General features: G+C 41.8%; 1 protein-coding gene across 6 annotated transcripts; it reads left to right on the forward strand.

The window, feature by feature from the left end:
* The first annotated feature begins 1,611 nt into the window (after nucleotides 1-1,611).
* qkia (QKI, KH domain containing, RNA binding a) lies at nucleotides 1,612-60,561 on the forward strand. Of its 6 annotated transcripts, none has more exons than XM_028394677.1 (8): nucleotides 1,612-2,036; nucleotides 22,624-22,766; nucleotides 31,213-31,329; nucleotides 37,465-37,608; nucleotides 53,185-53,272; nucleotides 54,463-54,903; nucleotides 56,874-56,948; nucleotides 58,216-60,561. In XM_028394677.1, the coding sequence occupies exons 1-8, from the start codon at nucleotides 1,892-1,894 to the stop codon at nucleotides 58,230-58,232; spliced, it is 1,170 nt and encodes a 389-aa protein (XP_028250478.1). In that variant the 5' UTR covers nucleotides 1,612-1,891; the 3' UTR covers nucleotides 58,233-60,561. The 6 variants fall into 6 exon arrangements, with proteins under 6 accessions (XP_028250478.1, XP_028250481.1, XP_028250477.1 ...); XM_028394680.1 differs by having other exon boundaries at nucleotides 54,463-54,762; XM_028394676.1 differs by lacking the exon at nucleotides 58,216-60,561 and having other exon boundaries at nucleotides 54,487-54,903; nucleotides 56,874-58,184.
* Nucleotides 60,562-72,089: the final 11,528 nt, after the last annotated feature.

Consider the following 72,089-nt stretch of genomic DNA (forward strand, 5'->3'; position numbering starts at 1 on the left):
ATACCCACACACACACAGTGGTGACAAACTGAAGCCAGGAGGTTATAGTGCAGCTGTTGAAACCTCCATACTCCTGTTGTGGGGACTACTTTTAACAAAGAGAAGTGACTGGACGAACTGAATGAAGGCCAAGGTCAGGGCTCAGATTTAGCTGGGTGCCTCTCGACCAACAGCTGTAAAAATCAGAGCTGACCGATTGTGTTTTTTTTTAACTGGTGGTAGCTGGTTCGTGTGCATTCCATTGATCAAAGATGTTAATCTTCAGAGGATATGTAGAAAGGTCCTCCCAAGGACAGGACAATGAAAAGGCCGTATTGATTACCAGGGCATTGATCAATCGGTCCCAAGACAGATAACAAGATGTACAAGTCTTGAGTAACAATAGATGTCTTGTAGGATATATGGACTACAACGGTTGATCTTTTTTTTCATATTTCAGGCCCATTGAAATGAAGCCCACACGTGAAATCCACAGTCTGTCTGACTCGTGGGCTGGTCTTGGCAACTGTAAAACCTCTGTGACATACAAGCCCCATGCATGAAGCTGGGGACTGAACACAACCCACATATGACTATTTAAACCAGCTCAATGATCCAGATTAGGACACATCACTCCGAGGAACATAGAATTACTCTAGACCTTGCAAAATCTAATAGACAAATGGAGCTTATGTGTTTTTCATGTGTTTACAGGAATGTTGTTTCCACACTGGATTGGCATTCAGCATTCAGTTTAGATACATTAGCTCACAAGTTCACATCATAACACATATACATACATGTCAGGGCAATGGCATTTACACATGGACATATCCCTGTTAGGGTTTCTGACTGACTGCTTGTGTCACTCAGCAGAAAGTTGATAAACCAGATTGAGGCATTTGGTTTCAATTCAGGTTCCTTAAAATCAAGGTTCACAGCACATAACCAAGCAAGACACTGGACATCATTAGTGTGAATAAATAAAGAAATAAAGTCTGAAGAATTAAAGTTATATATATATATATATATATATATATATATACACACACACACACACACACATATATATATATACACACACACACATTTAAATTTATAAACATATACATTTTATTATATATATAAATTTTAAGGAATCCACAGAATCATAAAGATTTATGAGTGTGGCAGTTCTCAATTTCTGTTATTTTAAGTGTTTATTCCTTCACATTAAAAAACCAGCACTCTAATCTAGATTTAATCCCATACATATGCCCTTATGCCCTGGCAACTGGCTGTTTAATCAAAGTTATGCTACAGTAAAAACTATATAAAAAAAAAAAAAAGCTGAATCTGGAAAAATTAGAAGAGATAGCCTGTAACATTGCTGTTAGAAAAGGAAGGGGGAAAGTATTCTGTGTTGACAACACTTCAGGGGCATTATGTGCATTCCTGCGCACTGCGTCCCATTGGTTTGCATTTTTGTCCGTCATTCCACAAACAGTATCACCCCGCCCCCTTTCGAGTCGAAGCGTAGCGTTCATTGGCTGTCCTATTAGTTCCCAGAAATCCACACTGGCCAATAAGCGCCGAGGAGGACGGACCTTTTTCCGGTGGAACTGTGTCTCGCGCCTACAGTGGTGGAATCGAACGTCCCCGAGCGCACACGGCGTAGAGAGGAGAGTACGGCGCACGAGTCTCTGGAAGGGAGATAACGGTTTCCTTTTTGCCCCCCTCTCCACTCTAACAACAAGAACGAACCAAACCTGCATTTTAGGGGGGTTTTTACAAAGTCTTCTGCTTACAAGGAGGAGGGAAGCGAGGGATTGGAGCTGCAAGTTTTTTTTTTCTTTTTCGTTTTTTTTTTCTCTTTTTCTTAAAAGAGGATTCTGTGTTTCGCGGTGGTTTGTTTCCCGTTCTCGCCGCAAAGATGATGGTCGGAGAGGCCGAAGTGAAGGAGCGACCGAGGCCGAGTCCCGACTATTTAATGCAATTATTAAACGAGAAGAAGCTTATGACCAGTTTGCCAAATCTCTGCGGGATCTTCACACATCTAGAGAGGCTTCTAGATGAAGGTGAGTGGCAGTCTGGTGGAGATTTTGGAGAGGGTGGGTGGGGAGAGACCGAGACCCCGGGGATGTAGAGAGAGAGAGAGAGAGGGGGGAGAATAGAAGCGTGACCACGGTGCTTCGTCGGGTATCCCCCTGCTGCAGACCCGTCAGCGAGCCCCCAAAAAAAGCATCGGCTACCCCACCATTTTTGTTTTTTATCCCCCCCCCCAGCAGTGGCAGCCACTGAAACACTCACCCAAAAAAACTCCCCCCCACTTCCAGAACAAGAAATCCCGTGGTATCCTGTGTGAGTTACTTCCAACTTAGACCACAGCCAGATTTGTTTAAAGAGTTGAAGCTCCGGCGTCCACGTAGTGTGACGAAGTGCAAACTTTCTTTAACTCACTTGGAAAAAAAAAACATACAACTGTGTCAGTAGACAACTTTTGAAAAGACAGTTCAATGTGTTCAATTAAACCAGGGCCTGATTCCACATGTTCCTCGGCAGTTTAGCTCGGGTTAGCCACATTTGCAGCTAGCGAGCCTGCCTGGGTGTCTGCTTGTCTGCTCAACTCTTCAGGAACCAAAACCACGGCGTCAACTTAGCGACGTCTGCTGTAAATAGTCAATAAAAAGCGACTTGTCATTACACAGTGTGGCTTCTTTATTTTTATTTATTTTTTTACCCTTCTAAGGGGATCGGGTTAGTGTTTGCCCAGCGGCCGAGTCAAACAGCACGGAGGAATGTGTCTGCTTGTTGCCCAAACAATGGCCAGTGAGTTACAGCTGGGAGGAGGAGGAGAGTGCACGAAGATTATTTCAACTTTTTTCTCCACCGAACGCGACACCGCTTCGTGTTTGTTGCTCTTCGTTCGTTTGTCTTTGAGGGGAGGATCTGTTTCTGTGTTATATTTCCTTCCCTTGCTTCTGCTGCTGCTGCAGTCGTCGTGTTCTTTTTTTTTTTTTTTTTTTTTTTGGTCAGTTCTACCAAAAACTGCGTCGCTTTTTTTTGTCAGCGGCGCCGTCCAGACGCAATTTCCTCATCTTGTTACAGATTTTTGGCAAAGAAAAAAAAACGGCCCTCATACGCCTGTTTATGTTGATACTATCAATAACCTAAGCTAGACTAAGCGGAAGGTCGGACCTATGGTTTATGTAACTGAGCTGGGGACACTAGAGAGCGCCACAGCCCCCCTGGCAGATTGTCCCCGAGATGTGCGGATGTTGGACCATGATGAATAAGAAATAATAATAATACGCACAAACTGTTGGATACACTTTCCTTTACTTCAGGCAATAGGGAAGTTAAAGGGCAACGCGTACTTCGTGGTTTCGGTTGTCTGTCTGCATGAGTGACATCTGAAGTATGTAGTTGCTGAACCGGTCTGCAAAGATTTTCTGGCTTCCTTGATAGACGATAAAGAGAGAGCCATTGCTTCCCTTATTTCCACTGTAAACGCACATCAGTCAAACCATAACATGTAAAGCAAACTGTTAAAAATCATAATACATTTACTATTTTGCTGAAATAGATTAGAATTGTACACTTTATTTTTGAGGCTGGCTAAAATCGGACAAGTTAAATTGCACAATCTGCTTTGTGGATGACAATTTCCACAGTTTTGCACTTAAAACTTAAACTTAAATCTCTCAGCTCTGGGGGGGGGGCTTTGATTTAATTTAAAGAATAGTCAAGAAGCAGCTTTTTGTCTTCTCTAAAGGCAGAAACTATTTTTTTAAGCTTCCTTGTTAAAATTGCCCTTTATTTTTGTCTTCACTTGCAAACTTTCTTAAAAAAATATTGGTTTACATCCCAGAATAGCTAAAAAATTGTTTTGATTAGCCAATAAAATCCCAAAAATGAGGAGTAAGTGTGTGTGTATTGGTTTTCTGAGGCTGTAAAAGCGTCAGGAATCAGTGTCGTTATGTTGGATAGGTCACCGCAGTGCAGCTCTTGCCACACAGAAAAACGGACAAACTCCCCTGGTGTTTAGAGAGAAATCATAGCAGGAGCTCTAGCAACTTCCCAGCCCCACCTCCCGTCATCTTGCTGCTGTAAAGTCACACAAGTCTGAGGTTTACAAGGGTTTCCACAGCACCAGCCCAAACTTTACCCAGCCGCCAGAAATCGCGTGTGTGTGAGAGATGAAAGCCAGCCCTGTGAGGAGGAGGAGGAGGGCTGTCTGGCTGCCGGGTTTCTGTTAGAGGTTGCTTGGCTCTGCACTCCCTTTGGATAGGGTCGGAGTTTATGATATTTGGGGCCAATCTTCTCTCGCTTACTCTCCATCAGCCTACAAACCTACCACGTCAATTTCATTTTAGTACAAGCAACCTGTAATGATCTTGACAAAACGAAAGAAAAGACTAGATGTGTTTCAAATTTGTACTTTTAAAGTGTGGAATTTAACTCATTACAGAAGAACAACTTTTTATTGTAGATTGTTATTTGTGTGGTTCAGTGTTGTTGTGTTCTGTAGCTAGTGTCAGCAGTTAATATAGCCCTCACCCTTCACTGTGAGTGTGTCATTTCCAACATTAAAGATCCTACAAGGAAATCTTTTGATGTTGTGGTGTTAATGAAGCTCGACCTAACAAGTTATTCGTTTCTTATTGAAAGTAGGTGTCTCGTCAAGGCAACAAATGGAAACCAGACGCTACTATGTAGACTTATCCCTAAATGCAAAGAAAGTACAGATAAGACAGGACAATAAGAACAGTCCTAACCTGTCAACAGAGGTTTACCTGAGGCTTTAAGGTTTCTGTGTATTGTCAACATAATTACCACAACAACCTCTGCTTTTTGTGACAGTATGTTTTGTAGTGTGACGGAGCAGCTTAAACGCCTTCGTTTTTCAGACGTCTGTGCACCTAATAAGAGCATAAAATGTAAGCAGTTGCACTTGAACGCTTGAAACTCTTTCCCAATTTGTCCATCTCTCTGGAGTATACCCCTCCGACAGCTGCACATCTCCGTCACCCACCCAACGCCGTGTGCATGTCTACACAGCTGTTTCCATGGCGGAAGAAAGCCGACACCACCCTTGTGTGTGTGTGTGTTTGAGATGACTGCTCCCACACCGCTTTCATGGCATTCGTGCATGGAAGTCCCTGTTACTTTCCCAGTATGCATGTGTGTTCTCCCACAAGGTCACTCTGGCCGATTGACAGGCCCTCCTTTTGAAATCCCCTTGCATTGCAGTTGTTCATCTCCCTGAGGTGACACCTGCTATGGAGTTTTTTTATTTCTCTTTACGATCTGCCTGCCAACAAGCTGCTTCAAATTGCTATATTTTCTCTTAGCAGAGGGAGACAGACCATATAACATCTAGAGATGTAGCCTTGTAGTGATGTGCAGGCAGTGTTTAAGGTAGGAGAGAGTAGGAAAAAGGGAGGGGTTTTATATTTTGTTGTTGTAAAGGAACTTTACGGAAGCCAAAACCAAAAGCGCTTTCTGATTAGATACACGATATGTGCAAAGTTGTTATACTGTGACTAAAAGTGCCAGTACAACTTAACACCTGAGAGCTGTGATATTCAGACCCTGTGTTGGTTCTTAAACCACAGCTATCATAACAACCATGATCATAGTTTTGTCAGAGAAACCAGCCTTTTGACCTTTTTTTTTTTTAAATGATAGTTTACATCACTTTCTTTGTCGTGTAGCAAAGTAGTGCAGTAAAATGTACCACTTGTTCTTGGCTGCAGCATCCCCCTTTTGCATATACGGTTTTGTGTCTTCTTGTTTGTCGCTGTGTGCCATGATTTCACAGGACATTCCTGGGAGAGCTGTCAGTGTTTGGAGGACAAACTGTCTGCTGTCTGCTGCAGTGCCTTTGTAGGGAACGGGTCCTTTGGGAAAAGCTGTTTAAAGAACAGATTGTGATAAATTGGGGAATGCTAGAAGTCTACATTTTGCCATCCCATGTTTCTGTTAATCATATATGTCATTCTGTCCCTTTTTTTTGTCTGATGTTGCAACACGATACTTCTCTCACTGTAGGTTGACCCTTGTCGCTACTCGGTACAGGGATAGACCTGCAGTAACCTCTGACATCCAATCAATTTAGCAGCTAACAAGATTGAGCACCACTCGCAAAGTGAGATACTGCTTAGAGCTGTGAGAGAACACAGATAGAGACTGACAGGAAGGGAGAATTGAGGGTGTTAGGCCAAGACTGTTGTTGCAAGCAGAAACCTGTTATATCCCCCTATCCCAACTCTTTCTTCTCTCCCCACATGCTCTCCCAAAGCACCACTTATAAGCTGGAATTTAATTAACCAAGAGCCATTCTGTGAGCTGGTTTACTGAGCCGTCGCCACCAGTGAGAAAGCAGAATTGGAGGCTTTGTGCTGTCTTTCTTTGTCTGCCTCTCTCTTGCCCTCATGTGGTCTCTCTTTCTCAGCTGTTTCTGGCTGGTAATAAATTAGGTTGTGGCATAAGTCTGACAGGGTGAGGTGCAAAGTTTGTAGCAGGAGCAAGTGTTGCTCTGCCTGTCTTTCCTCTGACATGCCTCTGCCTAGCTGCCTTTCTATCCAGTAGCCCCACCGCAGTGTCTCGAGTAAGCTTCAGTCCCTGGTCTGACTCCAGCCTCGGACCCAGTCTGCTCCCCTGCTCTGCTCTAGCCCCAGAATGCCACTCCCCCTGCAGATGCTGCAAGATAAAGTCATCCAGCGACAGCTCCAGACGCTTTATCTTAGGCCCCAATCCCGTGAGTGCTGGGGCCTCCTTATCGCCGCTGTCTCTGCTTGGCCTCCTGTCTTTATGCCCTACCCCAACTGCCTGGCTGACTATCTAACTTGCTGTCGCCAAGACTAAGTGTCTTCCCTTATATTACTGCTGGCTGTTAGACAACACATTGCTAGAGGCATTTTATCTCTCTTTTCCCCCAAGCTTTAACAGCAGAGCAACTGCATCAAAATGAGAGTGAGGTAACCAGATGCACCGAATTTCCCTGAAGAATGTTCTCTGTGTGCATTGTATTAATGCTACAGTAATGGCTCTGTGTGTTTGCTATATGATGAGAAGCAGGGTTAAGTGGAAACTGGAACAAATATATTACCACAGCTCATTGACACATACCTGATTGTCATTTTTCCCCCCTCTTACCAAGCCATGGCAGCTTTCAGTTTGTTTTCGTTTCTGTGTGATGCAAAAAAAGGAGTTTAAAGAAGAATGTATGTCCATTTCAGATAGGAATGTATTGTAAAGAAGGCAAGTCAGTGGTTTGAATTTCAGTCAGACTCAAGGGGTGGGGGGTACTGTTTTTTTCTGGTGATAAGTGAGGCCTACTCTTACCCTCTTGCACAGAGGTTTGTCTCTCTTAGCTTTCTTTTGAGTAATTTAGCTTACATCATGTATCATCTCTCATCATGTTCCTCCTTTACACATTTGGTTGGATAAGCAGCACACAATATTTCTCAGTTAGGAAAAGGGTGGGCCCCAACCTGCCACATTCTTTGAGCGCTTCAAATAGCTCTCCCACTCGCCTCTCTCAGAGCAGTCCCCTTTATTGCCTCACTCGTTCTTTTTCTGTCTTTGTTTTTAAGTCTCTAAACTGAAAAACAGATATGTGGCTAACAGCAAAGTTTCTCAGGAATCATACCAACATTTGTCACTATTTCCTGTCTTCTTCCCGATTTTAATCATAGAAGAACGGAGATGAAAAAAATGAGCTGAATGCTCACTTTGTTCCTCTCTAACTCGCCCACCCATCTGCATTCATTTTCGCTCTCCTTTCATAGGAGGAATGGCAATCGAGCATTGGCAGCCAGCACAGGAATTTTACCAGGAGCACAGTCAGAGCACTTAACCTCCAGCCTGGTTTCTGTTTTCCCCACGCACCCTCTTGGTATACTTTAGCTCAGTTCCACACAAGTGCCACAGTGACACATAGGAACTTTTTGCTTTAAGTATGTTGAAATTTTTAAGAGGTTTTAGATTTAAAGCTGTAGAATAGAAGCTCAAACCCATGTGTGTCTTTCTGAAATCTTGTAATTTAATGACACGCTCACCTCTAAATCTGTAATGTTAGTATTTGCAGCATTTCCCAACCAATATCTTCATCCAAACCCTGTAGTCAGAGGGGTTTGCTCACCCCACCCTCTTCCAAACACCACAGCAGCTCAGCTTGCCTCTGGTTTTCAGCCCTTGCCTTGGTTTCTAGTCGCAGGCTAGCCGATAAATCAAAGATGAATAATTTAACTGTCCCTCAGCAGCCCGTGTTGTTTCTGTGAGGCTTGGCAGGAGCAGGCGGTGCTGCCATAACCTTCCCTAAGGGCCACAGAAAGTGAGGTGGCAAGATGTAGTGAGATTCCTCTGTAGCCGTCAAATAAGAAGTGTTGGGAACTCCTATACCATAAGCAGTCACAGCTGCCTCTCTGAATTTCCACAGCCTCAGCACCTTTTTTCAGCCCTTACATGTCAGAATCTATGTTGCACCATTCACAGTACTCCCTGGTGCTTGTTTGTACTCCCTTGATATAGTGCAGAATCAAAAACAAAACAAAAAGTTTTGAAAAAAAAATGCAAGATACAGACTGAGTTTCTAAGCTTCAATTTGAACTTTTTTTTTTGCCAGTTTTAATACTTTTTTACTCTTAAACACATGGCTGTCCTTTTCGTCTTCGAAACATTTGTAAACAAGCTCTTTAGTGTTCAGTTTTAGGTCTGTCCTCAACATTTTTACGTTTAGGAAGTGGTTCTGAAGCCACTTGCTCAGTAATGCTGTAGATGCAGATAATTATTTACCGTATATTTTTTTTGCCCGCTGGGTTTACTTTTTGAATGCTCATGATGTCTTTATTTATTTTTTTTTTTTCAATTTCTCAGGTGTTGCTTTGAAAAAGTGAGCAAATCTTTTTAGCATGTGTTTTGGGAGTGCCCCTTGGAATAGTTCTTTAGTGCTGGTGCCAAAAGTATTGTTTAAAAGAATTGTAAATATTTTCCAAGTGCTGTTTGAGGTTTAGGTATTAACAATAGACAGAATACACTTTTTCAAAAATAGCACACAATTTCAATTTTTAGCACTTGTGCAAGACCATGTTACTCTGTCACACTTGAATGAGGTTGTGGCCATTATTTTAGTGACGGATTACAAGGTCACTCCCTGCTTGTAGTGTAGCACAGTTTGTGTTGATGCACAGTTTGTGTTGATGCACAGATTACTGTTTATTTCACTGTCTGTTCAACCTTCTGTTTCCAGCAATGTTTCAGTTGCTTAAGCAGGTTCTTCCCTGTCTCCCTGACACAGTCACACATAGCAACTGTCTAGCATAACTCCAATTACATGTGCCGCACAGTTGTGTTTTACGGTGGCTGTCTGCCATGCAGTCTTGTGCGGTAATGTAAAACATTGCTTAGCATGATTTATACCCATGTGCAACGCACCCAACCCCCAGTGATGGTAGCAACACATGAATGAAATCAGGGTTGTGCAATTACAAGTGAACCAGTTTTGAGTCTACTCTGTTTGTTTAGGGGTTGTGTCTGCTTGTCTGTTTGTGGTGAGGCTTAAGTCTGTCCAAACTTATCAGTGCAGGGGTTGGGAGAAGATTACAGAGCAGAAACAATGGGTGGTTTTGTATGATTAGGCTTTAATTGGAGAAACAAAGAGCCTCTGTAGCACTGTGTGTGTGACATCGGAAAGACTGGCATAAAAACCCACAGATAACTGGTAGGAAAGAATGCGTTGTCTATATGAAAGGGTTAGTGAGCATGAACCCTGTCCCTGCTTGGTTGATTGATTGTGCTGGCTGAAAGCAGAAAAGGCAAGGCTGCTTAGAGCGATGGGAGGATGGTGAGGGTGATGAAGAACAGTGGGGGGAGACAGAGGATTCCTATGTGCTGTGAATGAGGTCATCTGGTTGGTTATGAGGAAGGTCACCAACCCCTCCCTCTGCTCCACACGCCTCCCCTCAGTCTCTCACTTTCTCCCCTCAGCAAATGACACACAATGGCTTTTTGTGCTTTAATGGGCCAGACGCACACTGGGTCGTTTCTACCAGCATACACAGGAGTACTCTCACAACAAGCACTGTATGTCAAACAAGACCGCTACATTGCAATGGATTTACATGTTGCATTTGTCATTTGATTAATTATAGCTGAAGATATAGTGCAAAACCATCGCTGAGTGATGAGGTTTATGCAACAAAAGACACTGTTGACACAGTTAAATGATGAGTGGAAACAACTTGCAGCGTGTCAATAAAAATCAGAGCTTTGTATGAAAAGGGTATATCTGTACAACATAAAAATACATTTAAATCACAATTTAGCAAGCAAAGCTAATGTCATTTTATTTCATTGGTCTTCCATGCCATGCTCTTAATTACTTGGGCATTAATCCCAGATGAGTTTGGGTCAGGTCACTGACTAATGTATCGTATCTTGCTTGCATGTAGTTGTATGGTTTACAAGTGCTAAACAGACAACAAAATGTTAATTATGTGTGCAGAGACATTCCTGCTGTCTCCTATTTGAGGCCAAAAAATGACTACAGAGCAACCACCTGGCACAGTTAAGCTGTTGTGTCTCAGAAGTAGCTCCTCAGCTAAACTTTAGCTCTCCGCCATCTTAAATCACTGTCATTACATAGGCATGTTGACTATAAAGGACTTAAAAGGTGATGTTTTATTGTCATCTTGTGTAAGACCACAGCTGCTCCTGTCTGTCTGGTGTATATGATTTCACAGGACATGCCAGGACACGCTTACAGACATGAAGCACTGAGACTAAGTCTTAACATATGAATTGCATATACAACTTATTCTGTTCTTGATACATTAATTATATTTTTTTGTAAACATTAGTGGCCCTTAGGGGGAGGGAAGATAAATTGCAGTTTGGAGTAGACGGTGTGTCGACACAACAGGGGAGACAGGTGCGGGCATGAGCAAGGTGCCAAGGTGCCAGCTGTTGTTGACACCTTAAGGTGAAGAATGGTCTGCTAGGAGATGGACTTGTCACTCCCTGTCCCCTCTAATCCTTCCCTTCAGCTCCCAGTTCTTACCCCTCCTATTCATTCCCTTACTCAGTTCTCCTGGAGAGTCTGACGTCAGTTTAGGCTGTTTGGGAGGGGAGTTTTTTATCTGCAACCTTATTTTATTGAGCGTCTGACACTTTCGATGAACCAGACCTTGGTTCTGTTTCTTCTCCGCCTCCCTCATCACCATGCAGAATTCTCTTCCGTCTACACCTCCATGATGCACATACACATGTACTTTTCTTTGTTGTCTCCCTCTCCTTAAACATCTTCCTTCCTTAAACATTTACATACATCACTCTCTTCTTTTTTTGGTTATATTGCCCCCCATTTTTGATAATGTAGTGCTCAGCAGTTGGAATATTCCACTGTCGTCGTAGTGTTTTCCAGCAGAGAAAATCAGTATCTCTTCTCCCAGGGGAATGAGTCATTTTTCCTGTCTTTGTCTTTTCACCTATTTATTTTAGCACAGTGACTCTACAGCTCCCATCACCCTCTTTCCCCCTCTGTCTTTCTGTTCTGTTCTCTCATCTCATGTTTCTTCAGATTTTTTTTTTTTCATCTTCATCCTCTCGCTGCTTGCATTTGTTTTCTCTTTTGCAGCTTCTCTTTCCCTCCCTTTCTCTGTCTCTCTACTCATATGTGTGGCAAAAATCCAGCCTTGGGGCTACATTGCCTCTTTCATGTGAAGACCAGTGGTGACATTAAAGGCCTGCAACGTGGTCTGTCGGTTTGCATCAGCCCAGCTCTCACTGTCTGTGCTCAGGACCCTAGTATGCACTCAGCTCTCCACTCAGTCACTGCCAGACTCAAACATCAGGTTGGTAGAGGACAATGTGCATGCACCCACTGGCTGTAGATTTGTTAAGCTCTCACACCCAAGTGCTTTGAGGCAGATCGATGTTTAAAGGCTTAAGCATAGTGGAAGCTTAGTTAATGACAGCTGAGTCAGCGAGGAGGCTTTACTCTTTTTCTCTTATCCCTCGCCTTTCATTATGACACACTGACACAGTTGTTATGGCCCTTCCAACATCCTCCAAATGGTACGTTCAACATGACTGAGCAGACAAAACAGATCAACCTGATGATCTCTAGGACCAGACAACCAGACCAAACAAATGCACAGGCAAAAAGCAGGTCTTTGATCAGCAGATAGAAGAGAGTAGGTCAGAGGGAGTTCTTTTATTCATTTTTTGTTATTGCGTTTTCCTCAAGATAAGCAATCTCGATATCTGGAAGGGAATCAGTTTTCAGAGTTTTTCGGTGCCTTTACACTCTTTCTTCTTAATAGACAAACTGTTGTACCAGTTTGACTTATGACTATCTAACACTTGCACAGTCCATCCTCGACCAAGAACAATTTAATATCTGGCAGTGAATCATATATCCATCCAGATATGTAACACATTTCTTGTATGTCTAATTTGTATTGCACAAGAGTAGGCGTTTGAAGCGGTGAGATTCTGATCCTGAAAAAAAAATGGCCCATCAGGCTGTGAAGACAATGAAGGGCCGGCACAAAGACACAACAACAGCTGTGATGTGAGTCTGCATGTTGTCACACCCAGGGACAGCGAGTGGCTGTTGGACTGGAACTTAAGATGGTAGCTACAAGCCCCGGCAGGCCCGGTGCCTGGGGATGAAAGAAGCTGACACACAGAAGCACACACATACACTTTGTGATGTAACCTGTTTGTCTTGTATTTGTAATTAACATACAACTAGGGTTTTCTGCACTGTAAATGGTACAAGCCTTTGCTCAAACGCTACATTGCAATGTAATAATTTGCTGTGTAGCGTATGCATTTGCGACAGAAAGGAAGTAGCAGTGTTACCCCTCAGGTGTTGCCTGGTGCTATGACCTCTAATGAAATGAAAGAGGTGCTGATTCTTACATTGCACACCTACCGACATTGACATGTCTGTGTATGTGCTTTAAATAAATGGATTGATATTGTCTCTGGGGTAAATACCTCCCTCGCTGTCAGGCCGTGCTTTAATTCTGTTCAATAGACAGGTGAAGAGATTGCATTTCACAGAGAACAGCACTGAAAATGAATCGCTAATGAAACTATGCTTGAAGGCTCTTACCTCTCCCCTTCTGTGTGTTTTGTGGCTTTAGTATCTTCTTGTTGTAATCTAGTGACCTCATTCCCTGATGATAAGAGTGAAAGGAATGTGGTAGTTCCACACTCTGTCCCTCTGCCACCTATCCAGTATATATAAATAAAATGTTTTTGTGTGTTTGTTGACATTCTCAATGCAGAATTTCACATCAGAATCACCCCCTTCCAGTGCACAACCTTCATGGGTAGGTTTTTTTTCTTTTGGGGACAAACGGCAAAGATAGATAACACAGAGATGCAAAGTCACATATCATCTTTAAAATGATGTAAGGAATATGACAAATTGTTCTCCATTCTCCTACAAATTGGTTGTGTGCACTGTGGTCTTCTTAGTTACAGGGCTTGGGACAGGATGCACAGTGCATGTTATCTTCTCCAGTCACATTGACAGTTGGAGCCTTTCCTTCCACCCTCTTCCTCTCATGTTTCCTCTTCTGACAGCTGGACCTTTCCTGCCATTGTTGCATGACAGAGTGGGCAGCTACACAGTTTAAATGTATTTAAGAAGTGAACATTTTTAGATCTTCTGATTGGTGTCCTATATTTAAGCTCATAGCTGCCCTGCTTGATTCTCGTTGGCTTTTTGAGCTAGTTCCATCTTAACATCTTAAACAAAGGGCCATTCTGACAACTGACCGGAAACGCAACTGTTCGCTAGCACTTTCAGGTCTTGAGCAGAGGAAAAAGGATACCCTTTTTTTTTTCAATGACCAGAAGACATAGTTCCAATCAACACAGAATAGGGTCAAGGACCGTTTGAATACACAACAGACACACACAGCAACAGCCTGCTTCCTGACGGTTCTTCCTGTTATTTTTCCCACTTGTTATCTTGTATTCTCACATCTTGTTGAGCTCAAAGTATGCTTCCCGTGCTTCGTTTTACATAGCATCCCCTGCATTGTTGTTGTGTGTGTGTGGGGGGGGGTTGGTGTCTGCCTGCAAGTGTAAATAATGGTTGTAGTGTAAATAAGGACCTCAGTGAATAAAGGGTTTGCCAAGTTGTCTGTTGACAAAATCACTAGAGGTATAAGTAAATGGGCTAAAGCTGAGTTATTGGGAGATTCTTCAGTAGCTACGAAGGGGCCTCACTTTTGTCTGATTGATTTTACAGGCAGGTAACGTTTGTGATTATGCTGATTAACCTGACCTGTTGTTTGCACCTTTCTTACGCATGTATGCATTGAAGTATGCATGTAACCGCGCAGATATGTCAAGTACATTTTCTTTGTTGCAACAGAGTTTAGGCAGGCTTGTTACCCTTTTTGACCATTGTTGTCTCTCCAATTTGTGACCATTTTCAGCTCATGAGGTTTCTTTCTTGAAGTCAGTCTGTTAAATGTGTATTGCTGTGGTTTCCAATTTAACGCTACATATTGCTCCCCCTTTAGATGGCAAAAAGGAGCAATATAGCTTTGTACTTTAGCTTGAGTCTGCATTTGTGCGCTTTTGGTTGGCTTTTCAGCTGACTTAGCATATGGGCTACTAAAAAAATAAAAAAAAGGAAAGGGGAAGTATTAGCGCAGAACTCATTTTTCCAAAATTGCTGAATAATTAGCAATATCATGAAAGTACCCTGAGAAATTGCTTTTGCTTTCTGTTAACTACCACACTAATGTTCCCTGGTGGGTCTTGCAGTGGAATTGCATCTGTGTCGGTGTGTGAAGGAAAGTAAATAGTTTTCTAGCTTGATCATTCATCTCAGGGTGCCTTCTTCAAGTGTAAATGTACGACCAGGCGTGCAGTCAAGTTCCATCCTATCAAAAGTCTCCCCACGCAGAGAGTAATGAACTCTGGCCACTCGCAGCAGCCATTAAGAGTAAACCATTATGGTTCAGTATTGAGCTAGCCCTCCCTGCCAGTTTCACCCCACACTATGGTAGACCCCACTGAGTGCAAAAAAACTGGTACTCCTACGGCTCATTGAGCTGCCAGCTTGCCCCCCACCAACAGGCAGCCCCATAAAGCAGTTCCACATCATCAAATGTGATGATCCCTTTTTCTAATTTTAGACTGAAGTCCTAATAGCTCTGCAGATAAAGTCTTGAAATACTCATTTCACTTTTAAGCTGCGGGTTGGAAATGTACAGTGAGGAGGATAGATTCTTACTGTGTAAATATTTCACACTAGTTGTTGAATTGGTGACGCAGCATCTTTAAAAATGTAGGAAATAATGCTAAGGAAGTAAGAGTAAAGTGAGAAGTCACATGATGTTACCGGTGACGTGTCTGCCAGCTGATTTTATGCAGGTTGTGTGCAGGTTGGTTAACTTCACTGTAATTGCATTACCTCAAAATCATATACGTAAACATAATGCGAGAACTTTTGTTAAAAAGAACACCTGGACATGTCATGGTATTGCCCATGCTTCTTAACTTTTGTGAAGTCGTGTATTTCACCCTCCAGTGTGTTCAGTCCCTTTTGTCTCAGTTTCTGTTCCTTTCTTGCCTCTCCTCCCCTCTACCGTTCATTTGGTCTTCCTATCGTTGTTTGTTTGCTTTGTTTAATCACCAAACTAACATGATATGACATATTTATAGCACACCATCAACCGCTGCTGCCAGCAGCCACAGAAAGCCACATTCAGCCTGGCACCTCTTCACCCTTCCTGCATGCAGTCACACTGACAGCCCTAGAAAACATTGCATTTGCCACCAGTTATGATTAATGGCTTTGCTGATTGCTGTTCTTGGCCATCACCACACCTACATGTTCTGCATTTAGCATACATATTCTCAGGGGCTCAGCCAGAGTAGAGGAGGTAGACTGCGTCTTCAGCTCCTCAGTGTTTCTCATGTAAGTGTGTAGCTGCAAAATCCTCCTTTCTTTGGTAAAACTGAACCCTTACATGCAGCAGTCTGTTAAAAAAATAATTTAACAGTATCAGTGATGGACAATGTGTGCTTATGTAATTTTAAATTTGTCTCTGTGCCACTAAACTAAATATAAAGCAGTGGCTAGTAAAGCAAGATAGAGACGAGATGTAGCAGTATTTCCTTCTTGTTTCCTGCTGTATTTGTTTAGCAGATTTTTCTCTAAGGCAGTTTCCCTCCTCCTTCCGTGTGGAGTGTTATTTTTGTGGGTTCATTCTCTCATGGGAGCCTTGCCTCTAAACTCACACAAGCTCATTAGCTTGTGTGTGTGGGTGTTTTAATGTTTAGTTGTGTATTTGTTTTGGTATGTATTATACTAAAAATGTGTTGGGGCACACACATTCCTGTGTATTACTTGGCTATAGCTTCAGCAGTGTGTGAAGTTTGAATCTACATGTGTGTTTTCATGCAGCATCAGCCCATTATTGATGATGAGAGAGCAGAAATTGCATGTATAGCATTTATGTATTTTCTGCTATTTTTTTTAACCAGAGATCGAGCTACTGTTGTAGCGTGTAAGCATTTTGTTTTTTTGTGTAGAAAGTATTGCTAGTCCATTCCCAATTTGGATGAAAGAGAGGCTTGCCTGTGTGTTGGCTTGCAGTTTACCCATATGATTGGTAAGAGATTGTTTATGTGAATGTTTTTCTATATTTCATTACTTTTTCCCCACCTGGCTCAGGGAGGAGTGAATCTAGAAACCTTGTTACACCAGTCGTTTATTTAGTTTCTGATCTACTTAAAGACCTGACGCTGAGGCTTTTTCGCCAGCTTGCCTTAGGAAAATCCCCGACACACAATATAAATCTCTCTTCCTCTGGCTGAAAACCATACCGTCATTTCTGTCTAGAGCCCGTTGGACCCCTCAGCCTTTGGGGGGGTCAGCACTTCTATCCAAATCATGTCAGGGTTAAGCAACTGTGAGCATCAGTCAAAGTAAAGTCAAATTTCAATATATTTATTATATGCTGCCTGAACCGCACCAATTCCTTTGGTCTTTTTTTTAATAGAGCAACTTCTGTGCCAAAGGTTCAGCCAAAGTTTTTATTGTTCTTCCAGGGATGCACAACAATGATTTTTTTAATTATTATCCTGCTCATTCAGGCTGATACAAACATATTTTTTCCACCTAATTGCAATGAACATCAAGTCTACACATTAAAATAGGCAATTTAATTTGTAGGTGCATGACACTTCTCAGCAATCACTGCAAATGTTTTTTGTATGACTAGAATGATTGCTGTTCATTATTACCTTTTCTTTATGTCTACCGTGAATCGAAGCCATGGCGGAATCACTTGCACCTCAGTGTGTTTTAGAGTACTGCTAATAGACACACCAGGGTAATGCTTTTGTAGGTGTGTTTGATCTAGCAGGAGACACGGTATTCACTTACTTGGGGTGATTAACATAAGCCACAGTTGTTATCTATTCTTGTCTGTATGATACTGTTGTTATTTACTGAGAAACCACCATGCTGAACAATGCTGTTCTGCTTCTATGAACTACCAAAGTGAGACATTCTAAGTAGAATATCCTGCACTTAGCATTTTGTGATTAATATGTGCGCTGCCGCACTCCTCTTACCCATTATATTTGGAATCTGGTAAATTATAAACCCTCCAGCTGCAGGATGTTGACATTAAAGTTCAGCAATGTCATTGCTCCCCAATGCAAACACTTGGAACGGCACATTTTTAAACTGCCTGTTTTTTTCGTGTGAGAAATGAAGTACAGCTTACTCATTAACAGCACAGGAGTAGTTTGTGCATGAACGTCAAAGGATTGTGCAGAGTAGGCCTACTGTTAAATCAAAGATCAGGAAGTAAAAATAAGACCGTAGCACAAGGAAAGTTTTTTCCTCTGCAAAAAAAGGGAGGGGAAGAGAGACAGCTGTGAGTTGACGATAAGACTCAGAAATGCATACGTTTTCATGGCTCAGTCACCCCCACCAATGCGCACTATACTTCTGCTCTCTGCTTTAAAAGAACCCCCCCCCGTCTTTCATATGCTTGGCCTGCCAAACCCCTAAACTGTTGAAGTGGAATGTCGTTATGGATAAAGTCGTCTGTGCCGTGAATAAAGGGCAGGAATGCATTAAACGCCCAAATCCTTTCACTTGCAACGGGTACCCAGGCTTTGTGATTGCTAAAGTGCACAGCTTTAAAGTGAAAAGGCTTGTTCCTCGCCTGAGTCTTGTTTCACTCGGCTCTGGCACATTTAGGTGTAACTGTTTTTTTTGTGGATAGCTCCACAGTTTTATGTCTATATTGACTGCAGGATTTTAGTCATGTTTCCCCTGTTTAAATCATGAATTAGAGCATACATGCACGCTAAAGCAGAAAAGACGGAATGATTTTGAACACTGCAAGCGTTTGATCTCAAATCACCGTAAACTGGAAGGACTCATTCAGTCCCCGCACAGGTGAACATTTGATCATTTTGGCTTTAAGATTAATTGGTGCTAGATGTGATCTGTTTCAGGTGCCAGATATTATCAACATAATACATCACAAGACATCTAAAGCAGCTTTCCCGAGGCAACGTTGATCACACTGATTACTCACCCATAACATTTCTTTTACCCTGCCTTTCTCTCTCTTGTTCTCTTACACGCTCTTAAACGGACAGATGTGCTCTGCATGGTCAAAGGACATTTTGCTGTGAGCTACAGGGTGAGGACAAAGCAGTTATGGAGCATGTCTATTTTTGGACTCTTAATGGACTTGTTCCCATTCTCTTATGAAGCAGGTCTGGTTGAATGATGCTCACTTGTCTCAAACCTGATTACAGCATCTCCTCATGGACGTTTTTTTTATTTTTTAAGTTTTACTCATTCTTATTCATTACTACATTCTTCCTTTACATTCACAGGGACTGATTCTGATTCCAGTGTGTCCCTTGTTTGGCAGCTTCATTCTTTGTTTTTTATCCCCACACTTTTTTGTGGAGTAATTGTTCCAAACAAATCCAGTGAATGAACCTTGGTTTTTCAGATTTCCTTGTTTCAGGGTCAAGAATATACTGTTTGGACTGAACACAGGCACCAGGCCTCACTTCAGTTCATCTCTCACCTCAAAGACATTTCCCTTAGTCCTTTTAGTCCTTCTTAAACTCCTTCACCTGCCTCTCCCACTTCCCTCCCTTTGGGTACTCATTCCCGCCATTGCCAAGATCACAGCGAAGATGTGGAGAAATCGTCTCTTTAGTTGACAAAGGGCAGATAGATATGCAGCCGCAGTCTGACATTTTCTCTTTTCACTGCAGATTTGAGGAAAAAGGGGGCAGAAATTGAGAGAAACAAAAAAGAGAATGATAAAATGAAATGTTTTAACTTGCATTAAGGCACAAAAGAGCAGCACAAGTCAAGAGAAAAATTCTCCGTTTGCTTGCTCAGCACTGTGGTTATAATTCTCCCTCTTTTCTCTGTCTCTTCTCATCGAACCCTCTTCTGTGCCCTATACTCTCAAGGTCAATTTTTGTTTCTTCCTGACAGATGTCTGGGTAAAAAACTAAACAGAGATATTATAATTCCTTCCTGTGTGTATTTCTGCGTTTGTTGTAGTGCACACCCGGCCCCCCCACAAGTAAATAGACAGCTCTGACAGAAAGTGCTGTGTGTCTGGGTGGTTTGCTGAGTCAGGTTGTGGATGACACACTGGCAGTGAGCTGAGATATGGCTGAACAGAAGAACATGGCTTACTGCTTTAAAACCGTGACATTAGATGTTTCTTTTTGTCGTGCAAGTTCAAGGAAAGTTCTCATATAAAGGCCTTACCCTTCCTTTTCTGCAGTTCATTGTCTTCTTTTTCCTTTTTTGTCTGTTCTAGTGACACCCTCCCTCCCTCTCTCTACTTACACACACACACACACACACACACACACTTTCTTACAAAATCAGCCTTTTCTGCTGGGGTGGACAGCTAGACAAATGATTTTGTCGGCTGTGCAAGGCAGGGGGTAATTTTTAGGTGAGCGCAATGCTTCAGAAAAGGGTTGCTGCAGTGAAATTAGAGGTTGTCAAATGCCGCACGTCTCCATTGATGGCCCAGCGCGGCCCCCTTATGTTAATGTGGCATTTCAGCCAGAGGAAATAGAATTAGAGAGAGGAGGGGTTGCTGCTGCTGCTGGTTGTTGGGTTGTATTGTCACATGCGAATGTCTTTTTGTTTTGTTTTTTTTGTTGTTTTTTTTCAAGGACAAATGTTCTTGAATGCATTTGACCCAGTGTTTACTGTCCAGTATAACGGTATATTTCTGCTGTAAGCTTCATGTAGAAAAGAGATTTTCTCTTAAATAGCTCTTATGAGTTAATGTTTTCTTCATGAGGCCAGAGGCAGAAAAATTGTTAAGACTTGTGACTGTGGTTGCAATAGTTTTTGGAAAATCAGTAACAAGTACGGCATAAGCACATCAGCAAATGAAATGATATACACAAATGTGTTAACCCTCTTAATCCCAAGCAGTTTTGGGCATTTTACTTTATTGAATTGTCTGAACAGTCTTGAAAAACATGGTAGAAATTCTGTATATCAGTTAGTTTTTTTTGGCTTTTCATGGCTTTCAAATTGCACAGCTGATGGCAGAATGTTCCTGGTACAAATGGTGTATTTGTATGTGTAAGACATGTAAAGTAGAGTTGTTTTTATTTAATATTTAGATTTTAAGCTTATGGGTCTGTCTGTCTCACATAACGCATTTAACCGACTATTTTCATAGTCCTATGAGTCACCCTGTATTCACACTTTCTTGATGATTAAGGGTGTAACTTTAGGTACTTTTTGGGTGTTTTAGATAAATCTCACATTAACTTGTGATTAACTATGTTGTTTTTTCCAGTATTCTGTTTACTCCCTGTGTCAGACTGTTCTCATCTCCTCCCTGTATAATGTGTCACTGCCAAGCCCCTCAGTTGATAGATGTGGCCTGGTCACACATCGGTCAGGACTGATGTAATCTGTTCTCTACATATCTTAAGGATGAATTCATTTTTGGGAAGGTTTGGGTGTATCTTTGACCGAAGAGTGCTTAGTTCATGCGGGTTGGGCAGGACTTGTTCTGGGCTGAGTCTTCTGGCTTGTTTTAGCAGTTTCAATGCGTTCTCCAGGTGTTGGCCGCACAGCTGCAGGCCAGATGTTTTCTTATATCTGCCTCAACAGTAACAGTTTTTGACCTGTTGTTAAGAATATCCAGGGAGGATATTTTTCTCAGTTTTCTTTGGGAAATGCACACAAATAACTTCACAGATTAATCCAAACTCTCTCTCTCTTCTAATATTTCCAGGTCCCTTTCAGATATTTGGGATGTGGTTGTTTGTTGTGTTTTTTATTAGTTTCAATAGCTGTCTGCAGTAAAGTTACCCTTAGTTTACCTATCTGCTCTGAACTCTGCATTGTAAGTAAGTGGAGTATTGTAAGTGGATGTGCATGCACACGGGGCGAGAGGAGAGGAGAGGGCAGAGCAGTAAATACCAGCAGTGTCCGCTTTGAAAATAAAAATATTGCCCACCCTTGAATTAATCCTTGTTATAGATTATAGATTTAGATAATATTGTGAATTAAAACAAAATAGGGAATACAACTTGTTCAAACTGATGTAAACTTGACCAACCTCCACTAGTGTGAGCGTATGATCTGGAGGTCAGGCATGCTTTACTAAGGGCATTTATAGTTGAGTGTCAGGTTCCCTAGCTACAGTTCTGCCAGAAAGTCTCATGGGAGATGGAAATAGTGCCTAATACTTAACCCCCACCTTCCCAACACACACAAATAATTCCTCAGGGTCTGCCCAGCCCTACCATTTCATTGCAGCTTATTCATACTTAAACACTTCTCATTTGTAGAGGCTTCTGCTGCCCTTTTTGGTTGAGCAGTGCTCTGACTGTACACTCATGGCAAACGTGGGTAGCAAAAGTGTGACCCGATGTCCACTTATTAATGGGTGTTACAACTGCAGAAATCTATCCTCTTCTAACTGCGACATGCTCACACAGACGGACACACACAGGAAGGGCAGCATGAATAAATGCTTTGTCTCGAACAGCATCCCACAGCATTCCTCCTGCATGTGAATGTGTGAGTGATACACATGCAATAAAAACGAGGCGATCGTGCGTGTGTGTGTGTGTGTGAAAGAGTTGGAGCTAAATCTCTGTTGGCAGTATGTGTGAGTGAGAGAGGTCCAATAGTTTTATCTGACAGAGGGATCAGATCTGAAGGCGGCATTTACCTAAGCCTGAGAAATTCTGTGTCTGGGCTCACGCTCAGCCACTCGCACAGACTTGCTCTGAGCACAGAGGAGGGAGAAAGGAAACGCAGTGGCCTTAACTTGATGATAATAATACAGTGCTAACTTTTGTCAGTGGCATATTGAATAATTTTCATACAGAGGCACAGTTTGTTTTGAAAAATTGCTGTCCTGTAGGTACATGAAAGCATAAAATGCAAATATGTATTTTTTACATAATTCTTCAACAATACAAATAACACATCATGTTATCAGGTTTAAAATGCCACATTAAATCTTTGCCCTCAAGTCAAAAATCAATGACTGTAATTTATGAAATACAAAATAAATAAATGCCTTGCTGTTGTTCAGTTACTTACCACATATTTTTGTCTCCTTTCAGAAATCAACAGAGTGCGTAAAGACATGTACAGCGACACAGTGAATGGCCTTGTGGACAGACACCCACTGGAACTGCCTGAACCAGTTGGACCCATTGTTCACCTGCAGGAAAAATTGTTTGTGCCTGTCAAAGAGTACCCAGACGTAAGTAGCAGCTGTATTACATACTTTGCCAGATTATTTGTTATTGTTTTAGGACTAATAAATACACTGGAACCAGAAGGCAAGACATTTTTAAAATTATTATGGTTCCTATGATGAAGATATGTTGCTTGCATACTGTTAGTTTCTCATCAAAACAAATGTAAGTGTCTTCAAAATAATGTTGGTATACACAGCTGCACATGAAGCTGATCCTCTTGCTGTAGGTAGTAGGTCTTTGTGATGTCATCAATGGAGTGACAGTTGCTAAGAATTCAGAAACACTCTTACACAAGGAGTGAGCAAGTATGTATGTGGTATATCCTCAGTGCTAGTGTTCTTCTCCTTCTTATGTTGCACCTCCTTAAGTTGGTTATACACAGCTCCCATCTGTTTGTTACTAACATGCACCCCAAGTTGATCATGCATCACCATTAAAGCTGTATCTGTTTCCATTCTACTTTGGTCCTGGTCTCAGGGAAACCAAGCATGCCGGGGTGTTTATAGGCGTGCTCAGCAGCAGATTAGTGCTGTAAGGGGATTGAAAAGAAGAACTCCTTGAAAAGTAAACTGCAATTTCATAAATATTCAGTTAAAGGAGATGGAAATCTTTTGGACTTACCTCTAACTTTGCTTAGCAGAAGTGTTGACAGCTTGTCTCAGATGGAAAGACATTTGGATGCAGACACACAGCTGGGAAGGAATGGCAAAGGTTTTGCCGTTGTAACACGTAGGCCAGCCAGTAGAGGCCTTGTCACTCAGCCACATTCCTGTCCTCATGGTAATCTTTTGCACACACATTAATGGTTGTGTCATGTTTTGAAGAGCAACATTTCTCTTCGTAATCCCAGCAGCTTGAAGTAAGGAAATGAATGGAGGGAGGTGACAAAGCATAAGAGACACCATAGAGCAGGGCTTGGCCCAGCCAGGCATGGATTGCCTGGCACCCCCCCCCAACTGGATTGATAAAAGGTCTCCAGGGACTGGCTGGGATTAGTTTAGCTCCAGCTGACCCTCAGACCAGACCCAGCACCTGAGCAGCCAACCACATCGTGTCTTTGACCTTTCATCCTTAGTGACTGTACTCAGTTTAAAAAAAATCAGTATTTGTGTTTTATTTTTATTGCTCATAGAAATGTTTATTGTTGGATAAGCATGCTGTTTATTGCTGCTATCACTGTATTGTGTCTGTGTTCGTGGGTGGTTTTTGTGCTATCCCTGTGAACATTTTTCCTAGAAGAGTGAGGGAGGTCTGTGAAAAAATTGTGGAACACGGTACCACCTGTGACTGTGGAGACACTAATGGAATGCCTCCCTGGCACACGGACACACACCAACTGTTAAAAGTGGCATCCTCAGATGACCCTTCTGTTCCCTTCACTTGCTGAGCTTTGCTACTTTGCACAGAGCAGGGCTGTAAATCTGTATTGTGTTTACGAGCTGTCAGGAAAGCTACTAAATTAATTAGGCTTCCCCCTGGTGGCCAAGATGACTCACTGATGACCTTAGGAGACACAAATTACCATACGCACCAACATGCAAATAAAGATAACAAAGGTACAAGCCCAATAAATGCATTGACACAGTCTTCACTCTCACTTACACATTCATAACCCTTCCAGCAAATGTAGTCATTAAGCAGGGAATGAGGGAAATGGCTGGACAGCATTGTTATAGATGTGGTGATAGGAACCAGGGAAATCAGCAGCAGCAAACGAAATGTATTTTTCTGGGGACACCTGCTGACAGGTTACCTGTTTGTGCACAGGGTTGAAAGTCCAAACATGTTTTAACTGCTCCTCACACCGACCTTTGCAACTGCAAAATTTGAAACTCGTGAAGTGGGCAGAACGGGAATAAAATCATCTGGTAGAACCAAACCTGTCACACTAGTCACAGGATTTCTTGATCCCGATTTGTATTCTCAAGCAAGATGACGAGTAGAACCATTTAGTATTGCGGTAAGAAATTGGATGATGTAAATTCAGAGAGGAAAAAAAAGGGAGAGGGGAAAGAAATTCATGAAGGATGGAAAGAAAAATTCCTATCCTCTCACTTTCTATCCCCATCTGCCCACTGCTAAAGGAGAGGAAACGGTAATGAAGATTATTAGACTGGGGAATATTATCCCCCCTCTCACATTTCTGAATGATTTCCCCCAATTTCCCCACTGAAAGTGTGTGTGTGTGTGTGTACTTGTGACACAATTTAAGGTTCTCCCAAAAGCATGGAATGATGTGCCACGTCCCTTGTTTTGTATTTAAGGCATCAGCTCACTTGCCATGGAAACATTGCTATCATTTTTTTACCATTTCTCCATCTCCGTTCCCTCTTCCTAGTTTTCATGAATAATTCCGGTTTGACTTTTGCATATACTTAGGCCCAGGTCATGTTTACTCAACAGGGCTTTCTCTGTTGGATCACCTATGTGTCCCCTGCTCAAGTTTCACAAGTAGATAATTAGATTGTACTGGTGCCTGGTGCAGTACTGCATGTCAATTCTACCAAAATAACTTGCTCTGCCAGCACGCTCCACCTCTAATTCCCTTAAGTGTGTGTCTCCTCTGGCCTGTGTGCACCACATCTGTCTGTATAACTGTGTGTGTGTGTGTGTGTGTATATGCCTGTATCTCTATCATTCCGTCTGTCTACCCGCCCCCTCGCCATTCTTCAATGTCAGCCATTTCCTGATGTCGTCAGCGGTGCAGAACACTGTGAAGCGTCACCGTGGTGACTGCATCTTGACTGACAGCTGAGTCGCAGGCTATCTGATAACTTCAACCTTCAATTAAATGCTATCTGTGGCTCCCGCTCCTCTCCCGAGCACACACTCACGTACACATTGATAGGCAGCTGACTGACAGCTCAGCATGTCATTTCCGTTGACCTTCAGGCACCTGATAGGATGTGTGACATGTCTTTTAAGTGCGTCTCTGTCTCCACTTTATTCCTTATGTGTTTGTATTTGCTTACTGTGAAATGCGCAGGTAGGTTGTGTGCAGGGCACACAGTGGTGAGAAATGCCTAGAACTGAAAACGGCCACACACGGAAGCCCCCTCTGCTGTGCTGACACTGTGAAACAAGACCTTTGGTTAGACGTAAGCTCTTGAGCAACTGGTAAACAGGACTGTCAGCTTGCAGACATCCATGAGAAGAGAATGAACACCTACTTTAAAAACAACAGTCTAAACGTTTCTGCAGTTGCTTTCTGTGGCAGTATTTATGGGGTTGTCATTGGCACTTTGTGTTGTTTAGCTTACAAACTCCCATCCCAGTTTCCCCTCATCTGTCCCAGTCATTAGATCATCAGTCCCCTGGAAAATCCATATTTTTAGTTATAAGTTTAGAAAATCTGGCAAATGGCACTGTGCAAATGACTTCATCAAGGCTGGATTTTATTGTTTATTGGAGAGAGAGAGAGAGGATTGTAATGTAACTGAACTCAAAACTTATTTAATTGCAGAATTGACAACACAAATAAAAACAAATAATAAAAGTGAGTACACAATAAATATGTTTTTAAATGTTAGTTTCAGGGGTACGCATTTTTTTCCTTTGTTTTATACATACCCGAACATTTTGCTTCAATGCGTCATAATGCCTCTCTGTTACACAAGAAGATTTGTGACTACCAAAAAAAAAAAAAGACACTCTAGTGGTTTGAACAGACAGAATGTCCTGGCCCTCTCTGTTTCACTGCAGTAAAATTGCCCAGCCAAACCAGCCAGTTCCCTGCACAGGGAGAGTCATTAAGCTCGTTCCCATGAGGGTGTCATCACTTATCATGCCAGCTCCTGATATCCTTCTGACCCCCTTAAGTCATTACCAGTCCTGAAAATGTACCGCCCCACACCTCATCTCACCTCACCGATAGAGCAGCAGAGTGGAGGATTTTGATAACTGCAGCCGGCCAGCCATGCATGATGATGATAATTTGATGAACGGATGGTTTTCTGGTTAGCTATTTTGATAAGGAGGTAATTACAAAGATAATTTAAACAGAGAACTGTGTTTGTTGTAGTCAGTTAATATGATAAAGGGCAATATTATAAGGTGTTAAATGTGTGTTTATAACTGCATTAATGCCAGCAAACAAAGTGTATAGTGTGTTTGCTGCCTCAGCCTGTCTATCTGCATCACTATGCTGAGAGGTGTAGAGGTGAAAAGTGAGATTAAAGGACAAAGGAAGCTGGTTGACCACACAGGGATCTAAGGCTGCACTGAGGATGTAGTGTCAGCTTTTGTCTGTTTGCATGCATCCACTGACATTTGAATGTATGCTTTTGAGTAAAACAATATCTGAGTAAGAGATAATTGTAAATATAAATGAGCACTGGAGTTTTAGAGGTGGAGGAAGCTTCAACACCAGATGCTGTTGCTGTGTCAGTATCAGCACATTCACAATCATTTTTTTTTCTCGTTCAACTGCTCGCTTATCTAGAAGTTCACAAACTTTGCTCTGTGCTTCTTACGCTCACTTCTCCCAAACTTCTACCCGACATCAGTCTTTACGCTTTCCATCTATCTATCCCCACTCTGCTTCACTTCCACTCTGCCTGCAACCCCAAAATAAACCCAAACAGAATTATCAAAGGAGCAATGGATTAGGCACTAAATGCTGGATGTGCTGAATAGAGCGCTTTGAAGTCTATGGGGCTTTAAGGCGAAAATGTCACAAGTGGAATCTAAGTCTAATTTTCACTCCTTCATTGCCCTGGTCTCACGTCTTTTGTCCCTCCTAAGCATGCACGCTGCTGTAGGTTACTCACTAATGTCATGTTCCTTCCATCCTGTCTTTAACGTGAAGATGAGGCCGGTGTGTGTGCCGGTTGTGGGGACCACAATGCAAAGGCAAATGCAAAGGATTAATTGAATCATGGAACATTTCCGTCCAAAGATGAACAAGTGATTAAAGGCAGGCAGCTGGCTGGTGGCTGGGGAGGTTTTGTGTAGTAAAAAGAGAGACATTGATTTGTGCTCTGAGAGGCTCATGCACTACAGGGGGATGATGGATAAGCAAAATAAGGAAAGGCAAGAATCCTGGGTGTAAAGACAAAGAGGAAAAGGAAGCCTGCTCTGTTTTCAGAGTCAAGATAGTGAAAAGATGGTGGGAGATTAAGAGCCAGAGCGAGTTGATGGTGCCTGGCATAACCAGATTCCACTTTGCATTGATACATTGCACTGAATCAACTATTGCTCATTTCCATAAGCCCAGCAAGACTGACTAATAGGCGATTGGTATTCTTGTCCTGGCCTGGCCTTGCTCTTCGATAAGCCTTCCACGCACACAGCCAGAGCCCTCAGCATGATCTCATTTCCTGTCTCCCCACCACCAAAACAAACACCGTCAAAGGCACAATTGTTCTGCTTCTGTGAGCATTGTTGGTGGAACTGCTGTTTCTCAGTTGTTCATACAAAAAAAAACAAACCCATGCACACAAACCCATGTGACTATCAGCTCAGGGTGCCGAGGGTGTCTGCAAGAGTTCACTATATATTCTGTTATACAAACACACACAGAGACATAGATGCTCACAACATAACCCGCCTGTGGAGTAGCGATAACTGAAACTAAACAAAGGCCCTTTAATGTCATTGTAAGCCCTTGTCCTGAAGGGGGCTTTGTGTGTATCAAAGTGTGTGTGTTTTTGTGTTGCACATGTCTGTTTGCATACCATAAGTCTTTGTATTTTTATGTTTGTTTGGAAAACTAAGATAAAATAAGACTCAAACAAAGAAAAGTCCAATACAGATCCCAGTGCCTCAAAACCTCTTGCTGTATATTAGGCAAGAGAGGAATTTAGCTGTTAATTGTAATCAGAATTGAATGAATCTTCCCTGTCACTAGTGTCTGCTTGATACGATCCTAAGTTTCAGAAAACCAGCCAGAAGTCTCACCGCTTCCCAGACGTTACATTTTTCAAGACATCAGTCTGTGTAACCAGTGCAGTTGATTTAACAGCAGGGATACACAAGATGAAAACTCTTTTTTTAGTAGGTGTGGAGGAGGCCTGATAGTTTAACAAGAGCGGATAGTGTAGTTGGCAGGGAGGGCACAGTATCCATCCTACTCCTCTGGCTCTACTGAGAGATGTCCCTGGCAGACTTGATAGCTCTGTACCATTCTGTTAACTCATCCAGCCAGCTGTCTATTGTCCCCACATTCCAGTTGCTTTAAATTGAGAGGTTGTCTTTTTTTTCTGATAGCATATCAACATCCAGGAGATAAGTCCCCCAGTGTAGAAGAAACAAAAAGTGTTAAAAAAAACAATGATTTTCATTGACTTATTGAGATAATCTGGGCTTATTTTTATTTATTGCACCTGTGTATTTTCTTGGTACATCTCCAGACTGTGGAGAGACACTCAAAAGCAGAGACAGTCATTTGATGTTTGCGTTGAAGATTTCTTTGAGTGATGTTGACGAGTGACTGCTAGGCTAGATGCTGCACCTGCTCTGTGGGTGAGCTTGTACACATGCACTTCTTGTTATTGTGTGTGTTTGTATGTAAGCCTCCACACACGCTTCTTTTTATCTATGAGCGACCTCTTAGACGGAGTAGTGAGCTTGGTGGGGAAGCTTCTCAAGTGTGGTGGCAGTTTTGGCAGTTCTTGCTCACGATAGCTCTCTCCAAGTAGTGGAAAAGCAAGATGTTCTACGACTCTGTGGCATCATCATTAACTAATCTTTGTTTCTTTTTGCTTTCCTACCCCAGGCTACTGTTCCGTCACATGCAATTGTCATCACTATGTTCGTGGCTACAGTAACCACATTTAACTGTCAGAGGGAGAATTGCATTAGATAATAAGATATTACACGCCCTTTCTTTTATAATTTTGGGGTTTTTAACTAGCCTACACCTCAGACCCTTTCTCTAATCTGTTATATTTTTAGGGCTTATTTTGTAATTCATGTACTGTAAGCATTTAATATATTCATGGTTTGTAAATCTAATGGGATTTGGACTGATAGAAGGTTTTGTAGCCGGTGAGGCTGATGGGAGCTGTCACACCATATCTGCAGAGAAATCTACAGATAAATGTAAATTTTATGTGTCTGCTTAAAAAAAAAAATTTACACTGCAGTTGCTAGCAGAGTAAGCTATGTAACAGCATCTTGTGTATTGTCACTGTAGCTTCAGTTTAATGGGTTAGAAGCCGCGCGTGTGCCGTGTAGGAGTTCCACTATAACGCTCAGAGCCATGGGTTCAGCCTTGTCTGCCGCGTGTACTATGATGCAGACAGACAGCTCTCTCTTCTGTTCCTTAAGGCTGTGTGTGTTTACGTAGAAGCAAGCCACCATACTTTGTTGGTGGCTGACCTTCGAGGACAGGTGTCCTCAGATCCTTCAGTTAGCACACACACACTCCAAAAATGTTGCCCCTGCACCATCTTTTGTGATTAACTGAACAGACATTTGCCCTGTGATGGGGAAAAATACATGCTTTAAGCCTGCGTAGCCACATGCTATGATCATCCGTAGCGACTCCAGCATTTCTCCAGCCACAGGGTGTGTCTTTCCTGTTAGAGAAAGACCAGGGATGCAGGCGTAGCTACAGACAGGGACAAGAAAAACAACAGTCTGGTGTTTTGTTTGTACTGTTTAGGGGAAATACGCTAACATCGTGTTAAATTTGTAATCCCTCTGTAATTAAATGTGACTTTCCTGATGGCCTTTTGGATTTTGCAGAGGCATTGGTGCGGTGAAGTGCGTAAGCAGATGTGACTATGTTTAAGAATTTAATACAAGTGTGTCAAGCTCATTTTAACTGCTCAAGAGATGAATAGTTCTGCTTCTGATTGTCAAAGAAAGCTTTCCATTAAAGCAGAAAGTTGCCTTTTTTTTCCAGTAGATTTTTTTTCTGCTCTCTACCTGGTGGTTTACCTCTTTATGCATGATTTTACTCCTGTTTTTATTTTGAATGAAAATTGTGCTGGATTATTTTAACACATTTTCTTTATCCTGGAAACCAGTCTCATGTGGGAAGGATTATGTTGGTAAATATAATTTCTTTTGGTACAAAGCTCTAAAGCCACTCACCAGAGAAAGGGGTCTTGATAAGAAAATTGAAGCACTCTACTTCACTCACTACACACTTCCCCCCTCAAGACCCACTCCACTTTCCACTGTTTCCTTCCTGTTATTCCCACCCAGACTAATTCAGTGTAGTTAATACACTATTTTTGTGTTTGAGAATATTTTGACATCTGTGGGGATGGATGAAGTAGCGGCAAGTCAACCCTACTCCGTCTTGTGATTGTGCTGTCACTATGGCGAGGAGAGAAAATCACCAGCTATGCCATAGGTTAAATGTGTGAAAAGAGCTGTAAAGGAAAGGCTGGTGGCTGGTGGGGAAAAAACTGTTCTTTGCACTGGATATATGTATGCATTGCTTTATAAGGGTTCCATTATGGTATTAATGTTGTGTTTCTTTCTGTGTATCTGCAGTATAACTTTGTGGGGAGAATCCTTGGCCCCCGAGGACTTACAGCCAAACAGTTGGAAGCAGAGACGGGATGCAAAATCATGGTGCGAGGGAAGAGCTCTATGAGAGACAAGAAGAAGGTACGTTTATTCATCGGCGTGGCAACATGCCCAGTATGCTTCATGAAATTTACTCTTCTCACGAGTTTTTCACATTTTACAAAAAACAGTGTACACCAAATCTCGCATCTCTCGTCCTCTCCACGATGATTTATTATCTGTCTTGCAGTGTCACACAATGCTGTGAAATTTGCCAGTATGGCGGCCACACAAAAACTTTGCACCAAGCCTGTAGAAATATGAGGCAGAGACACACACACACACACACACAGAGTTGATGCCTGGTGGCTGCATTTTGACATCTGATAGTGCTGTTTGCAAAACGCTGTTCAGTGGAAAGTACAGGACGCAGTAGTAAAGCTCAGTGCCAAAAGCCAGAGGCAGCCTCTATTTCTGGACCTGGACCTGGAGCTGAGGTTGGAGACATAAAGGGGTGTGTGCATGTGTGTGCGCACAAGTGTGCACATCTAAGGCATGAAGAAATCACGCCTTGACCTTAACTTGCCCCATATATATATATATATATATATATATATATATATATATATAAACCAAGATATTTGAACAATGAAAGGCTAAATATTGTATGCTGTAGTTGTTGCAGCAATTCTCTCCAACAGGGAGTTAAAGTGTAGCAGATCAGATTTAATGATCCACGTTGAAGTTACTGTGAAGACAATTTTTAAAATTGTGGTATGTGATACGTCTGTGCACCCATGGGCCTTTTTTTGTTGTTTATTTTTTCCCCACATTTTAGTGACACCTTTTTAGAGATAAATCTTTTCTCTCTTTGTTGCTCAGATTTGCCAGGCAGTGGTGCTATATTACAATGCATTTACATAAATCTGAGTCTTTCAACCCTCCGCACATGGGAGGAACCTTTTCTGCCCAAATTCTCACACTGCAACGTAATAAAAATGTGCAGTAGCGGAACAGATAAAGCACACACAGACATGCACAGATTTTCAGCTGAGTCATAATCTTAGAAGCTGTAGTACGCTGCAGGGCCCAGCGTTTCTGTCCTTTCCTCTTTCTTTTTATGGTGCTTCTGTTCGTATTTTAATTTCTAACTCTTCTCCTCATTTCCCTTGGAGTGTGTTCATTATCTCAGAACAAGATGAAGATGCTCTGCTGTGGCTCTTTCCTTGGAATTAGATCCAGAAGTAGTTAAATGGGAGTGAGCACACTCATGCATGTACAAACCCACACACTCACTCACTCACTCACTCCTAAAGTTCGTCTCAGCTCATTACATGAATCTATGATTAACTTCATAATCTCTTACTATCTTAAAACTTAATGACGTGTGCCTGGTTGTTTTTCTTTGTGGTGCTTCGACGGGACCTGTCAAAGGCCCTGTGCAATTACTATGCTAACAAAGGCCCAAGATAGTTAAACATTTACACAAAATACAGACAACCAGGATCATTCCTTTACTCAGTGTTTTGAAGATAGGAGGTATTTGTTGTTGTTTTGCACACTGTAACATTCCAATTGTTTTTCATTGCCACATTACATCTCCAATCCCTGTCACTATCATTTACTTTAGAGCACGCTGGAGTAGACGGTAACATTGGGTTAAGCAGGAGAAGGCTCGTTTTATACTGCATCCATAAATCACAAGAATAACTGAGTTTTGCTTGCTGGACTCAAAAGCTTAGGAAGTGTGTCACAGCACACAGACAAAACCAGAGCGGCAGCCTCTCGCCACTGCATCCTCAACCTCAGTATTTTCAGCTTGATGCCCTGTGGCAGCAGAGGATGCCACGGCAGCAGCTTAGCCAGTGTGTTTATTCAGGATCCATTAGCGGCAGCATTTTTATGCTCTCAATAATTCAGCTGGTTACTCCCTCTTGGGCTGCACTGCCTGACGGGGAGACGGCTCACTGGAGCTACGCAGTGGGAGAAAGTCTTGCAGAGAGAAAGAGAGAGAGAGAGAGAGAGAGAGAGAGAGAGAAGCAGGAAAATAAAACAGGGAACAATAATGGTGAGAGAAGAAAAGCACATCAAGTGGAATAAAAGATGAAAAGAGGATTGAAAACAAATGAACAAATGCTTATAATCTGGGATGTTGTAATTGCCATTATATTTGTCTTTTAGTTGTTTTGTTCACATGTACACCTCACATTCCCAAACCTAAGCTCTGCATTATAGGTATGCTCTGATTTCTATCAGCTATCGGCTCTCGATTTAAAAAAAAAAAGACAAAAACATACACTTACAGATTTTGCCTGTCACTGGGATAGTGGGGGAGAGTCACCTGGATTTATTTATAATATTGTTTTATGGCAACACTAGGCAAAGATATTATGACCTCCCAGGAGACTGGAAATACAAGCCAAAAAAAATCGGTTGCAACAAACTGATATGTCTATACATACTGTAATTAATACAGTACGCGGTGATCCAGTAGAAGTACCCTATATATCAATTATTTATCCATGTAGGCACATTGTAATCACTAAATGTGACTGTGTATGTGTGTTTCAGCTCAAATAGAAGGAGACAGGAGGAGTCTAACACAGGATAAAAACCTGTCCTTAGACTGCACTTCACACTCACCTCAAACAAGACCAAACATTAGTTGTCTGTGAGTGTCTGTACATTCCTCTGTACAGATCCTCTGGGAAAGGTCTTTGTTGACACATTTGTTGAGTTAGACAAAATCACATGTAACTTCCAGTCTTCTAGTTATTGCCCTGACAGTTAAAAAATGGACTATTATATTGCGACAGTGTTTTATGCTTGATGCAAAACGAGAGCCGTTTGCAGGTATTGACAGACAGAACACAGATTTCCATTCCTTTTTGCTTAAACAATTACTTATTCCATTTTGGTCAGCACACACTGTGAGGTTACACTTAGTGCAGTAGACAGCTGTTTATTCAGAGCCACATTAAATGTCCTTTCAGATTTTCACCTGGAGAAATTTGATTTGTGTTTTTGCTGATTGTCCAGACACATAATGGCTAAAACTGTGGTATCAGCACGCTCACTGGCAGAATAAGCCTCCAGTTTAACCATCAACTTCTGCCAGCCAATAGGCAGGATTGCAGCAGTAGAACTGCTTAGAACCAAGAGGTGACATTGACAGTAAATTCGATTAGCGTGTTGTAGCTGCAGTTCAGTCCACTTGCTTTGTTTCAATTTTATCTCTTAACTCCTGACCAAGTGCAAATACAAGCTTGTTGCTTTTTTTCTTAAGACTTTAAAGTCCATTGGTCTTATAATTGCTTTAAAATATTTCGTTTAGACAGCTGTTCTGTATCTGTGTCTTCTGTGCTCCCATAGCTGTCTGTGAGCTGGATTTCTAGTCTCAGCAGCATTTTGTTGAGCCAATATTAGCATTTATGTTTTTATGTCTTAATTGAAAACCCATTTAATTTTATATTTTTCTATTGCTGGATTTGTTATTCTTCTATAGCCTGTCCTTTCTTGTCTTTGCAGCTCTTTGCTGCACGTGTTTGGTCTGCTGGCACTGAGTCTCAGTTGCATTGACCTTAACTGGAAAGTCCTTCAGAATCAAAGGCAAAGAGGCTGTCAGTGCAGTGGAGTTGCGACATTGTAGGTAGTCATTTATGACTTGTTAAAGTGCAACATTGCTGGGACAGAACTGTAACACCACATTGTCCAAATTCCTACTGGTACAGCTAGGTGGTATATTAGGAAAAGACTGACCTCCAGCCACAGCACTGAAGACTGGAATTAAGACTGCAATTGTGCACAATGTTACACTCACAAACTCTTACCAGTGTTGTGTACCTGACTATAATATGATCAAAAACGTATCATGAAAGTTGGTTGAATTACTACTGTTGTTTATTTTAAAGTATACTATGAAAAAGAGGGGGGAGAGGGGGGGGGGGCAGTCAGATTGAAAGTACAGCGCTGTTTTATTTTTAACTTTTTTGCATGTGGTGCTAGCCATATTTTGAGATCGGAGGACTAAGTTTTATTGGGTTCAAACTGAGTGTTGTGAATTCCACCAGACAAACAGGTGCTGTGCAGACGATGAAAGTCAGCGTTTCTCTCTGATCTTGACGTTGCTTTTAGAGTCAGTACCCGTGCTATTTATTCATGCTACATATTTTTCCAAAAAGCTCATTGCCCTCTGTTATGTGGTTATTGCCATGGCATTTGATGTTGGCCAGCATGGATATTCAGCAGCCTTCCCAGTATTCCAGTTAGCTCTCGCCTTACCTCCCCTCTGGTTTCTCACCCTCCCACTCGGCCTCCCCCTCCAGTCTTCCTCCTGTTTGTCATGCTGTCACTTTCTCTCAGAGGGCACACAGTGACCTTGTTCACAGGCAGTCATGCTGGTGCGAGGTGTGTGGGTGTGCATGCATGCATGGATGTGTGTCTGTGTGTGCACTTTTCCCAGATCTATCAGACTTACAAGCCTTACCAAATCAGGATCTGTGCTGGCATGCACATTCACACCAACACAAGCAACTAATCTTTTTAGGTCCAACTACTGCAACAGTCTGTCAGTATATGTACATTTATGTGCCCACCATGTGTTTTTGTAATGTGTCCTGCATACAGAATCTGTCTGTCTGTCTTATCCCCTTTAGAAATTGCTGACTCACCTTCTAGTCCTCATGTCCCCTAACAGCCCATAAGCAAACAGCCATGGTGAAATAATGGCCTGACTGCTGAAACTAGCCCCTCCACCCCCACCCATGTGTGGAAAAGGGGAAAACGAGAATGGAATATTGAACTTTCTTCTCTGTGTGTGTGTGTGTTGTAAAGAGCAGTGCCATGGCAACAGCTCTCTGTGGAGTAGAAAGCAGGTGGGTGGCACTCAGCTCAAGCTCTAAGCTCTGTGTGTGTGTGTGTGCGCATGCTCCCTCTCACTCTGTGGTGACGGTTGAGTGGATTGAAATCGTGTCAGGTGGACCCCATGCAGAGCACCACAATGCATTGTTTGTAATTAGACACAGTAACTCACTACTCTCAGATGAGCAGTGATCTGAAGTTGAGGTGGGTTGTATGGGTGGGAGTTAACGGCATAGTATTCATCAACAATCTGTACAAACCCGCACCAACAGCAGGATAGGATGCAGTTGACTGCTCAAGACTTTGACCTCCTTTCAATTCATTTTTACCATCCTGTTTTGTCTTCAACATTAAAAGTTGAACATTTGTTTTGATGTTTTAGTGTGGTGTCACACATCAGAGAAGCTGAGGTTGTGTTTTTTTTTTCAGACAGCCTAGACCTCAACTCCTCACCTCAGGGGGAAGTAGTCAGCTTTCAAACTGCTGGCTTTCATGGTTGTACAGTGACATGCGATACAACCTCAAAAGCTTTTTAGAGAGCTCTCAGTGTCTCCTCACTACATTTACTGTCAGCGGGGCAACAAGAAGAAGGAGGAAAGTACCTATGATAATAGAAGAGCACTTTTTTTTTTTAATCTGCAAACGTGAGGCTTCTTTATATTTGTCTCTACGTATTCAATTTTCACAGAAGATTTGGGTATGACTGGGCTTTTCATGAGGGCAGCAGAAAACATGAAGCGTTTTCAAACCTTAGCCACTCCAGCTCAAATCTTGAAACAGCTCCCCATTTAACTGTGGTGAAAGGCTATCTAGCAGTGATGGTTGGTTCTGAATACAGGCCATTTTGGCTTTCAGGTTCTGCTAGTGCTTCAGTTTGGGAGCCTGTGAGTACTTTGGTGCTGCCTTTTATAGGAAGGAAAACAGCTCTGAGAGCTATTGTTGCCTGGACACTATTTTCTATAGATGCATGTTCAAGACAGGCATACTTTTGTGTGCCTACTCAGTTCCACAATACTTTACTTTTACGTTACTTTCTTTTAGGCTGGTTTAAAAATCTGCATCCATCTCTCTCTGATCCCTGCAACCAATCCATCTTTCACCGATATTAATTGCTGCAGGGCTAGCTGTCATCTTGGTCTGTGTGAAGCGAGAGATCTATTAAAGAAGGGTGTCCTTTCAAAGTTGAAGCTAAATAGCTGACTAAAGGGCCAGTCCTGTCATTCTGCTTTCCTTCACAGGGCCACATCGTCCTCTGTGTATGCCTGTCTCTCGCCTCCGCTTCCTCTGATATACTGTGTTACTGCACTGGTGCTCTAACACACCCACACTGCCACATTCACTAAGCATCTCTCTCATTCTCTGTATTTCTCTGTCCAGGAGGAGCAGAACAGAGGGAAGCCAAACTGGGAACACCTAAATGAAGACCTTCATGTTCTGATCACAGTGGAGGACACACAGGCCAGAGCTGAGATCAAGATGAGGAGAGCGGTGGAGGAGGTCAAGAAGCTCCTTGTACCTGCTGTGAGTACATACTATACACAAGCTTGCATGTATTTGTTGTGCCTATGTTGGGAGCAGCTTATGGCTTGATAAGATTTTTAGTGTACTCAAACAAGAAAATGGAGGATGTGCTCTCAGCTCTGATTCAAGAGTGCTAAGGGTAGCTTTTCCATGTATCTTAGTCAAAACAACAGGATAATGGGGCTACATATGGCATACCACTTCTACCCCACTGTTAGCATCCTGTTTACTTCCATATATAGACCAGGGGAACAGGTTGGCTATACTTCCAGTGGAGTGGAAAACATAACTATCTGCACACGCCTCCTGTGACTGCCACATTTCATCTCCGCTTCCCTTCTGTCCAGACTTCCTTATGCACTGTGCCACTGGTGACGGTCGCTGGTAGTTTTCTGGCATGCTGTGTTGTATCACTGTGATGACCAGGTGGACAGGGCAGCTGTAGGGCTGGGTTTGCCACCAGGTGGCAACGCTCATGGCTTAGTGGTCTACAGAAAAACAGGGCCGGCCAATGCAGGGCGTGCAAGGTTAAAGAAGGTGTATAGCATCACTTGAACTGTAAGACTATTGAGCCGATTTCTCTTGTATATTCAATTATATCAGTACAGTTTTGTCATGGTGAGAAACAGATGCAACAAGGTTGTTTTACTCCTGATGTAATAGCATTACAATTTTTCAGCTTGTAATTTTTCTGAATAGCCTGTCATTACATTCAGTAATGGGGTGCATGCTAGGCTTCATATCTCTTCTCTCCTCTGGCTTGTGTTGCTGCTAATACACTTGGAATGACTTTAGCACATTCTGCATTTTACATCTTACAAATTGGTATTGGTGTCTAAAACAAGCAGATACTCTGTTATTTACTTAGAAAAACTTCTGGACAGATTTTGCTCCGTTCATTTTAAAGCAACATCAGACATGTGCCATCATGCATTTCCTGTCTTGTATAGTATTTCTATACTGTATGTCTCCAAGAGGGCCTGAACCCTGTTTGACAGTGTGGAAAACACTTCAATTCATGTCCCCTTGTTTTAGGACTGCTTGTCTTTTTGTCAGGCTGTCTGTCATTTCTGCAGGCACTTGTTTTGTTTCTGAGTGCAGGAGTGGTTCACATCTCTTTACACAAAGGATGTTGACACACTAAATGTAGACACACACACACACAAATATGTGTGTGTGCACCAAAACCTGAGGATGTAGCCATATCTAGAAGCGACAACATTCTAAACAGTCATGCAGAATGAGTCACTGTTAGTACATGTGTCAACACATACAGAACAAAAAACCCTTTTAAGTCAATGACAGCTCTCTGCAGCTAAAATTCATCTGAATGGAGTGCCACAGAAATAGCTTCCTCACTTTTCTAGAAATCTCTGTGTGCTCTGTGGCCTGACAAGTACATTAAAGACGGTCTGGTAATTCCGTACCTGAAATGTTGAGTGGGTGAAAGAGAAGCTCTTTTATTTTTCAAACACAAGATAGCAGCTTCTAGCTTTTTTGAGGCACTAATGAAATCTTGCGCACAAAGTTTCACTCCCCCTTAATTCAAATAAGAGTTTTAGAGAGCTAATTAATGACCAAATGCGGTCCACCAAAGGCTATTTTTCCTTCAGGGAAGGCATCTTTGTTCACTGAACTTAATGAAAAGATCCTTCCATTAGATACACACATTGCCTGCTGCCTGTTTTCTTGAGCCTATTAAATTTACATATAAATGCTTTGATTCTTCAGGAGTAATATGGCCTTTCTTATTTTATAATAATATAAAAGGGAGATGCATCCCTATTGTGCATACTGTATATGTCAAATGTTAAAGGTTATTACTTGAGTCATTTGTCAGTTATGTTTGCTAGGGATGATATTTTGGAAAATGTTTATATGGATGAGAGAAATACACTAGGTTAAAGTTTGAATCAAAATATCGGTAGAAATAATAAAGGAATAAGCATCTATTATGTTGTGTTGGTGCGTTATCTCCCCATGAACCCCCGAGGATACTGTATTTTTGTCATTGCACGCTTGCCTACATGTTACAAGTGGATGTAGAACTGGTTGGCAGTAATGTCCTTTATCATGCTAAACTAAATGGGATTAAAGTATGGACACACTGAGTATGTACTGTTCTAATGAAGGGCATCTTCTCCATGTTTGAAAGCGTAAAATTGCCTTTATTGCATCGCACATGAAACAAAATGAGGTCATGCTTTTTATTCCCTTTCGAGGGAAAGGATTTACTTGTCATTGAGCAGAGCCCAGCCGAAAAAAGGCAGCAAAGACCCAGGATAAACACGTTTGACTTGATTGGGGTTAGATGTCAGGATGTCTGGCATAGGAAGCACTGTACTTAATTATTAAGTGAAACTCACACAGTCTGGCTTAGAGTGAGAGAGATTTTTTTATTTATTGTATTGAATGTTGAGAACTGTTTAGCCAAAATGTTCTGCTGTTGTTTTTTCTTTGTGTTCTGAAGATTTGTTCTGATATATTGTTGTGAACACATTTTCTTTATGTTATCCAATCATACTGACTGTTGTGACACCCTGTCAGATGACGTGAAGCCAAAAAAAACAGCTCTAATGGAGAATGTTAAAGGTGCATGTTTGTACCTCCTTGCCCCCAGTATTGCTCTTTTGCTCCTTAGTCCTGTGAACTCTTCAACTCGACATGAACTGGGAGCAGGGAAACATCGGCAAGATGAGAGAGGCACAGAGAGAGAGAAGGAGAGAGAGCGAAGGGTGGGAGAGCTTGATTGAGCTACTCTTTCAAGTGTGGATTTACTCCACTGATCCTGCCCTAGTGCACATACACACACACACACACACGCACTCACAGATTCACATGCCTAGAAAAATGCTTCCATGTGCATGCGCGCACACACACTCTGACTAAAATGCTCCATTCATCCCTTGAGTCCCTCGTTAAGGCCCTCAAACGGAGCCGGCAGCAGAGCCCCAGTGCACTTTAGGTAACCTCCACAGATACTTGCAGGGCTGTATGCATAAACCCTGAATTCCCCTTCCTGTGCCTAGAAGTGCCAAAGCGCAATACTGATTGGCCTGCAGGCAGGCATTGTCATATGATTGACAGAAAAGTCTGTCCAATTGTGAGTAAGGGGGAAAACCTGACTTGTTTATATACCAGGATTATGAAGAAAGATGGTACCATCACAAATAATAATCAGCCCTCAGCTGACTTGTGTAAACAGGCACCCGCTTAAGTCTAAATCCAACTGAATTCTGTCCATATGTTATTAATGATCTTCTGCTGAGCTGTTCTATGTCAAATAAAGCAAGGATGGCAAATGCAGAAATTCTTCTGCTGTGTGATCAGCCTCAGCCTTGCAACTGAAGCACAAAGGGTGCCACATACACAGATGACTAGATCTAGATGGACTTTGGGTTAAGAGCTGTTACTATATAATTCTCATAAAAGGCCAAAGATGACCTCAGCATGGGTTGAAACATTTACTCTTTTATATTCACACTAACCTTTTTTAATTATGTCAAAGCTGATATTCTTTACAACAGCAAGAACATATGTAACATCACTGATAGGAATAAACGTTAAATTGTGGCAATAATATATGTTACTAATGCAATAAAGTTAATTGGAACACATGGGCTGGTGCACAGGAGTGAGGGTGTGAGGGAGGAAGAAGTATCATTTGTGTAGCCTTTTGGTGCATCTTATTTGTGTTTGTCTGTGATTGACAGGTGTATACAGTGGGTAGTTTATGGATAAAGTCAATTCTCATTTGACCCCTCAGGTCAAAGCTCTGTTTGAAAGGCTTCTGAAAAAATGACAGATATGCATTTAACCCTGAGTACTTTAGCCTAAAGGTGTGCTATAGAAAAGTGCTAGAAACATCTTTGTTTACATTTTCCTTTAAGACTTTTAAGCCCATTGGATGGATTAAAGTGCACCTTTTTTCCTCATGTGCTTTGAGAATAAAGAGATGCATTAAGCATATATTCTTTTATTTTTTTAGCAGTTATGTTACGATAGAACTGTATGTGGTTATTTCTAATGTTGCTGAAGGATCTAAAAATGAAGTATTCTGTTGCAATCAGCTGCAATTGGCACTAAAAAAACCTTAGCAGGCTAAATCCTTGAATCTAAATGTAAACATGTTACTCTGGAAACAAACCTGACTACAGCACCTCATGCTTTCTCAGAGATTTAAATTGTTAGGCTTTGTAGTGACAAGTCGGCTACTTACAGATTACTAGGGAACACTAGTTAAATTGTTTTGTTTTTTTATTCTATTCATTTTTAGCTGGTAATGTAGACTTTGATTGCTGGTCAGTAGTCGTGGTTGGGATCATACCAGGCAGCTCTGCGTCTGATTCAGCAGAGAGGCAGTCGGCACTTGCTGCAAGGTATCCATAGCACTTTCAGAGAAGTTGCTGGCTAGCTTTGAATCTCTCACACACACTGACACACACATAAAGAGAATCCGAAAGCAGGAAAGGTTAAGTTTGAAAGGAGAACAGCACACTGAAAAAGAAAGAACTAGTTGGCACAGGGGCGCTTTGGCCCTGGAGAGCCAAGTGCATGTCTCCCTGAATGAAACTGTCATTGCTGAGAACAAAGTGAGCACAGTAGCAGCCGGAGCAGACTGTAGCCTCAAGCACTACTCTCCATTTGTGGGATGGTGGGAACCCAGTACTGCCTCCCGACTCTAGCTCGCTGCTCCCTCTTGTGCTACATCTCCCTCTCTTTCCCCATCCATCCTTTTATTCCCCCTTTTTGTCGTTCTATTTTTAACATTTCTCATTCATCTAGTACATATAAAAGAATTAAGTGATGGTTGCACCATTCAGTGCCTCAACTGTTGAGAAGAAATTTAGAGTCCTGACTTTGTTGCCGTGTTTGGATTACTGCTCTCCCTGTATTGCCAAGACCACGTTTGGTAAACTTGTCTCCACCTTTTCTTCTTGTTCCGAGTCTTGTCTCTTTTTCTTCTCTGCCATGGACCACCTTCGTGAAAGAACATACAGTAGATGGTGTTTCTGTGAAAGGCAGACAGATGGACCTTAATGGATGCCAAGCTTGGCTATCTGTGGGGTGTTGTGTCTGTACTCACCAGTATGCATCCGGCTTGGCACAGTTTACAATGGCAGCACCATCAGGATCACTCATTCTGGAGGAGCTGAGGCACAGAGAAGAAGAGGCAGAGCTAGATTTAAGCAGTGGAAGCCTCTTCTCGGCTGCAGTGTAATGACTTTGCAATCAATAAACACCTCTTTTTGTTTTGTTTTCTCTTTCTTTCTTTTCATCTGTCCTGTCTCTCTCTCTCTCTCTCTCTCTCTCTCTCTCTCTCTCTCTCTCTCTGTCAGCAGTGTATGACAAATGAGAACAAAACACCATCTGGCTGCATCCATCCATGTGTGCCTCCCCAATTAATGATGTTTATTTTCTGTTAGGCCTACCTATCACTACCATTCTCCTCTTATTTACTCCTAATCTACTTCCCTGCTCATATCCTCAGTCGTGCATTATATCCACCCATATCCATGAGCACTGATTGGCTTAGGCAATGCATGCTATTAGACTTCAGTGCTTTTGAAGATTTTGAAACAAGTGATAATATTTGTTCTTGTTCCATGCAGCCTTTGTGTTAAATTACAGAAGTACTTCTTATCTCAATGTGCCAGCCAACTCAAATGGGTTTGAAATCTTTGCTGGCTGGTTGAAGGTAGAGGGTTTCTCGTTCCCTGTAGGCCGTTATTACCTTCATCAGCTTAATGAAGGAGGTGGATTGGATCATATTAACCTCTTGATCTCCACCTCCCAGGACACCACAGTTACAACAGGCTGGACTGCGCTGTTCACTGCTCCCATTATATATGTGTGTTTGAGAGAATGGTGAGCCCGTCCCACCTGCACAAAGACGCCGCATCTCCCACATGAATGTTAATCATCTTTTTAATTGGCTTCCTTGACTTGGTGACCTCTGTTTGAGATGGCGAGGCTGCATCACAGTGCTCCTCCTTCAATGCTGTTTTCTTGCTTAGTCTATGTGGGTATGTGCAGTCTTTTTAGCTTTTCTCAGACAGTAGAAAATCTGGACTGGCAGAAGTGTCACCTTTGAGCTCTTAACAATCCTCTTGTCCTCTTTCATCATTATCTTTCGACTCCTCACTGATTTGTCCAGCCTTTAAATTCATCTCTGCTCCAGCTAACACATTTGAGACATTTACCTCATAGACATGCATTGAAACCTTTTAACCAGGTGAGCAGTAGAGAGCAAACACTTAAACCATGATGTATAAATCACCTCCGATTAATGATCTAGATGAGATAAGTGGATAATTGGAATTGACCACTCAAAGCATTCACCACAGGAAACAGATGTGGCTGTTCTGACACTTGTGCCAATAGTGATTAACACTACATGTCATTTGATGAATGAGTGTGTAAGCATGATTAGTGATGTCAGATAGAAGAGTATTTAAGTCAAGCATGCACATTGACATGTATACATCCCCTCCTCTTGGGCTTGTCTTTAAACATTTGGGTTTAACTGGTCATTTTATGCCTGTTTTGGTGTCATTGTAGACAAAAAAATGGTTTTGGACCCAGTTCCTCTGGCCTAAATGCTGGCATTAACTTCAAACACCTGAGAGCAGTCTCAGAAGAGACCTTCGCTGGCATCTCAGTACACTAGTACTGAGTAGAAAATAAATGACCACACACACATGAATTGGGGAGCTATTTTTACTGGTGCCTTTCCGCTGTGCTTGTTCTGAGAGAAGCAGACGAATAGAAAATATTTTTGTATTTATAACAGCAATGTGCAGGGTGGGAGACCATTAGAGTACTTTCCTCTCTCAGTCACATTAAAAGGTTTGCTTTATTATTTATTATACATTTTACTGTTTGCACACCTTTTCATTTTCTTTGTTTTAGCCACCAAACTATTTTCACTTTTCAACTTTAAATATGTGAGCATTGCTGAGCAAAAGTGATATTAAGAGAGAGATAAGACAAATGTCTCACACACGTTTCTCCAGTACACACTTTGCATCGCTCGGCTACATGCAGTTCTTGAATTTCCCTCTGGATCAATAAAATATCTATCTGTAATGAGTGAGCTTCTATCTTATGTTCCGAGTCTTGAAGGCCAAATCCGACAGGAGAGACTTGGCCTGGTCTTGCCCCAAGGGGTTCCTCCACTGCCTTTCTGCTCGCTCCACATCACCATCTGCCATCCATTCTCATCTCCAGAGGGGCAAGCAGGTGGTTTTGACCCTAAAGTAACAGGAGGCCTGTAGGAAACAACCTGCCAAAATGGCCACCTTCCATGGTCCTGTCCTCCTATACTTTAATTTGCTGATATACAATGGGAAGGCATGCCAAGAGATTTGATAAAGTAGTAACATTTGCATATAGTGGTGTCTATCTCTAAATGTAAGTTTAGTCTGTTAGCTTTCTGAGTACAAAGATTGTCTGCCAAAAGTAAACCAGAGTCTGCTAGGAATAAAACTGTGATAATATTTTTGTTGTTTGGACTGAACGCAAGACCAATTTTCAGCTTCCTCCCCAGCCCAAACAAACTGGATAAACATACCAGAATTTGTTCTATCCAAACAGGTTTGGTGTGAAAACACTCTTAGGCAGAATTCTTATGTATGTGCATCTGTCCAGAGGCTAGATGAGACTGATATGCTGCTGCTTTGTCAGTTACTGTCTGTGTTCTGTGATGGTTCACCATTCATGGTCCTGAACCAAGCCTCATCACAGCATAATAACTCTCTCGAGTTCTTCATTCTCTTATTTCTCCTTGAAACATCATCCTGTTGCTAATCCATCTCATTCATTTCTCTCTGAGGGGAATTAGTCCTGTTTCTTCTCCGGCCTCATTCATTTAGATTTTTATGTCCGGCTTGATCCCCTGTGAAGGTGCATTCTGTGTACACACACACACACAGGCCCTCTGCACCACTTACGAAATTGCCTTGCCCACTTGTACTGTCTTTTTAATTTTGGTTCACACACATGCACGTGCATTTCAGTCCCTAACCACCCAGGTCCCTCATATCATTCTAAAATAACCTCCTTCCTAATCCACCTGGTTGTGCTTGGCTCCTCTAGGGGAGGTTTTCAAGTGTCCTAATGCACTTGGTAGGAGGAGAAGGCGGCTAACAAGGCAGGCTGAGAGACCCGGGCACTTTTAATCTGCCCTGGTTCTCCAGTGGTGAGAAGAGGGACCCTGCAGGCCCCTGGCCAATCTCTCTGCCTCTCTTTGAAGGTCCCCTTAATCCCTTTACAGAGAGGCAAGAAAATGCAGAAGTGAGCATATGCCTCTGGGTTGATTGGGTCGGAGAAGAGTTGCAGTTGGGCCTCATTGCATCTAAAGGTTCAGTGCTGATCGAGACTTGTGCACATTGTCTAAGTACCACATTGTCCCTTTGTCTGTTGCACATGCCACTTCATATGTTGTCCACCCACAGCAGTTTCTGAACTTCCCCAGGGTCCGCACTAGGGCCAAGCTACAACATCTGTGAAGTGGGAACACAAACATACAGACATGCACACACACATACACACATGCTGCTTTCATCTGTGCCTCTCTGGTGACACCGTGTCCCAGTGTTTAGGCAGGAAAATAGGATTGTGTAGAGCTCAGCGTTTAGAGAGCCCAAAGGCTGCCCATCAAATTCAGCTCCTACAGTCTGTGATGCCTCGCTTTACCAGCCATCGCTCAAGTCATTTCAAACTCCATTCTCTCAGTTCCACCAGCTAGCTCTGGACTGATGGATTTCTCTGCCTCCTCCATGGTATCTTGTGTGTAGAGGCTTTGCTTATATTGTTTATCTCACTTGGGTTCATCTGGTTTGTTTTTGTCAGTCCCCTTTTCACTAGTTTTTGCAGTGATGTTCATTCATGGTTTATTGCTGACTGGTTGTCCCATGGTGTTACTTGGATTGGATTGTCTTTTTTTGCTGTTGTTCCCAGAGCTATGCTGAAATCCCAGTGTTTTTGTCTTGGCCGAGAAGGCACATAACATCTGTAACACTACCATATGTAATAAAATTTTTAGGTTTCCACATTTGATTCCAAATCTTGCGGGAGGTGCCTCGATCCCTGTTTTAGGAGAAGGTTCTCGTGATCAGCTCTGAGTCAGGATCTCTGAATCTGATGCAAATCCCCGAGCTGTATTTAAAGCTCCCAAATCATCCCTGGCCAAATCCCTTCAAGATATTCCCTGCTCGATTGGATGGCATTAAAGGATCGCAGCAACAGAACAATACACCGTCTGGCAGTATGGTGGAATGAGGGATAAACGGAGAGGCGGGGAAACAGAGAGGAAAGTGCAAGGGGAGATGGAATAGACATGGCTGAATAAGGTAGGACTTGGGAGTGCACATTGTGAAAGGGAGAGGAGGCAAAGGCAAAGGAAAGAGAAGGAGGTTTTTTTTTGTTAAGCAGGGAACATGATAATGACGATGAGAGGGTACAACAGAAAGAGACAGCTGTTTGTTGGGCCGCACAGCATGGAGACACTGCATGATCCCTCATGCTTTTAGCTAGTAACATCATTTGTTTGTCAAAGCCACTGCAGGCCAACAAGCTTTAATAATATATCTAAATCGTGTTGTTGCATCTGTATATATTTATATATATACATATATATATTCTAGTTACTCTTATGAAGTTTAATCCCTTCTTAATGCTGTTATGGTACATAGAATTCCATCCCAGTTTCTGAGGATAAACAAGATCACACAGAATTTCCACACAGCTTTTCCTCTTGTTGGAAATGCTTTTGATGAGAGAGAGAAACATTTTTTTTCTTTGGATTCTAGACAGTACAGTACGCTGGTATAAAAAGATAAAATATTTTTCTTTCCTATCCTTTGTCCTGTTGGTGGCACCGAGTCTGCGGTCTGTAGGTCTGTCAGCAGACATTGATGGGGTTACCATGGAACACCCGGGCTGCCCACTTTACTCTTCTCCAGCACAATAAAAGGCCATTACAAGCCCCGTAGACCCAGATAAGTGCCACTTCTGAGGCTCAGACTGTAACTGCTGCCCATACATAGAAAGAGAAGTATTACCAGAAGACTTAGTCCCTGACTTTGTAACTTGCCACTTTCAACTGTACCTCAGTAAAGCTGTGTGATTGACAGTAATGGGGCGGAGCAGCCATGATGTGTGTGTAATAATCTGACTGGAGTCAGGTTCACTTCTATGCTAATGAGCTAGTGTGTTGGTGGTTTAGCATGACTAATGGTGCACACTGCTAACAGAGCTGTCTGCGAGCGAGAAAAAGGAGCAAAGGAGAAATAAAGAGGCTTTGCCAGGATGTTGTGAAGGTATAAGACAGTGAGAGAGGAGAGTTGCAGGGGATTGCGTTGTTAGTCTTTGGGGAAAAGAAAAATACAGTTGAAGCCTGATTCCCTTGGTAGATATGTGCACAAAAGCTGAGGAACAAGGCAGGGGAACGAAAATTGCCTTTTGAAAGTTTGAAAGGACATACAGCACTTGATCCTACCCACTCTTTAATTATGTTTTTATGGCGAGTAAATGGAAAATGTTAGATGTGTTTGTACAGCGTTAAAAAAATTGATTCATACATGGTCCTGTCATTGAACAGTAAAAAGGAGTTTCATGTGTTTTGTGTCTATATTTCTTCTTTTTCTATAAGCCTTGGAAAAATGGTGTGATTGAGTGACGTGTGTAGAATTTGTTTTTGCAGGAGCAATTATTAGATTTATGGCCTCTCTATGAAAACATGGGAATCAGGTTTGCTGCACATGTGTTTTCATTTCTTACCCCAATCCAGATCCCAAGCTTTCTTTGGTTGGCTTGAATTGATTAAACTTTCATGTCACTTTATATAGTTAGTGTGAGGATGTTTTGAGGCGCGCTACAAGTGCTCGTTCCTTCCTCTTCTCTAACCCTCTACTTCTGAAGAGTGTGGAATTGTTGATAAGTCGTCTTGGCAGTGTGGCAAGAGTAATCATTTCCCTCCACATGTTAGAGTTTGGGAAGGAACCAAAAGGGAATGAAGAAAGGGAGGGGAACGGCGAGAAAAAGCAGCTGCCGCCACTACCAGTTCCACCCCTGTACATGAAGTCATCTACTCCTCCCTCCCTCAGGCTCCCAATACCACCTCCTCCTCCTCCTCTTCCTCTCCACTCTGAATCCCCCACCCTCCCATCTCATTCTCGGTTCTACACATACTGCCTCTTTCTGTATCCCAGGAGGCAGCCAGGGCAGGCTGTGTTTACTGCTGAGGTAATTGGAGTAGTTTGGAGAGAGCCTGACCCTGGCCCCGCTCAGGCCTAAGATGTGTGTGTGTGTGTGTACTCACATGTGTGCATAACGCCTGTTTGTGATGACTGGCAGTGAGGCCAGGGAAGGAAAGCAGGCCTTAGCCAGTGTCAGCCCACTAGGGAGCAGACAAATTGGCTTTCACTACACTGTCTGCCTTTTCTTGTCTCATATCTCCAGCTATCCCTTTCTTCTTCCCTGCATATCTCTCCATCTCACCACCAACTCAAAAACAATCATTCACACTTTCTGTTGTACTAGCTCTGCAGCACTTTTTCTCGTCCTAGTACTCTTTTGTTCCACCTCTCATTCCGTATCTCTCTCTCTCTCTCTCTCTCTGCTCATCACTTCATGTCTCTGAGCTGAGATGCATAGATGGTGACTCTTGCCAGATAGAGCAAAAAAAAAACTCCCCCTCAGTTGCAGCTATAGAGACGAGAAAATGTACCCGACCTAATCCAGTACCTTTTCTTTGTGGATGAGGTGGATAGGAAAGGGCCTAGAATTGGTGTATTGAGGGGAATGCAGTAAGTGCAGTAAGTCACTCATCTGTTGCTTATTGTTGCCCAAACGCACATGCTGCATATACCAAGCTCTGCTGTCTGCAACAACTGCCATTAGTTACAGTTTGTATTCCTCAAACATATTGGCATAAGCTTTGATCAGAAGAGGCACAAAAGGGTGAAGCATGACGGTGATTTAGCATGCATCTAGTGACCTCATCGCAGGGTTGTCAGGTAAGCAGTGGGACACGGCTCACCTACTTTAGCTCATCACACTCCCATCTCCCTCCTCCTTTTCCCTCCTTCCCTCATCCCTCTGTCTTGCTTGTCCCTGATAGCTTTTACCGCTCTGCTGATTTCACAAATAGGCCTCATTGATTGAATCTGATTCTTGTGGATAGAGCAGCTTTATTGAGTGGCTTTTTCACTGATGGACAGCAGCGTGAGGGTGTGTGCGTGTCCGTTACACACACATGCATGTGCGTATGTTAGGGATGATAAAAGAAAACTTCCTTGGCTCATTCCTCTCATTCTGTAATCCAGCAGCTATTCCTCTCCTGGGTATTCCAGCAGCCAGATCGTTACAGACACACACGCATGCAGTCTAGTGATGGCTGTGTCTGAAACAATGTTTTATTCTGGGTTATGCTTGCTGAGTGGGGAGTGTCTTAATTGTGATGACACTTTTGAGCAAGGCAGAATTAAAGTGTTAAAGTTGTCGTGCACCAGGGATTACACACTTTAATCCAGCTCCACTACAGCCATGCCATCAGACTCATCTTTGTTCTGCTCACACAGTTGTAGTCTGCATCATTTCTGTCTGAGGTATAAACCTCAGGCCTAATATTGAAGACACTTTCCAAACATTCAAAAAGCATAGAAAATAAAAACAGAGAAAAGTGCTGAAATGTTGCAGAAGGAAGTTTGTATTTTGATGCAGGAAAAGAAAATAAAATGGCTCATTTCAGAAATGTTGTAAAACAGAAATGATCTGCCAGCTTTTGGGAGCTTTAGCTAACAAACTGTGTTAGCGAGAAGATGGAGCTATATCAGCAGTCTTCCACTGAGAATACACACAATTCTCACACAAACACACACCTCATCCTAGCAGCAGCATCTGTGCTCCTCCCCTCTTGCTGCCCTCTATTTTGTGTCTCTCTCCTCTCAACAGGCGGCGTGCCACCTATGCAGAATTGGATGGATGGTGGCACCCTCTTCCCCTGCGCCCATTTAACCCCAACAACTCTGCAGATCCATCATTATACAACACACACTCAAACGGCAGCTCTAACAGTCATATCCCAGCATGCATTTGTACTGATCTGCAGCCAGTTTTTCTCACATATAGTCCTCTAACGTTTTTAAAATCAGATAATGAGCATATTTGGGCAGCTGTTAGTCTAGTACTGAGTGAATATTTGCACTTGTACTAGTGATACACTGTTCACAAGGGTTGCCTGAACATCATTTGAGAGGCAAGAAGACAGATTGTTCCAACTGGTATTGGAAGGCCAAAGGCCTGTGTGTTTTTAGAGAATGTATGGTCTCAAGAGAAACTGCTCTCCATACAGTGACAAAGACCAAGATTAAAAGTTAACTGGCATACTTTGCTGCTGAAAAGATAGACCATATAAATCTTGATTGTCTGTAAAAGCAATGCTACAGAGACCTCAGTAAGGGGCTGTGTGGTTCACTTATGCCAAAGAGGGGGAAAAGAAGCTATAGAGCAACACCCAGAACGCACAATGCTCATTATCTTCTTAGCTTGTTGCTGCTAAAAGCAGGCAACAATATATGTGCTTTTTTCCAGTTTTTATTATATTTAGGCTCTTTCTCTTTACTTTCCTCATTCTCAATTTGTCTAGTAAGTCATGCTGGCCTATTTCCAAAGAACTGCTGACACAAAAATTAAAAAAAACACCTGTTTTGACTGACTGAGAGTCATTACTAAATTGTAGCAGACTGACAGACAGGGTTGTACAACACATGGTCAGATTGACTTAGTGACATGAAAATGAGAGTATCACAGAGAAATGGGGGGAAAGGCCGAGAGGAGTTGGATACAGAAGGTGTGTGATAGGCAGCTGTTTCAGGGCTGGTTCATCCATGTGAACAATTGCTTACACAGAGATTGCAGCATGATTTGGTCCATGTTAGGCATGTTAGCCATTGACCTGGGCTATGTTAACTTAGTGTTGATGCTGCATGTCAAGTGGTCCCTTCATCACCCTCTGGGAGGGTTGATGGTGAGGAAGCAAAATAGCACTTAACCTGCAAGTAATTATTTTCATTTTCGAAACAACTTAAGATGCTAATTAGTTTATTTATTTAAAAATGCTTGATAAAAATTGTGAATTGTTTGTTGCCTCAATGATGATTGCATTACGAGCCTTTAATCTGTCCTTTTGTCGGGAACAGTGATGCAAAAGTTTGGGTTTTGTTTTTCATTAAGAGAAAAGAAAGACGGCACAGTGGAGGCAGCAAAAGAGAGAGTTTCCTTGCGTCATTAATTGGCAGCTCTGTGGTACACTAAACATCACACGCACTCACACACACACAGAGCAGAGCACTGACTGCTCTGAAGCCACTGCCTTATATTTAGTCAAGGGAGACCAGTCTCTGTCACTTTTTCTCTTGCTTAACCTCGCTCTTTCTCTTCCTCTCTCTACGGCTGTGTTGAAGAGGCGTCTCAGGGGAGGGCTTAACTCTGAGCCCCCATTCTTTTTTTCTTCCTTTCCCTTTTCTTTTTCTCCTCCCTTCCACGTCTTTTCTTTCCTTATCGTCCTCTGAATGGAGCGGCAGACTGTTGTTGAACTGTGAATTCGTCCAGGAGACTCTGCGCATAGACAGAATAGAGAAATGGAGGAGGTTCAGTATCTGCCTCTGCTTTTATTACTGCCACCGCAACAGGCTGGTTCGCCTTACTCTTTGTACACACAATGCATTCACATGCTCACTGTATGCACTCGCTGCCCATTTGTGAGTTGAAATAGCAAGTGACAATTTTACAGCAGGAAAAAAAAAAGCACAAAGTTCACTTAAGGTTGCCGTGAGGTCAGCTTGTCTTGGCAACCATGCTCTTTGGAGAATAATTCACATAAGGCCCTGCTTAAATTATGATGTACAACCTGGAAAATCACAGGGGCTTTTGTGTTGTCATGGTTATTGAGTGTTCAGTTGCTTCAGGGGAAATAGAATTTGGGGGTGGAAGGGGTGTGCAGAAAAGGAAAGGGGGGAGGAATGCGATGGGTGTGAGTGGGAGGAGGGGGTGCTATCTTAATTGCTTTCCGTGAATAATTTCAGTCCCCTAATTTGGCAATAATGACAGTGGCTGCTGCTTTTGTATTTATTTATCCAAACATTAATTGACAGGACTGACATTAGCCAGGGCGGTTATTGCGCATTTGATTGCGCACAAGGGAGCAAAGAAAATTACAGTAATTATCATTCTGATATGGATTATGAATATGCATTCCTACACTTAATGTCTCTGTCAGCATTTTAGCAACAACAAGGCACTCTGCCATGACAACAGCACTTAAGCTTATCTCCATCTCTGTTTCCCCAAACCCAATCCAAACGATGCTTCTGGTGAACAGATGACATGTCATGTCCAAATGATTTAGCTGCCCCTCTGAAGCAGTTTAACACCCAGGCAAGTGGTTAGGTGAAACGGTTGTCATGTAGATTGTTTCAGCTGGCCTGTGAAGGGGCCTCCGCTCATGTGGAATTAGTGTGCAGCGTGTTATTGTGAATTCATATTAAAATGTCTGGTTTTTTTTTTTCGCAGGCGGAGGGAGAGGACAATTTGAAGAAGATGCAGCTGATGGAGCTAGCTATTCTCAATGGGACATACAGAGACAACAATGTCAAAACACGTAAGTGAGCTGACGATCCATCTGCTTTTCACCATACATAACTAATATTTTAACAACATATAATTATATCAGGATAAATACACATTGTTTCTGAATCTTTATTAACTAATGCAGTTTACCTCCATTTAAATTCATGTTTAGTCAGATCTAATGTGTACATACTCTTATATATCTCTGTCTCAGGCTCTCCACACAGTCTTAGTTTTCCAACCATGAGTAGGACTATTTCTACTCTGTTCTCCTCCATATTTATTTCCTCCTCAACCATCCCTCCATCCATCCTTTTCACCTGCAATCCAGACGCAGTCGCTCTGTTATTACTTGCTCTTGGCCGACTTTCAGCACATCACTGTACTCCACCCGCTCAACTCTGCATGCCAGTCACCAGATCACACATCTGCAATGTTTTGTGATCACCTATGATATTTAGAAATGTATATATCATCTTAGTCCAGATTTTATGGGGTTACAATAATTAATTTCAACGTTCAAATTTATTTAACATCTGCTTGAATGGTAGCCATGATGAACTAGCCCACCACCTAACCGCAGTTACAATAGCAATTGATTTAATCAACCTGCCTTTTGGGGAAGCTTGTGTGGCACGGGTCATAGTAGGAGTTAATGCATAAGCTCTTGAAAAATGACAGTTGTGTGTTCATTTGTCATCCAACCTAAATGGACTGCTGACTGTATAAAGTTTCTTTAGATTACTTGAAGCCTTCTTATTATAACTGAGTAAGAACTACCACCTGGCCTACATACAGTCATCAGCTCCATTTCTGTTGGCACCCGTGTCATACCTCACATATGGCATTCGCTGTAGATGAATGTGTAGCTGCTATGGTGATTGCTTGAAATGCATTGGGATGACAGCAGTGTTCTGTGCTTGTGTTTTGGTGTAAGGGGTTATGTTTTTTGTTTCGTTTGGCCCTGATGACCTTTTTTTTGCAACAGATTGTCGCTTTTGTGGTTCACCACCATGATCATTGCATGGACTAATTTTTCCCTTTTGCTCCTCTCCTCCTTCTCTCCCTGCTACTTTCCGTTCTGCCTCCTTTTCCCACTTTGTGTTTTCACCCTTCAATGTCCATCTTTGATAATGATCGACCACACTACACTTTATCTTTTGTCCCCTTTCTTTCTTTCTTTCTTTCTATTCCTGTCCTTCGCTCTCTTGCTTATGGCAGCCACCCTTGCGTTCTCTCTTGCAGCGGCGGCGGCAGCCGCTCAGGGCCCCCGCCTCATAGCGGCCCCTGCAGGTCAGGTGTTGCCTCCTCCGGCACTCCGGCCCCCAACACCAGCTGGGGCCCCCATCATGAACCTCATCCGGCCCACTCAGATGGCTGCCATGCTGCCCAATGGCACCCCCACCCTGGTGCCTCCCACACCGGATGGCGGGCTTATCTACACCACCCCATACGAGTACCCTTACGCCTTGGCACCCACCTCCCTGCTGGAGTACCCCATCGAGCACAGTGGGGTTCTAGGTAAGAGAGCCTGGGGAAGCATGGGTGCAGCAGGTACAGCGGCCAGCTTTAGCCAACCTGGACAGGAGGGCAGCTTGTTTTACCCCGGAGCTGGGGTGCTGGATGCAGCTTCCCTGAGCCACAGTCAGGACTTGTTGAAAGGTAAATATGTCGTGTCCACCTGAGGATCAAAACAAAGTCACGGGGTGGATGTGCTGGTGAAGCTCTTGGTGATGGGATGACCAGCTATATGGCTCATATGGACATATATATATTAAAATGACAAAGGGGGACAAAAATGACCTTGTGAGGGCTTAGGCTAATAGAAGAGTCTGTTTATAATTTGGTTTATTTCAGAGTTTTAGCTACATTTTAGCCAAACAGCTGTGCTCTCAGGTTTACATTGCCCCTTTCTCTGTAAGGTTTATATAGGAAGACCTGCCTCGGTGTGAAATTAGACACACTGACAGACACACACTCACATACTCGCAGCCTGCTCTCTAACCCTTTCATGCACTGGCCTGGAGGCATATTCAGTCTGGCGGCAGATCCCCTTGGATTTCTGCAGCTTTTGAAATCATTTCTGTGCGCTGTTCTCTGCAGGCAGCCCTTGATGCCTGTAGATAGTCCCTCTCTCACTCCCACTGGGGATGTTCATTAAATTCCTTCAGTCTTTCCTTTTTTCTCCTCCTTCCCCCTCTCTCCATTGTCTTAGCTTCACCCCTCTTGAACTGGAGCCCTGTGCTGATACCTGACGCTCCCCGTAGTTTCTGTGTCAGGAGGACAGTTCAATACGAGGGTCTGTATATTATATTTGTTCTCAATGGTGCTTTAAGCTCAACACATTTGCTACCAAAGAGACCACATCTGTGGAAGTAATACTCTGATGTGTGTACTATATGTTGTATAGAAGCTGTTTCCCATGTAAGACAGATGACGCCTTAGTCGGTCACTTTCCAGCTTTAATTTGACTCCAATCACTTGGCATCAGCAGACACAAATGCGATTTTAGCTGACCTGTGTATTTGAGGTGCCTCTGGGAGTCATGTGTGGAACAGACAGGGGCAGCTGACTGGCTTTTCTCTCTTTAACTTGCAGGGTTACACCAGCTTAGTGCATTTTATTTACTCACACTATCGATTGGTGCCTTCAGCAACACTGGGCCCTGTGGAACATGCTCACTCTCATTCTCACATACACACAGACACACACACACGCATGGACTTGGCTCCGACCGCCTGCGCTACTGTATCTAGTCACCATCTCTGAGAATAAGAAAATATCAGGCCATCTGCTTCTTCAGTGTAGTGTAGTCATCAGCCAAATCTGGCTCTTGACCATGCCAGAACCAAAATCCTTAACTTACTTTGCACCTCCTCGCTCCCCCTGGGAACGATCGTTTTTTTTTTGTTTTTTTTTTTTTTTTTGTCTTAATTCCCGCACACATCACATTTTTGTAATACTTGAACACAAGAGCGCCAGGCACCCGTTTGTGTCATGCGCACGAGGCAGCGTCGACCACAGCAGTAGGAAGAAATCAGTTGTGACAAATATATGGGGGAAAATGACAGCGTCTGCCACCAGTGAGCAGATTGACCTGGAGAGAAATGGTGAAAGAGGGAGAGGGAAAATGAAGGAGAGAGGGAGAGGCAGGTGGTGTCTGGCACTATTCAATTACCATCAGAGCTGTATTGGATTTCCCCACCTTTCAAAATAAAGAGACAAATTTCTCTCAGTTCCTCTCTGGATCCCACAGGAAGAGTCACATTATTTTTCTAGACAGCCCAGGCGCCTATACCCTTTACCCCCCCCCCCCCCCCAAAAAAAAAAACACTGAGCACTGTGGAATTTTAGTACTTAAGTTATGCATTTTTAAATACTAAGTAAATCTCCAAAAAGGTGTATTAATTTTTTCTACTGCAATTTTCTATGTAAAAAAAAAAAAAAAAAAGAAAAAAAAAAAAAGAAAGATCCACGTGGTGTGTATATGTACTATAATCTGTATTATGTTATATTCTGTGTATTGTATTATCCAAGCATTATAAATGTGAATGTTATCACTGTAAAAGTTGACTGTTTTTCCCCTCCTCAAAGTGAATGGTTTCTAACCTTGTGGACCTGTTACAATCTAGGTGCAATGGCTACTAAAGTGAGACGGCATGACACGCGGGTCCATCCTTACCAAAGGATTGTGACCGCTGACAGAGGTCAGTTTAGTCTCCTAGCTACACTTTGCTTATTGACTGATGCATTTCAATGATTATTATGCCTATTATGCCTTAATGCCTTAGTTGGGAATTTGTACATTGTCTTGTTATTTTGTTTTCCTCCCCCCCCCCCCCCCCCCCTGCCACCTTTCCTACCCCATACATCCACACACCAGCTAAATGGTTGATTGTGGTATGCACATTATGTTTACATTTAGTACTTAACATATACATTATATGTAGAGTGTGTGTGTATATGTCAAAGCTCAGGCAAAAGAGTTTGGTTAATGCAGCTGTGAAGCCGGGACAGGTAGTAGTTTTGCAGGCAGTGTTGAAGATGTATAATGACATTCCTCTGATGTGAGATTAGAGCCTAAAATGGGGCAGGCTTGTTCCCATACATGATTTATCTCCTCGGCTCATAAGGAGCAAAAGAAAAAAAAAAGGAGAAGCATTTCTATACTGTATCTGAGAGACATGGCAGGCAGATGACAAGTAGCCATGCTGCTACCAGGCACCATTTCACCTTGAAATTAAGAATTTTATTTTGGATTTTTATTTTTCTATGGAAGAATAGACACGCACAGACATAAGCTGAGGTAGCTTGCATTCTCTCCAGTGTATCGCAAACATTGAAATAAAGCTAAAATACATTTTTTTAATATTTCAGTTGTACATGAGGTACTGTCATTTTATATTTGAGCATTTTATATCAAATGTATTTATGGTTTTGTGTATATTTATATTCTATAAAAATATACTGCTAAATAAAGAGAAAGAATCGGAAAACAGCGATTCATCTATTCATTGCACATTTTAACATTAGTCGCAGTTATCCTTCACATAACAGTAGTTATCGTCATTCAGTCTCCTTAACACTAATCACACTGTAACTTTGCACTTCAACCTGAGAGACACTAAAACACTAGATATTTGTCTGTCTGTTCGGCCTCTCTTTGCTTCTGTTTATTTGGTTTTTGGGGGCAATGTGCGCTTAAAATTAAACCGCCAGGGCTACCTGTTTCTGGGGTGGGGCTTAAGTAGTTGGGATCATGACGTGACAACGTCATGATTATGATGAGATTAGCCGGGGGGGGGGATTCATCTCATGATGTTGGCAAAGGGGGATTAGGAGCAGGGGGGCGACATTGAGAGATTGCATTCATTTTATTGTTAAAATGATGTCATTCCAGTCTCTTCTTGCTGACACTAATATCCTTTCTATCTTTTTTTTCTGTTTGTTTTGTTTTTGTTTCTAACCACCTAGCCGCCACCGGCAACTAACACATGACCTTCTGACCTCTGAACTCTTCACCCAATGACGAGCCGCCCCAAGCCTGCCTGCTGATCAGTTAACTGGTAATTGCCTTTTGCTAGCCTCTCGGACGCAAGTGAAAGAGAGAGAGAGAGAGAGAGAGAGAGAGAGGCGCCTGCCCGTACAGTTACCCTAACACGTTCTGACAAAAAAAAAAGAAAAAAAAACAGTAGAAACCAACACAGAACCTTCAACACAACAATAGCCCAACAAAAGTTGTGTATTATTCATTTTTTTCCCTCTGTTCATTGAGTTCAATTCCCATTCTTTCTCTTTCTTTTTCTTCATGAATCATATACTGGGTGGATGTGTTTGTGGTATTACTCATGAATCTGCACTGAATTATATAGCAATAAAGACCCCCACCCCCACCCCACCCTACCCCACCCTGGCCACCCGGCCCTCCCTTTAATCGTTCTGATTTGGTGACCTCACTTAGTATGAATCAAAAGTTCAGCATCAATTTGACGCAAAACCTTTTTTGGTTTCAGAGTAATGACATCGCCCCGCCCTCCCCCCTTTCCCTGACCCCGCCCCGAAAAAAAAATATATATATATAAGATATACATATGTGTGTGTAAGAGCACCAACCTGCTCCCACCCTGATCCAGCACCCACCCTACTGGTAGAGAAAAAGAAATAGAAGGAACGAGAACATACACTCACATTAACTTGTTTTAAACTCTGTCATTTTTATTCACAAAAAAATGTAATTATGAGCTGACACATTCTGGGTGTGCCCTTCTAAACAGCTTTCTGTCTGTTTTGTAAAAAAAGCATGGCTCAAATGATTGCAAAAGGAGCTTTTTATGATTTATGTGTTGTTTTTTCTCCTGTCTTGTTTTAATGCTTTTCTTTTGAGTCATTTTCTTCACTTGGGTTTTATTTTTATTTGATTTTTTTTTCTGTTGACCATATTTGACTAATTAGCTTTGCTTAAATAAGGCAGGTGGTTATCTCTGGAAAAATGCAATCTAATGTTTGAAGCAGGCAAGACATGAAGGGCAAGATGGGAAGGTCACTATTTGGGCTGATGGGTGTGCGCGTGTGTGTGTGTGTGTGTGCTTGTGTGTGTGTGTGTTTTAATACTACAATGAAAGTAGGGTGTTGCGGAGGCTTCGGGGATATTGGAGCAGTGCTTATTAGCTACTGGCCATTGCTACGCCCCCTCCAAACCCCACCCCCACCCCACCCACACTACATCCACTATACAGTGCCTGATGTATTTAGGAAAAATTAGCTGAGCTGTGATCACAAAGACAAAAAAAAAAGTATTATAAGTGTGCATATTTAGCCAAAGGGTTTTTCCAGTGAATTATATATCTGCAATTATGCATCTCACTCACAGAGGGCTCACTTTGTGATTTTTTTTTTTTTTTTTTTTTTAGAGTTTGGAAGGGTGTAATATTTTGGTGCCTGCCTTCAGCTGGAACAGACAAGCCAGTCAGTTAGATGATTTTTTTTTTTTAATTTTCCCCCTTGACCCGTGTCTGCTATTTTTTTTTTCTGAGGGGAACACAGGCAATTAACACTAAATCAACATGCTACAGTGCATAGCCAGGGGGAAGGGCACGTTGGAAGTTCTGTACATAAATGCGTCTATCATGATATTAAGTTGTTTCATCAGCCATATTTGCCAAAACATCCTTTGATTATTTTTAACCCATCATTAGAACATGAGGTCGGCATTAATTGAAGCCTACCTCCATATTATTAATATTCATTTTGTTTTCTTTGTTTAACTGATGAAACGTATTTCTAATCCGAAAGCGCATCCACAATGTGTCACAACTTCCCTGTTGATGGTAGTCTGACTTCTGAGCCCACAATCCTTCGTTCAACTCTCTCAAGAAAAAAATAGGATGTGAAAGCCATGCCTGCCTGTTCAAATTGCTTTATACATACGTCTTATATATATATACATATATATATATACACACACAAATATATATATATATATATATGTATGTATATAAAATTATATAAAAATGTAGATATCTGTCATTGCATATACAAATACAGAAGAGAACAAAAAAATAGATAATTTTACAGGGTGCTGGAGATGAGGAAAAAAAATATAAAAATCTATTTTTGGCAATTTTAGCTTTTGATACTTTACTTGCAGTTACAAAATCAGAAAAATCTAATAAAAAAAAAAATAACAGTATGGGAGAAAACAGAAAAACCGAGTGGGTGAGGGGAAATAAAAAGTGCTGTTACCTTGGATACGATGGAAAAGTAAAGACCAAACCAGTGGGGGAAAAAAAAAAAGTTCGCAAGGATCAGACATAGAGAGCGTCAAAGGATCAAAAAAATCTAAAGTGCCTTATCAACAGTGGTTTCTGTTTTTCCAAGTATTCCAGTTGTGTTCAATAAATATCCAGCACCCACCAAGATGGCGCAGAGAGGAATGGCTAAAGTGTTACACGCTCTGAATAGTCGAGCAGGGTAGCTCCCGCCGTTAACGTGGTGTTACCGAAGTTATTCTATGCAAAAAGAATAGCAGTCGTTTTGACCAGCTAAAAATAATGTGCCATGGTTTTGTCTTCCTGAAATGTTTTGTTGTTGTTATTATTTTCCTTTTAACTCGATGGCCCTTTACTCTGCTGTATGAGCAGGTTTTGTTCTCTTTTATTCAGATTTTAATAATCATATGAAATATTGTATTGATTTATCGTTTTATTTTTTTGGTGACTGTGACTAATTTAGAACAAATGGAACTGCCAATAGCAAAACTTTTTTTTTTTTAGTAGTCTGCCAGAACATGTTTTTGATCATGAGCTGAGAAAAATACATAACATTCAACGGATAGGAGAGTATCCCCAGCTGGCACTGCGCCCGTTTGTTTCAACAGCTGCAGACTGAAAGCATCCTTTTTTTTTTGCGTGTGTCTCTCGATGTCAGTTAGACGACTAAAACTATCAATACAATCATGAGATTCATAATGGACATAACGGACGCGCTGGATAAATGAAACGAAGCAAACTCCGTTTCACAGCCAAATAGTTTTCAGTTATTGAAACAACTGACAGCTCATTGCCAGAAGGTGAAACAAACTCATAACATTATATTGAGGAATTCTTAGATCCAATATAACCCCTGGCAGTTTGTTTTTCTATTCATAGCTCTCTTTTCATCATGCTGTTACACCGAAAGGTCAATGAAATATTTTTTTTTTGTTTTTTTTGCTCTCTTTTTTCAGTGTTATTATTTTAAATTGAAATGCAATATTAAAGTGGAGCAAGAGATGGCTATTCAGCATTTGACAGTATTAAGAAGAAAAAAAAAATTCCCTCTCTGCAATGTTACAACATGCTGTGTCATTGTGAAAGGCTGGATAAGTCCATCAGGTGAAAGGTTGACTCTTATACCTACCGTATTCTCTCTGGCCTGCCTACTACATGTATGATAATGTAATTAACAGCCATTGTTACAGGTTTATAATGTATTTTTCTAATCTCATTTTATATGTATATTAATCATGTTTCTGAGTGCTTCTTTTTTTTTTTTTTTTTTTTTTTTTTTAAAGAAATTAAATCCGCAACAACTCCCCCCACCACCACCACCACCACCACCTCTGCTCTTCACCCCTCTCACCTCTCTCCCTCCCTCCCTCCCTCCCCCCTCCTCCTCCTCTTCTCCCCCCTCCATCTCTTTTAAAACTGTCTCTCGTGGGGAGCGTTGCCTTTATTTTTTTCCCCCCGCCCCTGTTATATTTTGTTTTCTTGCCAATTCCCGGCTTGTTTAACTCATTAGCTACTTTATTAGTTTCCCTTGTCATAAGTATTTTTACATGCTTGCATTTAGTTTTCATGGTGTATGCTGTTATTTTTCTTATTAACCTCTTGGCATTTATTTTAATAAAACATTCTTAGTAAGAATTTTACTAACTTGCTGATATTTTGTCTTGTGTTTTTAACCAGTTTCATGAATGTATTACCTTTTTTGGTCTGGATCACGGACTAACACATAACCAGTGTCTGGCCACCACTTCCACTTGACTGACAAAACACCAAACGCACACACAAAACACTACACCAACGCACGCACACACACACACACACACACACACACACACACACACAACCTAACTGGAAACTGCACGAGTTGATAAGCGTCCCCTCACTCCTGCTCACGCACTCTCACCTCTGTACTGGAGAAAACCTTGCTGGCACTCTTTATACTTGCCCTCCCCTCATCCCTTCTCGCTGCTGTGTCTCTCTTTTCAGAGTCGACTTTTTTTTTTTTTTTGTCCTTTTTTGTCGTCTTGTCCTTCTGTGTGTGTCACTGACTTCACTCACTCCTTTGGTGAGACGAGCAGGAGGCATTGGAGTGGGGATGGGTGTTAGCAAAAAAAAGCTTGCTTGAGGTCAGCAACAAAGCACACAGTCAAAAAAAAAGACTATTAGACACAGGACTAATCGCAATCTGTGCAAAAATACTGCACATTAGTCATCTCAAAAGGATTAATTTCACTGTGAATGTAGAGCAGAACATCTCATCAGGACACATTATATGTGTAGGGAGATATTTACAGAAGACACTCGGGGCAAATTTATAGCAGACAGTGTGAATGTCCTCTTTTTTTTGTTTTTTGGTGCCAGCTGTTTGGTGAACACTTCTCCATTCAGCTTATTGATATAACGGCTAATACAGGGCCACTTTTGGGAGCGTCCATAATGCTTAGACACGCACCAGCACTGCATGCCAGTATATGAAGTGCTTTGGGATCAAGAACAACGTTACTATTTCCTCTAGTGTAAAAACGCTGATATGGCTTTCAGCTAGCCACAGTATTTATTTTTTGTCTGAAACACTGCCAGTGTGTGCTGTTGTTGATTGTGCTGCTGTGTCAGTACACTCGTCCCCAGGTTCCTTCTCTCTATTCAGCTTTCTCCTTTCTCCACTAATTCGAGGTATTGACGCTGACACACAAGCAAAAGATTAACTTAATTAATCCCGATTATTACTTTAACCCCACTGAGTGTGTTTTTTTTTTTGGAATATTATTATTATTCTCTTCCTTCTTTTATTTTGAAAAATCTGCACAACAAAACAAACTCGGCCTTATCTGTCGCTATTCTCTTCATGTCTCAGCAAGCGAAGGATTAAAAGTGTCTAACATCCAACTTAACACGTCTCTGCTCTCTGAAATTAACATTTTCTGTGTCTTTGATGTGTAAAAAGACGGGTGTTTTCGCCTGCAACACCTGCGTGTACAAGAGCAAGTAGAGGCAGAGATTGGATTTTTTTTGTCTTTTTTTATTATTATTATTATTTATAAATCTCAGATTGGCCCTTTTTAAAAAAATAAATAAATAAATGATTGCCATAATGAGCTAAAAAAAAAATCCGTCCATTAACCTTCAGGTCCAGGAGCCTTTTATACTGTCAGAGAGGAGCACAATACACTACAAACACTGCCTAACAAAGTTGCAGCTTTGAGCTTTTCTTTTTTAAAAAAAAGTGCCTTTTTTACAAGATTGGAAAATTATATATTTTTCTACTTAATCATTCAAGTGCCAATATTCTGTCTCCCTGTTTTTTTTACACAATACACAAAAAAAATGCCAATTTTTTTCACTTTATAATGACCAATTTATTTTGGTCACAAGTATTTCCCACCATTTTTTTTTTTTTAGTTTAGTTTTTATGGTTGATCCACTGAGAACTCCTTCATTCTGATTGGACCACAGTATGCGGCTGCTTTGCATACTGCCGGGCGGAGTCCACCACGCTCTAAATCTGTCGCTGGGCATTCAGTGTATCTATCTACTAACTACCTTTTTTTTCCACCTGTCAATCTTTTTTATTTATCTTCTGTTTAACAAACATTCCTCCAATGAGTTAAACGGCAGGTTAACCAATCAGTATTGATCTGTAGCACTCAGGTGGTTAAAGGGTTAAATGCTACCAAAACACAGAATGAGACTTTTTTTCTTTTTTTTTAACCCCACTGGATTTTTAAAGTTATGTTTATTTTCCTAAAATTCTACTAGTATGATATATAAACTGTTAAGTTCCTCATCCATATAGTGGTGCACTAATATCTGTGAGATTTTTGTGGAGTTGTAAGTTTTTATGTGAAGTAGCCTTTTGTTTTGTTTTTTTTGTGTTACCTTGTTTTTTATATAGACAGTTAGACTGAGAATTTTGAATAGGGTGTAAAAAAAAAATTAAAAAAAAATGTAATGCCAGTTTTTGTTGCTCACGCCAAAAAAAAAAGAGAAAAAAAGGAAAAGAAATGTCATGTGTGCAATAAAGAACCATATTTACAAGCTTCCCTCTGACTGATCTACCTGGACTTCTTCTTTATGGCTGATCTTTTTTTTTGGATGTGGCTTTGTGGACTTTACAGGTAGGTGTGTCAGGAAATAAAAATGTGAAAAGTTCAAGATTTGTCTTCAGATCAGATCAAGTAGGGTTAAAAAAATAAAAAATAGTGGAGGAAGGAATTAAGATGTGGCCTTCTACTTTGAACTTGCCTGCTGCAAAAAGGTCTGTTTTATTAGACGCTGATGATATGCAGGAAGTGAACTCGTCACAGAGGTTGTCTTGCTCGCTTAAAAGCTTAATGTCGTGCTACATCAGACCTGCGCTGTGTTTTACATGCTCGCCCCAAACGTGTGCGAATAGTCACACGTCAGTCATCCAACATTAACTCGGCAGGAGAAAAACACTTGAGAATGCTAAGAACGTGAGGGGTCTGTAATTAAATATGTGAGGCCTCTGCTAGCATACAGGAAGTGATGTCAGAAGGTTTTATTTTTTTCCCCCCTCTGACGGGCAACAGGTGCAACCAGATAGGGGTCAAAGGTCGGGGCCAGTGCGTCAAAAATACATGTGCCAATTATGACAAAACATCAGACAGCTGCATGTGTTAGGGTCAAAGGTCAAGTTCACTGACATCATAATGCTGAGCATGAGACTTCATTTGTTAGATAGACAGGGAAAAATAACTTATAGATGGATAATCATCATGTTATGATGTGTTTGTGTGTGACCTGTATCTCCATTCTAAAGGCAGGGGAATAAACAAGTCTGTGACCCAGGTGGGTGGGATCCTGTGGCAATAAATACTTGTAGCCACTATAGTCCAGGTCTATAAAGGGGCTTTCCATCGTCCTCTGTGCTGTTTTGACCACCCGGGCCATGTCCTTCCTGTCCTGTGCTGTGCAGCTGGCGTACCACACAGACACACAATAAGAGAAAACACTCTTCTCTATAAGTTCACCATCAGCTGAGAGGAGAGTCCGGCCTTTTTTTCAGTGTCCTGTCCTGAGGAAGAAAAGGGTTTGTGGAGATTTCTTCACCAGGTGGGAGGTGTTCAGAATCCAGGTGAGGTCTGCTGTCATGTGGAGCATGTGCCATTCTCCTGAAGTACGCCCTAGTTCCAGGCGTGTTCAGGACCAGGTCCAGGTCCTGTTCCAGATCTTCTCTTTCTTGTTGCTCACAAATTAAAATTTTACATACACTTTTTAGTAAACATAAGAAATATTTACTAGTGTATACACTTGTAACAAATAAAAATAAAATATGTTTTTTTTATTGATGTTTGTATTCAAACACTTATTATCCACCTTATTACATAAATAGTGCCTTAAAACATAGGGACACAGTCTCTGATATATGGTAATAGGTATGAATAGGTATGATGAATAGGTATGAGGTATTGGTGGTGTCATCAAAAGTCTGAGTCCAGGCTTAAAACAGAAGCTTAATCTCATCAACGGAATGACTAAAGGTGTGTTAAGGTGTGGTGGAAAATCACATTCATAGAAAAATAAATAAATCCCAGCTCTGAAGTGGACGTCTCCTTCCAGCTCACACTCTGCAGGAAAGGATGGAACATCCTCCTCTCTCATCCTCTTGCTGGAGGACAAGTCAAGCTGGTGCTGCTGAATAGGGAGCATCATCAGGGTGGGGGGGGGTGACTTCAGTGTCATGCAGGAAGCAAGAAAGAGCAGAGATGTGGAAGTGAGGAGGAGGAGGAGAAGGAGAAGGAGGAAGAGGAGGGTGCTGACGGTGGATTTGGCCCCCGGGAAGATGCATCAAAGGAGCATTTGTCGCAGAGACCAGCTGGGAGTATAATCAGAGGGAGAAGTGGAGTCAGTGTGCACGCATGTGTGTGTTTTTGAATGGGTCGAGTAGACGGGTTGCATCAGTAGTGACAGATGAAGCGGCTTCCTGTGGAATGAATATAGGGCATTCATCAGAGTGCAGCTGTTTCTCTGTGTGTGTCTGTGTGTGTGTAGTGAGTTGTTATACAGGGCACAGTTGTTGCAGGTTTCATGCTCAGATTGATGAATGAAACTGTAGACTTCTTTGGGCACCTGTGCCCGAGTGACATAGTCTAGCAGCTGGATTTTGTGTGTCAGTGGCCATACTGAGAGATGCAGTGTGGTGGGTGCATCAGGTTTGTTTGTTTTGAGACCTCAGAGTGTATTTTTTTTTTACAAACTCATCAACTGGGTGGAGGAAAAGTCTTCTTTTACATTTTGTGGCTCCCCTTTCTGGCAGTACTTCTTAAAAAGCGGTCTTCTGTGCAGGCCTCATTTATCATACGTGGCATAAATAAACATAACACAACAGCCAATGGGTGCATTTTTAAATGTTTGTATCTGGTAACTGCCGGTTGCTAGGCAACAGAAGCAGATAAACAGACCTTTTTGTCATTTCACAACATGTTGGTATAAACACTTACATAGGACTGTAAATGAGGCCTAACTGCCGTAGCATTACACCGTATCCATGACAACCACAGCTTTTCTTCACTAAGAATGTTGCCAAAGAGACTTATTTAGGCTTAATATGCACTGTATAAACTTCTTTTCCCCTAAAGGTATGAACATTAGTAGCTTCTAAAAAAAAAAAATCAAATCTATCCAGCTTGGTTAAAATGATAAATCCCCTCCTCCCGTCCAACAGGCCTCCCCGCTGCGTTTCCTCCGTATCTGTGTTGAGTAATCTAGACAGGTGTGAATACTGCAGGCCTGCTGTGTCACCTAATGCTGACAGAGAACGTCTAACAGGTGTGTGTGTACGTGTGTACGTGCGATTTCCATTGTCAGATCTGTCTGCGCTGACTACATGCACTCCCTCTACCAAAACAAAAATCTGACACAGCGCGTACTGCACTTGTGTCAAGTTGAATTTACTGTAAATATAAGTTGTGGCAGTGGAGCAGAAAATAACAGGGTGTGAGAGCCATGCTGAGGTAAATACATGTAGCTGGGAACTTTTCTGTGGTTGAGGAAATGTGTCGACAGACATCAGGTGATAAAAAAGAGGGGGGGGGGGGGTCAATTTAAGTGTCACATGATCACCACACCATGTCCATCAGCTCCTGAACAGCTGTTTTTAATTATACATTACAATATTGTACCTGTTCACTTTTAATACACATTTTTAAATAAAATAAAAATGTATTATTATTTTACATTTGTTTGTTTTTTTATTATTTAAATGTGGTTATTGTTTTATTTTTATTTTTTGTACATTTATTTTCTGCAAATTTGATTGTGTAGCATATAGCATATGTCTAGACGTATCATGTGTGTGACATTACAACTGATTGCCGTTGCTAGGCAATCAAACTCTTGTTCTTCACCCTCTTTCTTCTTCTTCTTTTTTATTCTTCCGTACGTGTTTTGGCGCAGTGTATCTTCAGCATACATTGACCGATTTCAGTCAAAATCTTATCTCACAGAGGACATTCCTGGTCAACTTCAAGTTTTTTTCAAAAAATTATAGTTTTTTTTTAAATATTAAGCAATTTTGTTGTCATCTGTCAAATGTATCCCCTCCTACAAGTTTCATTAAAATTCCATTTTAGTCTTAAAACGCTCATTAGATGCTGCTCTATCAAACTTGTATTCAGAATTTTACTAATTCCGAATCGTTTCTGTACGCCAGGCTGTCAAAGATGGAGTGGTTTTTGAGGTCTCCTCTGCTGTTACCATGGTGACAGGCTGACACACAGAGGCGTACAAAGATTCTCCAGCAATTCAGAGCAATCCTTCATATCAGCATTCAAAGCAATGCTTCAGCTGCAGCAATCAAACTTGCATTTTCTTCAGGAAATATGTAAAAATAAAATAAAAATAAAAATTAATTAAAAAATTAATTATATGCATAATTAATTTTTTTAATTCTTTTTTATTTATTATTATAACCGAGCAAGTCAGGTTCTTCTAAATTGAAGCTAAAAAAAACAGGAGACAGTGGTCCTCTTTTTTTGTACACACTAATATAATCAAACTATGATAATAATCTCCTAGAAATACATGCTAAACGTGTCTGTGAGCCTGGTAAAGTTTATATATAGCTGAGCTCCAATGCAGCTAACCTGGCCGTGCTAACCATCGTCCCACAGCCAATCACAGCTCGTGTTATTGCCAACAATGAAAGACGCGGCTAATAGGGTTTCCACATTGAGAGCGCTTGCTCTGATACAAGAGCTGTCCCAGGTGCGAATGCTGAGGTAATTAGGTGCTGACACCGCCATTGTCAGGTGGCGAGGTACGAGAAACGAGCACATTCAGAAAGTCTGCACATAGACCGTTGGAAGTTTGGAATGAAATCTGCATGGGTGGCGATAAGTGGAGTTTTTTTTATGTGTGTGTGTGTCGGTTTTAACATTTTGGATTACATTTGTGAGCACTTGTTTTTACACCGTGCACCCTCACGGACCAAAGGGATATATACATGATTAAGGAACGGACGTGAAACCGGACTGAAGGGGCCGCTGCAAAGGTAAGATTCACCTTAGGTTTATTGCTTTAAGGCTGTTTCCGAAATCACTCTCTCACTCAAGTTTGATCTTGTTTTCTGGCCTTCTCTGAGTTTACACTTACAGTGGGACATTCAAAATAAATATTGATGTTTTTATAAGCACCTTATTTACTAATTTGGTGTGTGTGCGTGTGTGTTGCTCAAAAAAATAAAGGGAAACACTTAAAGAACACTGTAACTCCAAGTCAGTCACTCTTCTGTGAGATCAGCCTGTCCAGTTAGGATCAACACTGAGTGTGAACCAGTTTCAGCTGCTGTTGTGCAAATGGAACAGACAACAGGTGGAAATGAGAGGCAGTTATCAAGACAGCCCCTATAAAGAACAGGTTCTGCAGGTGCTGACCACAGACCATTTCTCTGCTCTCATCCTTTCTGCCTGATGTTTGATTACTTTTGCATTTTGTCAGTGCTCCCACCCCTAGAGGTAGCATGAGGCGGTGTCTACAACCCACACAAGTTTCTCAGGCAGTGCAGCTCATCCAGGAGGTTACATCCAGGAGGCCGCACAGCCCTCCATGTGCTAGCCAGAGGTACCCTGACTGCCATTAGGTACCAGGATGAGATCCTTTAGACCCATTGTGAGACCATATGCTGGTGCAGTGGGCCCTGGATTCCTTCTGATGCATGACCATGCTAGGCCTCATGTGGCTGAAGTGTGTCAGCAGTTCCTGCATGATGAAGGCATTGATGCTATGGACCGGCCTGCCCTGTTCCCCAGACCCTGAATTCAATCCAGCACATCTGGGACATCATGTCTCCATCCACCAACACCACGTTGCACCACAGACTGTCCAGGAGTTGTAAGGAGGTCACACACACACTGCTGAGCCTCATTCTGACTTGTCTTAAGGAACTTCCACTCAAGTTGGATCAGCCTGTAATGTGATTTTCCACTTTTATTTTGAGTATGGTTCCAAATCCAGACCTCCATGGGTTAATAAGTTTGATTTACATTGATCATTTTTATGTTATTTTGCTCTCAACGTATTTCACTATGTAATGAATGAAGATTTTCAACTGGAATATTTCATTCATTAAGATCTAGGAGGTGTTCCCGAGCAGTGTGTATATTTATGACTCCTGTTGGCTTGCTGTTTTCCATCCTTAAGAATCAGGGGCCATATTCACAAAGATTCTTAGTGTTTTCCTTAACGGTGAAATCCTAAGATTCTCAGAATAGTGACGTTTTCTAAGATAAAAGTGATTCACAAGACATCCTAGCCCTTAAGAGAGGGTCTTAAGGTGAAAAACTGTTAAGAGTAGAGAGGAGGACTTTTAAGAGGCTTAAGAGTGCCTTAAACGGGTAGAACATAGCCGAGCGACAGAGAGGAGGAACGCTCTCCAAACTGAATGACGGTGAGCTATAAAACACTACAGATTAGATGGAGCGGGCATAATGTTTGTGCTTGACCTCATGTTAGATTATAGAACATACCATCAGATCTGCTGCGCTCTGTCCTCTCTTGCTGTCTCTTAGATTGTAATGTAATAACTGGGCTGATTGTTTTTTTTTCTCTCTCGTCAACTAGCTGTACTTAGAGTGAGCGTTGCTTTCTTTTCTGTGTTTGGAGGTGAATCTGCGCATGACACATGATCAAAAGTTGCTTCTATCTTGTTCTAGCTTTGGCTCAGTGGGGGGAGCAGAGGCTTAAAAAGGCAATCTAAGCAACCTTTGAACTACTTCAGCAATAATATTAGCAATTTCTTCAGGAATTGCCATTCTCTGTACATTTTATATGTTGCTTAATGTATATAGAATGTTTTCCAAAGTCTTTCTGTCTAATCGCTGAGCATAATAATGTAGCAAGTGGGGGAAAAGGCATTTGAGACTTGCAGCATCTGACTAACAGCATTGCTTTGAATCTCTCATGATGGTGCGTTCTGGCTGCTCCTGCTGCTGTTGTTGCTGCTGTTATTAAACGGATGTGAATGTTCAGTCATGTGAAGGTGAACATCAGGAAAGGCGGTCACCATAAACAGGCACAAAAGTGCACACAGTTAAAACACCGCTTGCTTGTTACGGAAGCTCAGAGGTCTTTGAAGGGAGCTGACCTTCCTGTGACTCTGCCCTCCCATGGTTTGAACCCTGAACACAGCAGCCGTGGAAATATTACACAAACACAAGTGTAAAACTGAGGCAAGGAAACACACCTTCCTGCTCCTTCTTCTTCTGTCTGATTCAGATGGAGTCTTTGTCCCCATGCAAAAAATAACTCCTAATCCTACTTATCTGAGAAGTGTGTGAGCTAATGTGTGTGTATGCCTGGCATGTGCAGGTGTGTTTGTATCAGGGTTCAGTCTGAAACAGCACAATTCAGTGTGTGTGTGTGTGTGTTCACCCTGGGAAATGAAAACGCTGACCCAATTTAATACACCTGTGTCTCGCTGCACTCTGGCCCAGCACTCAATCACACCAACACACACACACACACACACACACACACACACACACACCTCAACTCCAGTGGAGTGCAGCTCTCTGACGCCACATAATCCTCTGACTCGGCGATACAGATAAATTCAGCCAATTCAAATATAGAAGTTGTTTTCTTTTTCTGTTTTGCTTTAAAATAAAAAAATAAAAAATACGGCTGCAACAGGAAAATGGAGTTCTAAAGAGATTTTCTTTGATTTCTTGATATTGACAGTGTGCCTAGATCAAGCCAGTATAGCCACAGTTTACTATTGTGATGCAGTGTGTGTTTATGAAATCTACGCATATAGTACATTTGGAAAAGTATGTGAAACATTGGTTTACAGTACAAAGTCTCCATCGCTGTAATGCTGCTAAATAAGCTGACATTAATCTCAATTTAATGGCTGTCGTTTACACACTGCAGCACATTGAATTAATATCTAACATCAAAATAAATATAATATACAAGAGCAGATTTCTTGAACAATTTTACATCAATTGCAGAACGGCTAATAATAAAAACAAAGGTATATTGATTTGGCGCTTATTCGTATTTGTCCTCATTTCATTAAGTCATAATAATACTGTCTTCGTGTGTTTTTTATGTGGGGAAATA

Source organism: Parambassis ranga, chromosome 22, assembly GCF_900634625.1.
Source record: "Parambassis ranga chromosome 22, fParRan2.1, whole genome shotgun sequence".
Taxonomy (NCBI): Eukaryota; Metazoa; Chordata; class Actinopteri; family Ambassidae; genus Parambassis; species Parambassis ranga.

What these genes read in the sequence shown, in the direction of transcription:
- qkia (XM_028394675.1), top strand. Translation starts at nt 1,892, where the DNA reads ATGATGGTCGGAGAGGCCGAAGTGAAGGAGCGACCGAGGCCGAGTCCC. An exon ending in CTGTCAAAGAGTACCCAGAC is followed by an intron (nt 22,767 to 31,212) that starts GTAAGTAGCAGC and finishes GTGTATCTGCAG; the next exon opens with TATAACTTTGTGGGGAGAAT. An exon ending in AGAAGCTCCTTGTACCTGCT is followed by an intron (nt 37,609 to 53,184) that starts GTGAGTACATAC and finishes TTTTTTTCGCAG; the next exon opens with GCGGAGGGAGAGGACAATTT.